The 72,089-nt window shown below is 39.0% G+C and overlaps 6 protein-coding genes and 1 long non-coding RNA gene across 7 annotated transcripts; 4 read left to right on the forward strand and 3 right to left on the reverse strand.

The window, feature by feature from the left end:
- Positions 1-12,172: 12,172 nt before the first annotated feature.
- On the reverse strand, positions 12,173-12,881 carry LOC147475176 (protein MAINTENANCE OF MERISTEMS-like). Its single transcript, XM_086582076.1, has 2 exons — positions 12,362-12,881; positions 12,173-12,281 (listed from the first exon to the last, which is right to left on the reverse strand). Exons 1-2 carry the CDS (start codon positions 12,857-12,859, stop codon positions 12,276-12,278), a joined length of 504 nt encoding a protein of 167 aa, XP_086438202.1. The 5' UTR covers positions 12,860-12,881; the 3' UTR covers positions 12,173-12,275.
- Positions 12,882-22,836: 9,955 nt separating this feature from the next.
- Positions 22,837-23,298, forward strand: LOC147475177 (uncharacterized). The gene has a single exon (XM_086585300.1). It carries the CDS (start codon positions 22,837-22,839, stop codon positions 23,296-23,298), a length of 462 nt encoding a protein of 153 aa, XP_086441426.1.
- A 229-nt stretch (positions 23,299-23,527) lies between these two features.
- Positions 23,528-24,094, forward strand: LOC147475178 (uncharacterized). Its single transcript, XM_086585301.1, has one exon. It carries the CDS (start codon positions 23,528-23,530, stop codon positions 24,092-24,094), a length of 567 nt encoding a protein of 188 aa, XP_086441427.1.
- Positions 24,095-33,754: 9,660 nt separating this feature from the next.
- On the reverse strand, positions 33,755-35,102 carry LOC147475179 (uncharacterized). The gene is made up of 3 exons (XR_015209538.1): positions 34,310-35,102; positions 34,112-34,215; positions 33,755-34,004 (listed from the first exon to the last, which is right to left on the reverse strand). It is a non-coding gene; the product is annotated as an uncharacterized LOC147475179 (long non-coding RNA).
- A 1,847-nt stretch (positions 35,103-36,949) lies between these two features.
- Positions 36,950-43,925, reverse strand: LOC147475180 (uncharacterized). The gene is made up of 6 exons (XM_086585302.1): positions 43,446-43,925; positions 43,224-43,316; positions 42,117-43,136; positions 41,450-41,531; positions 37,305-37,411; positions 36,950-37,255 (listed from the first exon to the last, which is right to left on the reverse strand). The coding sequence occupies exons 1-6, from the start codon at positions 43,923-43,925 to the stop codon at positions 36,950-36,952; spliced, it is 2,088 nt and encodes a 695-aa protein (XP_086441428.1).
- Positions 43,926-56,214: 12,289 nt separating this feature from the next.
- Positions 56,215-57,884, forward strand: LOC147475181 (uncharacterized). The gene is made up of 2 exons (XM_086585303.1): positions 56,215-57,031; positions 57,505-57,884. Exons 1-2 carry the CDS (start codon positions 56,215-56,217, stop codon positions 57,882-57,884), a joined length of 1,197 nt encoding a protein of 398 aa, XP_086441429.1.
- Positions 57,885-59,495: 1,611 nt separating this feature from the next.
- LOC147475182 (uncharacterized) lies at positions 59,496-60,443 on the forward strand. Its single transcript, XM_086585304.1, has one exon. It carries the CDS (start codon positions 59,496-59,498, stop codon positions 60,441-60,443), a length of 948 nt encoding a protein of 315 aa, XP_086441430.1.
- Positions 60,444-72,089: the final 11,646 nt, after the last annotated feature.

Genomic DNA, 72,089 nt, shown 5'->3' on the forward strand with positions numbered 1-72,089 from the left:
TACTCCATCTTTGCCTTCTCTAATTGCTCCTTAAATATATTGAATGCATTAATCGTATAGACCTTCGCAGCATGCATAAGGAGGAAAGCATCTTTAGCCACAATTTGTGAACTATGCTCGGTCATGTAATCAAGATCTCTTTCATTCCTAGCAATCAAAGCCAAAGATCTCTCATTACCATGTACAAACTCCATCAAAGATAGTGCTCGAATTTACTTAATTGGTCGTGAACGAGAATTCATCGATTCACTCCTCCCAATCCAGATGCATACCAAAGAAAAAAATGTGTCACCGAGATAACAAGGAACCCATTTCTCCCGCATATTATACATTTCTGTCAACCAAGGATTTGCAGACAACTCATTCTTCTCTATTATTGTACACCGTCTTCTTTCAAAACCAGCAATCTTATACGAGGAGAGACCCTAGCAAAAGGCCAGAAGCAATGGTGGGAGAATAGACCCAATTTTGTTTATAGGTTAGAGAATCAACACTCTACTTATTTCAGATTTATTTCTTAAAAATTTAGGAAATGTATGTTGGAGTGGTCTACCCAGGGCCCTCACAAAATGTATACTGTTTTTTCTTTGCTATCTAATACATACAATTACCCTTTAGCAAAAAAAAAATACGAGGAGAGAAATAGTGTTATTCAGGTCAGTTACCAGTGTCTCAATTTTAGTAAAGGATAGCTTCTCTTGAAATTTCTGCATAATATGCCAAAGACAGTAACGATGACGAGTATCAGGGAACACTTTTGCAATGGCTGCAGTCATCGCTCTATCCTGGTAAGTGATGATTGATTGCAGTTGGCGACGACCACCCATGGCTGCAAGCCGGCCTTAAAAACAACCATATGAATGTATCTTCTCGTCTCATCAAGTAACGGTACAAGAACCAAATAACTGAATCGACCGCATGATGCCGATTGACTCCGGTAAAAGGGCAAAAGGCATAGAGTATGCATTCGTGACGCGTTATGTGGTATCAAAAGAGACAACATCCCCGAAATACTCATACTGCACTCGAGACCTCCCATCAACCCAGAAAAAGTTTACTGCAGTTCCATTTTGATCTAGATCAATAGCGTAGTAAAACTGGGGATTCTCGGCACTCTTTTGCATAAAATATTTAAGCACGGCAGTTGCATCACCTTCTTTAGGCATCTTTCTAGTCAAACCATAATGATGGTTCCAAAGAATCCTTATTTGTAATGCTAACCCAACTTCTTCCCCACTAAAAACAAATTTAACTTTTTACCGACAGTAAAACCGTGGTTCACCAAAAATCCTAGCTCATAATGTAGTAAAGTATGTCATTAAAAACGCTTCACTAAAAATTAGTATAAACAAATAATTGTCTATATCATTATGTTGATGATAGTATGTCATCCTCCTAATAGTCCATAGCCAAGAAAGTATGTCATAAGTAACACCTTACGGAAGGTACTATGTAAAAATAATGATGTATGTTATTATAAATAACATACATAGTATAGTATGTCATGGAAAATATCATAGCATACCGTCATACATAACAAAGTACATACCCAACGCGGTACGAATGTATTATGTAAAAATAATTGTAAATATGCTTTTAATTAACATACATAGTATAGTATGTTATGCAAAATTTCATAGAGTACAGAGTACGTGGTCTACTACCCGGTACATAAGAATTAAGGATAGTTTTATAAACAGAAAGTATATCATACTTTATGCCAAATATATGCAACTAGAAATGGCATTGTGGAAGCATGCGACATATGCAGTGAGATGTCAATGATTGGAGTTTTTACCTTGCGAAAGTATGTCACTTAAAGTAAGTGACATACCGAATTGGCCGCGATTTTTGTAAGAAGTGACATAACATATAAGTATGACAGCTTATAGTGTCATATCTACTCATGAGCTTATATACCGACATTATATGGACGACACTGAATAAGCTATGCACAACACTATATAACAAAGAAAGTTTATATCTACGACAATGTATAAGCTGTCCAACAAGAGTATGAACATTCGTTGTTCATAGTCCGACAAGAGTATGAACATTCATTGTTCATAGTCCAACAAGAGTATGAACATTCACTGTTCATAATTCAATGGTATGAACATTGAATGTTCATGGGTCAATTTGAGATACCCCCTGTTTGAGCCACTAGGAGTATGAACACTTAAAGTCCACTATGTAGTATGGAGGGACAATAGAGTAGCATTGAAGATAAGATAAGAGAGTGAAGATAAGATAAGGGTATAAAATATATTTCACCCGGTTATAAAATTTTGGCAGAGAACAACAAATTCTAAGAACATTCAACTAGTATACCGCATGGCAGTGGGGGAGTGAGCGGAGCCTTGGGGGAGAGAGAGAGTTGGGTGAAGGAGAAAGGGTATTGGGGCTTAAGAAAAAAATGAGAGAAGTTGAGGACGTGAGACGAAAACCAACCAACTTGGTTTTGTCCGCATACCCCCCCTTCGCTAAGATCGTTAAGCTCCGCTCACTTTCGACAAGCATGAAAAATGTCATAACTAAATCAAAATGAAAGAGAGATGAACCTACTCTAAGCCTACGATGGTTGGCAATGAAATTTCTAGTGGAGGAGTTGTCAACAATGGGAATTTGTGGCACTTCGTTACATTTTCTTTTTTTCGGTTTGGGTGCTTGATCCTCCTCGTTTCGTGGAGGCATGTTTAAAATGACGGTTTAGAACATTGATAGTTAGGGTTTAATGATAATTGTAATCTCCATGAAGTCATTGCTACATATGATATCCCAAACTTTATAAAAAATGTTTGAAAAACAAAAGTTTGTGCAAAACGTGATTAAGAAACATTTGTCAGAGATTAAGATGTGTATTGGACTCTGGGTTGCTCGTTCCATTGCCAATTCACTAAATTAATGCAAGTTCAAACAAGTGCCAAAATTAGTTATAAAAACAGGATTCAGAGTACACTGCAGAGCATCATAAACATACTCTGACTTGTGTTTACAAGAGAAAAAAAAAATCTCTTTGCATTTCTTCAGATGACAGAATATCCTTGCTAGTTCGCCGATCCACTGAATTCTTATTACTTAATTAAGATAGCTTGTTCTAGAACCCATCAGGTCCCTCGCTCACTTTGTCTTTAAAAAGCAACCGGTGTTCTTTTGTCACAACACAAGTGATAAAGCTCACCGGCCTGAAGCTCGATACGCCTTTGGTTCCTACCTTAAACCGACAAAGCACTTACCATATTCTTGCATTTTAATGCTATTTACAGAGCACTTAACAAAAACTAGTTAATACCATTTCTGACATATTCTAATACATTCTGCAATTTATGACAGTATATACTATATACACATACACAAAATAGATATTAATGCCAAAAAACCCTGTCAGTACAAGGATAGTTACGAAAGGTCTAAATCCATAACATTTTTTGGAACCCTTTTATACCACTTCACGATCCTTGGTTCCATTATAGTTGCCCAATCCCAAGCTTCTGTCCATGCAAATGACTCCCACCCTGGAGCAAGTGGCGGAATAGGACTATCATCTTCAAGCACGAGTTTCACAAAATGTGTGCCTCCTCCAATGTGGCCTATTGCCGCTTATCCGACACGAAGTTGGATCAGAGTCCACAAAGGAAAGGAAAGTATGACATACATTCTTTCTCCAAATGACGACAAGGACACACCGAAAAGTATTAGCGCTAAAAATCCCATTGAAGGAAGTTCAAACCATTCTTTGGGGTTCATCGTGATATGGAACTCAGTACATCGTCGTAGATTTGTCTTGATCGCTTCTTTTCGTTCTTCTCCACCCATCATTGAAGTATAATCTGCCTCATGGGAAATCAACTCTGTCAACATAAGAGCCCTCACAAGAATCCATGCATCACCTCCATTAGACCCTAAGCATCGTGGTAATCGCTAGCTTAAATCCACAATGTCCATTCGGTTCAACATCTTGCCAATCCACAATGAAGTCTCAGATCAATGGATTTAAGTCAATGAGCCCATCATCCCATTTAGACCCAATTTTAGGTAAATCTACAAACACTTGAAGATGAGTTCTTCTTGGTTTTCTTTTGCATGGTACCAACTTCTTGGCTTTACTATTCTTGCTTTCTTGAGTTACAATTTGTTCCTCAACTGTTTGTGTATACTTTCGAAGTCAAGGCTCTCTCTTTGTGTCCCTTTTATCTTTACAAGTCTTCACACCAATTTTTATTCCAGGTGGCCTACCCCTCACATTGGTGTTGACCCGAGGCTCTCGCCTGAAAGTTGCCTTTGGATCACCTAGTTCTACACACTTTTTCAGCATCAAAACCTTTTGTTCATCTGAGAGCGACTGAAACTTCTTCTGAATCTGAGCAATCTCGGGCTGAATATCAAAGTTAGGAAGATCAATCGGAGTGCTACTAAGCTGTCTCCACCTAGGGTGTATCAAAGATAAGGGGATGCTTCCCCTACCAATTAGAACAATTTCACATAACTCATGCGCAAGGAAGCCCATACATACTCTTGTAAACACAACGACAACGAATTTCATCTGTCCCAACTCTAACAGACCTTATTAGCTCTTTTGCTATCAAATCCAATGCATCTCTAGAAATGTACCCTCTAAGTTGCACATATGTGTTTTGTTTGTAACGATGATCCCAGAGATTCAAGCTCCTATTAAAAGAACTTTCAATTTCTGTCACTTGGTTTGTCAGGAGATTATTAATCAAATTAAAGTTTCGGCAGAAGTTACCATTATTGCTAGAACGCAAATGCCTCTTCAAAGAGGAATGCATACTTTCAATTCGGTTACTGCTCGAAGTACCAAAATGCATATGGAGATCTATCCAAGCCGAGACAAACCTTTCTTTGTACTTCGAAAGCCACTGGTCTTCTATGTATTCCACAACACCATAATGATCTCCGTACTCAAGTTTAAAACAACGTAGGTGTTCCAAGTACTTAACTTCAGTACGAGCTATTATCACTGTTTCGAACATAAACATAAATTGTTCATACTCAACAAATTTCTCAAATGTTTTTTTGGCCTTTGTCTCGATGTTCCTCCTGATGTGAACTCGACACAAGAAGTGTGCAGCTTTAGGAAACACTATAGCTATCGCATCCATAAGTGCCAACTCACAATCAGTCGTAATTATCTTTACAGAAGTAGCTTTGTAGTCCAGAATATCACGCAACCTCTTCAAAACCCATAGGTAAGAACCTTCTTTCTCACTCTCCAAATACCCAAAAGCAATACAGAATGTCTTCATCGTGGATGTGAACCCAACAACTTCAAACAATGGCATCTTGAAGACATTCGCCTTGTAATGCGTGCAATCCATGACAATGACCTCGGAAAACACTTTGCCAAATGAATTGATTGGGGATGTGCAAACAACAAATCTCTACATTCACCATTCTTTGGATTATCCCTATGAAACTCGTGGTACCCAAATTCTTCTAAATTTCTTAGAAATTCTTGCATTTGGTTTCTTCCACTCAACCGAACCAACCGATTCTTGTGACGATAATTGTATAAAGTGCTTTTGTTTGACAAATTATTGTCATCTCTCTGTTTCAAGAGGGGTAAAATTTCACGCGGTTTAACACCACTCAAAGACAAATCCTGAACAATCAATTTTTCTTCAGCTTTTAACCTTCCGACGAATGCACGACCAATAAGATGCTCCCCAATAGTATGATTATGAGTTCCACACATAACACTCAAGATCCATCCACCTTCGTTTAAGTAATTCCCCTTTCAACACAAATGGATGACCACATTTCTTCGAACCGATTGCCTATATTCTTTGGTTTTTTTGTTCAATATTTTCGGCTTTATGGATGGTCTAAATTTTCCACTCCTTTCGCAACTCAAGAAAACTCTAGGTCTTCGCCCAAGTCCCGAATTATCAGACCTTGATATCACAACCACAACTCCAACAGTCATACCAACTGTCGAACACCATCGGATCAACGAGTGACGATCTTCGAAGACCTGCGTAAACCCTTGATCTTAGATACTATTGACGAAAATTGTTTTTTGCTAAGTTATTGATAAAATAAATAAAAAATACAAGCTTTCAAATTACATTATTACCTCAATTGTTGTAAATGATTCGGTCATATCGGGATAGCTAATTTCAACATTGTTGTAAAGTTCATCATCGAATAATAATTTGATTGCAGTAGTGTTAAAGCTGACTCCATGTCACTTTTAACACTAATCAAAGTTATCATTTTGATTTTGGCGGGAGAATTTATCTTGAACGTTGCTTCCAGCACATGAGTCCATTCTTAAAGTGAAAATTTGGTGGGAATAACAACAATTTTGTGGGTGACTCAAGACTAACCTAAGAGAACAACAGAGGGAGGGGGAGAAATTTTAGAGAGCATGAGTGGTAGGAGTGTTCGTGGAGTAGTAAGTACGGTGAAGAGCTCGTTTGAATTACAATGGGGTGTGGAGAGAGTTTTTTAAGGTTATAATGGTCATATTAATAAAAATGGGGTGTGGAGAGAGTTATTTAAGGTTATAATTGTCATATTAACAATGGGGTGTGGAGAGAGCACCAGTTTTTTTTGGAATAAACGTCGTGTGTGTGTAGAGAGAAATCGGGGTGTGACGAGTTTTTACAAATGTTAAGAGTAACATAGGGTACGTGACCTACTACCCCGTATTGCATTGTAAAAAGCATGGATATATGTTATAAAAATGTCATATAGGATGTAGTATAGCATACTTTATGGTATATCATACTCATGTTCTATAAACAGAAAGTATATCATACTTTATGGGTGGTCCAATTGTTTAATTCAATATAAGAGTTTTACGCTTGGTAGTATGTCATAAGCTACAATCACTCGATATGACTATACTCATAAATGTCATACTTTTATACGAATGTTATTTCACTTTTATTTGATATGTCAATAAGAGTTTTATATGTTGGGTCTAATCACAGATAGATATGACACTATATATATCATACTCGAATATTATGTTACTAATATATGATATTATAATATATGCTACTAAGAGTTTTATATGATAGATATGACACTATATATGTATACAGAAACATACCGGAAAGTAGAATTGTTCATAGTTCGGTAGCTATGAATAATGAGATGTTCATAGTCCCTTTCTCCCCACGCATTACAATCAAGAATTGGTTTCTTAATCTCATTACTGTAATTAGTACTAATCAGGCAAGTCCTCATCATACGAGGAGGAGTATATTCACAATAATAATTTTAGATCTTCCGACCTCCTAGGAGTTATGTCAGATAATTTTAGATACTCACTGATAGATATGACACTATATATGTCATACTCAATTTTTATGTCACTATTTATAATATATGCTAATAAGAGTTTTATACTTTTGGTAGTATTAATAGCGCTAGAATCGCTGATAGATATGACACTATATATGTCATACTCGAATGTTATGTGAGTTTTTATAATATATTCGTTCGGTAGTATATCATAAGAATCACAGATAGATATAGCACTATATTTGTTGTCATACTAGAATGTTATGTGTTATTAACATATGACATATTCCTCTGCAAGCGCTCCAACCTTCTGTTATGTTCATAGTCCAATTGTGGTATGAACAAAGAATGTTCATAGCTCATGACTATGAACAATCATTGTCATAGTCAATTGTGGTATGAACACTCATTGTTCTTAGCTCAACACTCATTGTTCATAGCATTGAGTGTTCATAGCTACCGAACTATGAACAATCATTGTTCATAGTCGAATTGTGGTATGAACAAAGAATATTCATAGCTCATGACTTCCACATTGATTGTTCGTAGTACGTACAGTATACAGAAACATACCGGAAAGTAGAATTGTTCATAGTTCGGTAGCTATGAATAATGAGATGTTCATAGTCCCTTTCTCCCCACGCATTACAATCAAGAATTGGTTTCTTAATCTCATTACTGTAATTAGTACTAATCAGGCAAGTCCTCATCATACGAGGAGGAACCAGCAGGTATATTCACAATAATAATTTTAGATCTTCCGACCTCCTAGGAGTTATGTCATATAATTTTAGATACTCACTGATAGATATGACACTATATATGTCATACTCAAATGTTATGTTACTTTTTATAATATATGTCAATTAGAGTTTTATACGTTCAGTACCAACAACCACAGATAGATATGACACTATATATGTCTTACTCGAATGTTATCTCACTTTTTATATGACTGATAATGTTATCTCATATATGATACTATATATGTCATATTAGCACTCGAATCACTGATAGATATGACTCTATATATATCATACTCGAATGTTATGTACTTTTTGTTACTTTTTGGTTGGATTAACTTGTTGACCCGGAATAGTAGTTTATGTGATTTTTTTGTTGCATTGACTTGTTCACCCGGTTTGTTCCGGTTCTACCCTCACAAATGTGTGGCTAGAAAACGCGCGCACCATTAGTTTCAGTACATCTCGCGCACGGTAGATTTAGCCTTTTAATATATCGTGCGAAAACTTAATTTAAAATTTTCAAAGGAAACGCTTTAGATTAACTCTACTTACGTAAATCTGATGGGATGTTGGATATTAAGGGTGGTCGACCTCATGTATGTTATATATCCACATAGTATAATAATATAAGGTATTCGTTACTGCTAGACCCCATATTGTGTTGGGAAGACCCTAAAAACAAAAACAAGTATTACAAATGTGCCATTGGCCCCAAAAGTTGTTTTGTGTTGGGCACCCCCAAACCAATGTGAATTTGACTTGTTGCAACTTTTTCAGCCCTTCTCTTATATTCTATTCTCTTGCACCATCAAAAACCTTAAACCCCTAAAGAAAAACTATATCCTAACACTAACACTAAACACTAATGGAATAGCCCAACCCCATTTTAGAACATGAAGATGAAGAAGAAAATGTGATGCATCATGACCCCATTCAAGAAGAAAATGCAGAACAAGTTCCAAGTGATCCCATTCAAGAAGAAAATGTAGAACAAGTTCCAAGTGACCCCATTCAAAAAGAAAATGTAGAACAAGTTCAAAGTGAAGAAAATAGAGAAATGGATGATGATGCATTTAATAAGAATAAGGTAAATCTAAATTAAACGTAATTATGCATGTAGTAATTATGCATGTGTACAGTGATATATAGGACTGAAAGAGAAAATTTGAACACCTGAGGCTTAAATGACCCGGCTAGGTCGTTCGTATTGCACACCAAACGGTCTAGTCACACCGTCTGAACTGAGTCCAAAACGATGTGGCCATGTCGTTTGGGATTTGGACTTAGAAAAAAAAACTTACCGGTGTGGTCACACCGTTTGGACTAAGTCCCAAACAAAAAAAACTTACCGGTGTGGTCACACCGTTTGGGACTTATTCCAAATGGTGTGGCCATGTCATTTTAGGATTTGAACATAGAAAAACACAAACAGTGGTAAACGGTGTGTTTGTGGCATTTGGTACTTAAGCCAAACAGTGTGGCTATGTCTTTACAGGGTCCATAATACATCAATTAACAACTGTTCTTCATTTAGGATCCTTCGGTGTGTTTCAAGAACTCTGGAAACTTGAATGACGTGGATGACGATCAACCATTTTCAATGGATACAACATAAATATTTACTACGGAAGAGGTACATAATAGGCATTGTTTTCACTTGTTTTTATTTTCTAAATGAAATTATATTAGTTTATTGATTGCTGTTTTCTTTCATATCTTTAGGTATTTCATACACGTAATGACGTAATTGGTTGGGCAACTGCTCGGCGAAAACAATGTAATGTGGTTGTGGTAATTGGGAAGTCGCAGAATGTTAACGGGAACCGAGTACCAAGGTTGGATTTAGCTTGTGAGAGTTCGGGCGTGCATCATTCACACAAAAAGGTAGAGAAGGTTAATAAAAGAAATACGGGAACCAAGAAACGTGGATGTCCATTTAAGTTAAGATGTATTTTCCAACGTGGCACTGTCGATAGTTGGAAAATTGCCATTCTTAATGTTGTTCACAACCATCCATTGGCGAAGACCTTTGAAGGACATGCATTTGCTACTCGACTGATCGTTCCATAATTCGAGTTCTTGTCAGAGGTGACTCAAAATGGAGTTAAGCCTAAAGAGGTTTTCAAGTCCATCAGACATAGGTTTCCTGATGACCTATCTAGCATATGTCAAGTCTACAATACCAGGCACAAGGTGAGGACATTGGATATGAACGATCGCTCGCAAATGCAGAGATTGCGTGAGTTGTTAGCAGAAAACCATTATTTCGAGGAGGTGAGAGAGGATACGAATACGGATGAGATAACGGGATTGTTATGGGCCCATCCGGACAGTGTTAAAATGGCTTGGACTTTTCCAAAAAAATTCATCATAGACGCCACCTACAAAACCAATAAGTATCGGTGGCCTTTTGTACAGTTTGTGGGGGTGACTTCAACCTAGAAGTCTTTCACGGTCTGTCAAGTGTTGCTTCAGTCCGAAACAGCGATAGACTATGAGTGGGCTTTGCGTTAGTTTAATGGCTTGCTGGGTGAAGAAAGGCCATCTGTGATCGTGTCTGACAGGGACTTGGCCTTAATGAGTGCCGATGATATTGTGTTTCCTGACGCGCACAAGCATCTTTGTAGATGGCATATCTCTATGTGCGTCCTTCAGAAATGTAATGATTTTTTTCCCACCACAGAACTTGTAGATAAATTCCACTTCTCGTGGAACACTGTAGTGAAATCGAGGACTGAAGATATCTTCAACCGTAGAATTGCTGCTTTGGAAAAACATTATAGGGTTGAGTACTCCAATTTTGTTAGTTATCTGCGAGAGACTTGGTTGCCTTACAAGGATCGATTCGTATGTTGTTGGACAGATCAACACATTCACTTTGGGAGTACAACGACCAATAGATTCGAAGGGTCTCATGCTTAGGTGAAACGTGTTCTACGAAACACAAATAAACATGATTTTCTAAGTATGTTTTACTTGATCCACCTGATTTTAGAGATCCAGATGTCTGAGATTAGAGGTACGTTTGAGAAGAGTCTGATTGTAACCAGCACCACCACTGGATTCCTTTATTTCGTGAACTCAGAAACCTGGTCTCAAGAAAATGTTTGGACTTGCTTTATGAAGAACTAGATACTCGTGTAAGCCGTGCTGCTAAGGACTCTGAGTTTATTTGTGGGTGTTATTTGTGCACCACCATGGATTGCCATGTGCTCACCGCGAAATCATTGAACTTCAAAAGCAAGAACGTTCCATATCTTTGAGTGCTATCGATCCCTTTTGGAAAACTCTGTCTGCTTTTCCAAGTGTGTCGGTGGGTGTTGGTCCCGATTGTAGACCTTCGATGGATATGTTTATGAAAAGGTATGAAATGGCTTCTAAAGAAGAGTAGAGGGTTATGGTTAGGAAACTTATGGAGATTGTTGTGCTAGAAAGTACATGGCTAGAACCACCTCATGAGGAGGCAAAAACCAAAGGTCGGCCTAAGGGTAGCTGCAAGAGAAAGCTTCCAACTAAGGATGAGAACTCTTCAAAGCGAGATTCATTTGGTTTTGAACATTTCCAACGTGAGCATGAAGAGTGGGTCTCGTCGCAACAATCAGAATGTACGCCAAATTCCAAGCCTTCTCATAAAACACCCACACCATTGAAATACGCTACTCCAAACCCACATGCAGAGAAGTCTTCTCCGAAACCACCTTTGCCACCAAAAAAACACCACACCATGAAAGAACTCTTCTCAAAAATCACCTTTACCACCTAAACTAACCACACCACGGAATAACTCTTCTAAAAAATCACCTTTACCACCTAAAACAACCACACCATGGAATAACTCTTCTCAACAATCACCTCAAAAGTTAGACATTGGCATCCTGAGGGGGCTCGAAATATTATATTGCTCGACATCATCAAGAAAGCATATAAATCCCTCGAAAAATGCTATTTCATCCACCGGGCGTGTAGCTCGTACTTCAGCATAGGGATACCATTCAACTTTTCAAATAGCATATGATCGAGGAAATTAATCATTAACCACATACTAATAATATCAATTAATAAATAAAACTATTTACAAACAAAAATGCTTACATTGGTACAAGTCATATTATCAATCACCGCTCGGGTATGCTTCACTGCAGCTGTTGTGCTAGCATAAAAAGACTGAGTAACTGAGTACCTATGAGCATGCGACATACTCAACTGATAGTCCAAGTTTGGGAATGGCCTGAACACCGGGAAGTACTCATAAATTCATGCCTAGATTAATATAGACACCTAGTCAACATTGTAATAGATAGATAAAATTGACATTGAAAAAAAAACAAAAAAACTAATACCTGTAGGAGAGTGAAATAGCCTGAAACACCCTTCACCTTGGCACTTGTGGCAGTCCCAAGACCCCTGTACAAGTAAGCTAGTAAGGCTGCACCCCACGCGTAGTCTTTGATCTTAGTAAATTTCGAAAGCAGTCTCAGATAACAAATGGGAACTGCAGTTCCAGACGTGTCGGTGAAGGCGGTACATCCAAAGAAAAATAACAGATAAGCTCTCACAGCAAACTGCAATTCTTTTTGGGTTGACGCCTTCTTCATAACAACCCCATTTTCATCACATAAATCTTCATCCGTTACCTTCCCAGCAAACTGCTTCATCAAGAAATCCATCCTAACTTTGGAAGTGAACTTATTGGCTTTCATCTCCGCATCTATCTTGTCCATGGGTATGCCAAGACCTTTGTGGAGGAGTCTTTTTGTCTGTTCCAGGGTCATTCTGATCGGAACTCTTAAGAGTTGGGAAACATCGTCCAACGTGATTGTCATCTTGCCCCACGACATATGAAATGTGTTGGTCTCTGGATGCCACCTCTCCACAAACGCAGATACCAACACAGGATCCTGATGCCTGTATACACCTAAGACCAGAGCACATTAGCCGGTCCTTTGAAGCTCCATGTAAAAATTAGAATAGTCTGAACACTCTCCGACGATATCCCATTGTACCAACTTGTTTAGGTGCCCATGGCACTTCAACACCCCTCGCTCCGCCTAAAACAACAAAAACTCAGTATTAATGTATGCACAAGGTTTCGTAATGAAAAATTTAAATACTAATAGACACTATATGATAATATTACCTGCCCCTCCCAAATATTGCGAGCCACGTGCACCGCATAGTCATACAATAGATGTGGTACACAAGGGCCACCTCCATAAACACCTCTCTGGAACTCCAAGTCATTGTTGGACATTCTCACAATATTCACTAGGAGGTACAGGTACAGGGACTTCCTCGTCACCCTCTTCCTCCTCCTCCTCATCCTCTGCGTCCTCCTCCTCCTCGTCATTCTCCTCTTTGGCATCATCAACATCCTCTTCGTCATCTTCTTCACCATCACCATGACTTACAACTACACTCTTCCCACGATCCATATTTATGTCATCTACATCTACATCTACATCTACATCTAAATCTACATCTACATCTACATCTGCATCCCTCGGAATTGTCCCCTTTCTTCTCTTTTGTTTTCCTAAGTCTACACCACTTACAACTACATTACTAGGATCATCCGCTTCCCGATCCCCTTTACGGACTGATGCCGAGGTGGTTGTTCCCCTTCCTCTCTTTTTCTCAGGCGGGTCACCACGACCCGAACTACTACTCCCCCCCACCTAACAACTTCTTAGCACCCGTGAAAACACTTTTTGCTACATTCTTTGTTCGAGGCATTGCTACAAAATACCCAAATAAATGAATAATAAGTAAATTGGCAATGTTGTAAACGTAAAATCCACATTGGCACATGTACAATAGCTTCACAACAAACCTAAACAGGAAAGTAGTCAGAACTAAGGAAACTCAGTAAAAAACAAACAACAAAGAGAAGGCAATAAGAGCATAGAACTATAAGTATCAATTTTTCAAGTAGATAAAGCACTTTACTAGTTCACTGTAATATAGTTAAAAGGGCAGTAAAAAGGCATATGCATATTCACACTATGAGTTGTTCCTTGGAACGTAACTAGGTTCTAAGGTGTGACAAGAGGAGCGTCTGCATGAGCACCAAGTTGTACATGCAACATTGTTTTACTTGTGCAACAACGAAAGCAATGAGGTCGAGCAAAAAATTAAAATTCTGTTTCAAAATTATCCAAACTCTAAGCTTACAGAAAATATAACTTTCCAAAGACGATATGAACGTAAGGTAAAAATACTACTTCAAAAATTTCCAAACGTGTCCATGTTAGTTGGTTCTTTACTAACATACTGGATATCTCAGGGGGTGCACGTATAATCCATGTGACCATAATAAATATTGCATCTTTTTATCAACTTTTTTATGGACTTTCATTATTCATTGTCCATCTAGCAAGCACAAAGGTATTTTTTAGAAGGTAAATGCTACTTCCCTGAATTACTAAAATATCTAACAGTTGCTTAACTCAATCATTGACTTTTGGCAAGAAAAACTAAAACATAAGGCAAACATAACATCCAAATTTATGAATAGTCTCCAAGTTGTACCTCCTAAGCTACCAAATGTTGAAGAGGCAATGAAAGTTTCACATTAACTTGGAGACCTTACAATAAACATTACTTCTCAGGTTTGTTAAAAAAAAGGGGAATGAATAAGAGTTCTGCCTCAATCTCTCATGCTTCCACTTAGTTACCCGAGTGAGTTAACTAGTTCTAAAATGAATTTCAATACAGGTTCAAACACAGATATACACTGGAGCAATTACTAAGACTACAACACTCACTTTAGCTTTTGATCTGGCCAGCCTCTCAAATATTGATTTGTATCTCTGAACCAATATTTGTGGTAGGCAATTGTTAGAACAAATTGTGAAGAAGACGAGCGGTGATTAAAATAGGTTGCATTAAAGAAGATGAAATACAAGAGGCTTTGAAAGTATTTTTTAGGTTGCATTAAATTAATTAGCAAGTGAAGAAGAGGAGCGATTGATAATATGCTAGCAAAAATATAAAAAAACACTAATTTTTTAGAGAAAATACCTTTGAAAGTGCGAGAAGAAGCTTGTGGAGTTCACCTGGAAGATGGGGTCTGTCGAGAAGGAGAACACAAGCGCAATTTTTGGTTTTTGGTAGGTTTTTTTGTGAATTCGATGAGCACAATTTTTTGTTTTTGGTTTTGGTAGGTGTTTTTGTGAATTTGACGAAGGGTGGTAACTGGCTATTGCCGGTTTCTCGGTTTCTTGCGTGTTTTGGTTGGGGGTGTATGGTTCGAAGTTGCGCCCAACATAATGGGCAGACCCCGGCCCAACTCGTGGTCTGCCCAACACAAATCAAGGTCTGGTAGTAACAGGACTCTAATATAATTGGACGGTTCAAATTCAACTATATTTCATGAGACGTGTCAAATAGCTACATATTCATCCAAGGGGCAAAAATAAAGAACTTTTCTTTTCTTTTAAATGTATTATAAAAGGTTAACCAAAACTTTTCTCAGCAGTTATTTCTTTATATATTTTTTTTGTGTGGCAGACGGTTTCTCTTAGGTTGATAAGTTCAACAGAAATGGGTGGAGCTCCTATTCGAATATTTGTAGCACCGAAAGTATTTTAGACAACTTCATTTAAAACTTCATTTTTACAACTCTTTTGTTATTAAATTAGGTACAAATCTTAATTGAGCTAACAACTAGATAGAGTAAATCATTAAAGACGACATCATGATATGTATTAAAATCTTATCTTTGTTTTTTTTGGTTATTTTTTATCTAGATTTGCCAACTGTGTGAGCAAGAAGGCCACACAGCTCAAATTTGTCCTTACCTTAATTGAAGATGCAGGGAGGAAAACTGCAGAGGTGTTATGTATTTGGTTAAATGTTGGGATCGGTCACGTAAAGTTGTTGAAATGTGGGTTAAATGTGACTGGGTTGGATGTTTTAGTAAGGAGATGTAATTTAATGCTTTTAACCAACCAATGCTGTCAAATGAAAAGAAGATCACTTATGTTGTCAGTTGTGATGTTTGTGGTACTGAGTACTGTTGTCATATTGATTATCCTATGTGAGGTTTTTTTCGTGTAAGGTGTGATATCAGTGCTATATGTATTTTTTTAAAGACCATGTAAGTGTTAAATAAAAGTTTTTATTTGGTTCTGACATATTTATATATATTACACACAATATTCAAAGACATAAATGCACACTACGAAAATGAGGCATAACTTCAATATTACACAAGCAATAAGAATCTTAGAGAAAACAACTGGGGACTTTTACTCTGAGGTATAATTAGATTATGAAGGGCCAGGTGGACGATTATAACGGGGAGGATGTGGAAGAAAAGTTGTAACAATAGCGTGAAGTTGTTCTATATGTTGGAGAATTTGTTCCTGAAGGGCTCCTTGGTGCTCGAAAATTTGTCTTCGGCTCTCCAAAATTTGTGAGTGGTTCTCTAAGAATTGCGAGTAGTTCTCCAAAAAGTGTTCTTGTTCTTCATCAAACACTATGATACGTTGTTGTGAATTGGTTAATTGTTCATGCATAAATCCTTGCCAGGCATACATTGCTTTGATACACCCATGAAGAATATGGATCCCTTCCATGGGATCAACTATGTTTTACAGGACATCTTCAGCGAAGTAATCTATTTGGACCGGTGGTGAGATAGGAATTGTCTGCCTATTTGGAGCCATTGTGAAGTAAGGTTTGTTATGAGGAAGACGAATGAGACTGGATGAGGAATATAATTATTGTATGTAGAAAAATAAAAGGGTGCGTTTTTTATAGTGGCAAAGAAATGTTAAAAATATGAAAACATAATTAAAATGGTGGGGGCTCTGTAATTATTTTTAATGGATAGTTAGCATAGGTGGGTCTAAAGGAAAATTTGGCTTGTGAAGTAGATAGAAAAGGTTACTTCCATAATCTAGTTTTAAGCCACGTGAGATGCGTGTAAGTGTGTAACACACTCTAATTTTTTCAGTAGCTGTAAGTTATCTCAATCAAGCAATTTGCAAATTCTTTATTATTTCATTCTAATGTACGTATTTGCATGTACTAGATTAAGGAAATAACATGTACATTTCTGTATAAATAAAAAATAAATTTATAGAAAACTTTAAAAACCTAAGACAATGAGCTCAACTATTTTTCTTAAATTACAAAACAAATCCACAAATGGACAGAACAGTTTGAGCACTATCGATTTGAGTAATTGGCTGTTAATGCCATATATTCGAATAATAGACAGAACTTACTCTGCAAACTATACATTAAGGTAATGATAATCTATGCTTTCGAAGACATCAACGTCCATCATAGTAGTAACAACAGAAAGGAAATCTTACTAAGCATTTGTCATCAACAACGTAGGAATTATATATTGTGGAGTAGTCCCTAGCAGCAAGTTAATAACAACAAGTAAAACAAAAGGCAGCTCAAAAAATTCATAACTAGTTGTAAGTGTATTCTTCGTGCTATGAAAATATCATGCATCTAATATGTATCAATCAATTTGAGAGCACAATGAGTTACATGTTCGAAGTCGCAAAAAAACACAGGAAAGGGTATATCGACTAACCTTTTCGGTAAAGGAAGGTATTGTTATAGAAGAAACACTTGCAATAGTCTCATTGAGGTTGATTTCTTTGTTATCATTTCTACATTAAAATAAACATAACACATTATAAGTTATTGATACGTTATACAAAGATTAGATTAGTTTTAAGTAGTATACAATACATCATGAGAGTAAACTAACTTTAACTATAGTATATGACACGATATAAAATTTTAAAAATTATTAAAAATTAAAAATAAAAGTGAAACAAAAGTGAAGTTGTTAACTGTGATTGAATAAGCAAGAAAATGGATTTAAAAAAATATAACAATAAAACATAGAAAAAAGTAATTAAATCATGATAAGTTTGACAATACTAAGAAAGCAATTAAGTATTAAGTGCTTACATCAAGGTAATTAAAATTAATACGGCTGTTAAAATCCAATCATATATGATTATCCAATCACTTAATCATAAATGTTTTCTTAATCGGTAAACTTAAGAAAATAGAAACTTGTGGAGTCAACGGTTATGGTTGGGATTTTTTTCTGGTGTTAAATTAGATATCTAATAACTTTCAGTTGGAGCTGCAATATTTAATATGAAAAATTTTACAAAAAAAATATAAAACCAATTGGAAACAACAAACAGTTTTAGTTATTTTTTTGAGTAGAAGAGATCAACATAGTAGGTTTAATATTCATGTTGCAACTGCAATAAGAGGTGTAGGGTTAGCTGTTGGTTATGCTTCGCCTTTTGCTTTTGTTATTATATATCCACACTTTAAAAACATTTATCTCAACTACATTCTTCAAACAAAACTGGCTAATGGCAACAACATCATTTTTTTTTGTTTTCCAACCTAATATGTTAGCAAACTCTGTCATCTGCTTCTACTGAGCTTCTGTAAATTTTGTTTTAAATCTCTTACTCTTGACACTCTTAGAACCACCACTGATACAAATTTCTTTTCCCATATGATTATCAGGTGCATCTGACAATCGATCTTGATTAACTTTACCCAGACCAAAAAACTTCTGCTGATGAAAATTCCGATGACACCCTCAGGTGGCACATTTAAGTGATAAATCTTTATTCACAACAGTTACACTAAGTGAATTCATATGCATATATTGGCAATAACCATCATTAGCATATCCACCAATTGAAGAAGCATGATTTTTCATACACTCTCTATAACTCACACCAGTTTGCTTTGGATTTATGGAAGATTTATTTTTATTTGATTCATTTTTTGTTTGGATAAATGAAAGCACTCTTACATTTTCAAATCCTTCCTGCATCTTTTCTAAAGAAAAAAAGACTTTTTTTAGTACAACGAAAAGCTCTTATGATGATGAAATGATATCTACAAATTTTATAGTAGAGCTTGTATAGTATTTTAAAAGTAATGACATGTACATACTTGTATGTCTCAATATATGTTTTATGTTTTAAAAATAACAGTACAGTAGTATGTACGCTCAAAGTAATTGTTACTGAGTGGACCCATGCATAATGTTTTCATTTCTGATTAATGTAGTCATTTTTTCAACTATTTTGCGAATGGGATTAACTTTAACAATGATGTAGCCCTTGAGCCCATCGCAATGACTTTTGTATGTTTTTTATTTTTTTTAATGTGGCAGACAACATTGGAAATCGGGTTTGGAAATGTGTCAGAAGATATTATGGGTAACAGAACTGGGCCTTATCTCATCAATGTTTTGGAAGTTGGGCCTTACTAAGTAGTCATAGTAACTATAGCTCCTTTATTGCACACATTTAATTGGGTCAATTGGTTTGTAAAGGAGAACTGCTCAACTTAATCATATAAAATGGAGTATATATAGTTGTTTTCTAGATTTTCATTTTATTTATTTAAAAAATTGTGTTATTTTTTGCTTTTCTTTTACTTTAAAAACACACAAAGATTCTTTAAGAACCTTGCGGGTTTCCTTAAACATATAAATATTCCCTTCTTTGTCTTTAACAGTTGGTGATTGTTTTCATTGGTTTTTTTTAAATATATATATATATATATATATATATATATATATATATATATATATATATATATATATATATATTTCTTTGTTTTAACAATGCTCATAACTATATATGATGATATATTATTTCACAATGATGACTAAGAAGGAGTCAAATAAGAAGGGAAAAAGAAAAACATATAATGGGTCCAATGGTTGCGTTAAGGTACTGGAAGGGTATACACGAAAGATTAACTGTTAAGGAGTTCTTTAGGCGATCATAATATGAAAAAGAAAGAAAAGGTCTTAGTTGAAGGATGTGTAAGAGATTAAGAGAAGGAGATATGGAAAAAATTATAGCTCAAAGCGTTTTTTTCCCCCTTCCTTTAACCTTGTGCTTCATTTGCTCCTCAATAGGCTCCCCCTTGCCTTTCCCCATAAAAAAAAAATAAAAAAAACAAAGACATCAAAGAATTATAGAGCTGTTTTAGGTTTCTCTATCCATTTGTCTTTTGCAACTTTTTAAATTTTTTTTTTTCTACCGGGGGTAATTTCAATCATATTTTAATAAACATTATATAAAAAATTTCTACCATAACTCTTAAACTTTACAATTAACAGGCCTAACATAAAATAGCCTAATATAGCCTATATAAAAAAGTCGGGGGGCAAAAAAAACTACTCTTTGAACTATTGTCTTTTACGTAGCTGCTGCTACTAATCTGTCACAAACCCTTCAACTCAGACCCTTTCGCTCTTTTACATATTATGTTCACTAAGAACACTACTAAACAATTTATTTTTCATATACACTTTTCCATTACCTTAAAGCAAGCATCGGAGCCGCTATGAGTTTTTTCTTTTAGAATGTTTATTACACTACTTAATAGTTATAGTTATTACAACTGGGGATAATAATAATAATAAAAAAAAACAGTTGTTATAATTTAAGATTGATTTAGTTTGATTCATTTAATGGGATGTTTAAATACTTATAATATGTAACAATTTTTTCCATTTGCAAATTTTGATCGTCAATTGAAGAAGACCCATTCGACATTTGTGTTATATAGGTGAAACTAAACAATTTAATTTTAGCATATCCTTGTAACTGCAATAAGAGGTGTAGGGTTAGTTGTTGGTTCTACTCCACCTTTTGCTTTGGTTATTATATATCCATATTTTAAAAACATTTATCTCAACGCCCTTCTTCAAACAAAACTGGGTAATGGCAACAACATGACTTTTTCTTGTTTTCCAACCTAATCTGCTAGCAAACTCGGTCATCTGCTTTTGCTGAGATTCTGTAAATTTTGTTCTAAAGCTTGTACTTTTGACACTCTTAGAACCACCAGTGATACAAATTTCTTTGCCCATTTGATTATCAGGTGAATCTAACAATCGATCTTGATTAACTTTACCCAGACCAAAAAACTTCTGCTGATGAAAATTTCGATGCCACCTACAGGTGGCACATTTAAGTGATAAATGTTCATTTACAACAGTTGTACTAAGTGAAGTCATATGTATATATTGGCAACAAACATCATTAACATATCTACCAATTGAAGCAGCATGAATTTTCATACACTCTTTATAACTCACAGCTAGCTGTTTGCTTTGGATTTATGGACGATTTATTTTTGTTTGACTTGGTTTTTGTTTGCATAAATGGAAGAAGTCTAAAGTTATCAAATGCTTCCTGCATCTTTTATGAAGAAAAAAAAATACTTTTTGAGTACAATGAAAAGCTCTTATGATGATGAAATGATGTTTGTAAATTTTATAGTGGAGCTTGTATAGTCTTTTAAAAGTAATCACATGTCCATACTTGTATGTCTCAATACAGGTTTTATATTTTTTAAAATTATAGTATAGTAGTATGTATGTTAAAAGGAATTGTAATTGATGGGACCCATGTGTAATGTTTTCATTTATAATTAATGTAGGATCATTTTTGACTATTTTGCGAATAGTGTTCACTTTGACAATGATGTAATCCTCGAGCCCATCATAATGACTTCTGTATGTTTTTTATTTTTTTTAATATGGCAGACAACATTGGAACTCAGGTTTGAAAATGTGTCAGCAGATATTATGTGTAACAGAGGTGGGCCTTATCTCATTAAATGTTTTGGGAGTTGGGTGTTATTCAGTATTCTAAGTAACTGTAGTTCCTTTGTTGAACCCATTCGATTGGGTTAATTGGTTTGTAAAGGAGAACTGCTCAACTTAATCATATGCGATGGAGTATATATAGTTGTTTTGTAGATTTTCATTTAATTTATTTAAAAAATTATGTTTTTCTCTGCCTTGTGCTTTTATTTTAAAAACACACAGATTCTTTAAGAAACTTGTGAGTTTCCTTAGACATACAGTAGTGGTAGGATTAGGGACCATGGACATCAGCGGGTGGATGCGCCCGGGTAGGTTTAGGAAACTTAGCCGTCGTGTACAGGATCAGAGCCAAGGCACATGGTTACGGTACGGAAACCCTACACGTGGAGATAAGAAGACCGCGAGATGGAGGGACATGATGGATGAAGAGAAAGATATAAAGAGAAAGAGTGGGAGAGAGAGAGGAGGAGGCGGATTCATTAATCCAAAAAGAAAGACCTAAGAGAAAAGGGGAGCGACCAAGAGAGAGAAAGGGGAGTGAGCAGGGCTGAGAGGGAGAATAGTGCCTTAGAGCTAGTGAATAGTGTTTGTAATAGAAACAGGGTTGTAACATTTGGCACCGTCTGTGGGGAAGATACGAGCAACATAGAAATGGCACCAAAGAGAGCAGTGGGTAGACCAAAAAAAGTGAGAGTCCAAGACGCGATGCCGGAGGCAGTGATTGAGGAAGGGGAAGAACGAGAGGAGGGTCGAGCAGTGGAAGAGACATGGCTGATGCGGGAAGAGATCGAGAGGCTGAGAGAGGAGAATGAGGAGTTGAGAAGAGACAGAGAAAGGGTGGAGGAAGAGGTCAGGGAAGAGCCAAGTGAGGGGTCGGAGAGTGAGAGAGCTGAGGAAGGGGAGGAGCACGGGCCGAATCTGGTGGAGAACCCAGTCGCGGGGCTAACAATGGAGCACGTCCAAGAGATGATAAACAATGACCGAGAGGCGAATCTTCAATAGACGAAGAACCAAACAGGCGCGACCAGTTAGGTAGTAGCTGGATTGAACCGCAACCCACTAGCGGATGCGATATGGACGTCGGAGGTGCCAAAGAGGTTCAATCAACCAAGGTTTGAAAGGTACGATGGAACGGGATACCCAGTAGATCACATTCATCATTTTAGGCAACAGATGCCACTCTGGCAAGAGGCGCGATACGATTGGTTGCGGTGCATGATGTTCCCGTCCAGCTTGAAAGGGGGAGCCTCAGACTGGTATTATCGGTTGCCTTCCAAGAGTATAACTAATTTCCAAGGATTGGAGCAGGCGTTCATAGATCATTTTATACATCATAAAAAGCGGGTTGTGGACATCACAACCTTATTTAACGTGAGACAGAGATCGACGGAATCGGTCAGAGAGTATCTGTGCTGCTTCAAGGCCGAGACCTTGAAAGTGGAGAATTTGGATGAGAGGACAGCAGTGATAGCATTTGAAAGAGGTCTGCGGCCTGGAACAGGGGTCCATCAGTCTGTTGCCAAGAATGAGATCGCGACTTTGCACGAGTTATATCCGCAGGTAGAGAAGTATATTCGATATGAGGACGCAATGCAGAAGGAATCTAAGAGGGGGCGAAGGCAGTGTCATCAGTAGAGAAAGAAGGGGATCACAGAAGGACAGAGTCAGCGGACAGAGGTAGTGAACGATATCGCGGCCACACATCACGGCTGGAAAGGAATAAGATATAGTGCGAAGGGAACAGAGGGAGAGGAAGCCATACCGCAAGTTAGAATATACGCCTTTAAACAGGCCGTTGAGTGAGATATTACCATTGATCAAGAACGTGCAAGGATACGAGGGACCGCGAACCGTACCTGCCGAAATGCCAAGCAAGCTGTACTGTGCATGCCACCAGGTTCGCAATTATGAGACTAATGATTGTAATGTGCTAAAATGGTTGATCCAGAGGTTGATAGAGAAGGGAATGATGAGGGAATTTATAGCGGAGGCCCCAAATGTGGAGCCGGTGCCAGCTCCAGGGAGAATATTGGGAACCATCAATGTTATTTTCAGTGGAGAAGTTTTGAGCCACAACGCCCACAGAGACAAGGTAAGAAGGGAGACAAGTATTCAACAGGTCAATGAGTCGAACATAGGACCGTGGCATAGCTTAGGGGCATTGAATGGGGAAGATAAGATTATATTTTCCAGTGCGGATCTCCGAGCTGTTGACACTCCACATGAAGATGCGTTGGTCATTACGGTGGCAATGGGCAATTACATGGTCAAAAGGGTACTGATTGATTGTGGTAGTGCGGAGGACTTGCTGTTTAGGGGAGCGTTAGATGAAATGAGGATCAATCCAGGGCAACTGAGGCGCGGCGGTCCAGTTTGTATGGGTTTAATGGGAGTGTCACAGAGCCTATGGGAGAGCTTTTGTTGCCAGTGACGACAGGGCCTGTGACAGTGTTCTCAAGATTTATGGTAGTCAACTCCAACTCCCAGTACAACGCGATCCTAGGAAGGAGGTGGATCCACGAGATGAAAGCGGTGCCTTCAACCTATTACCAAGTTATTCGATTCCCCACCTCAATGGGAATGTATGAAGTCCGCAGCGATCAGGTGACATCGAAGAATAGTCATCAGGATACCGTTAAGAGGATGGTCAGCGGACCGGGGGGAGAATCATTGAACCCCCCAAGAAAAGACAAGCATAGCAATTACAGTGCGGGGCCGTGGAGGGGGAGGAGGAGGTTGTAATGGGTCCGAAGACGTTGGCTGAAGTGGAGGTAGTGAATTTGGGGGCAGGGGAAGAGGAGAGATTTACATCAATAGGGGCAAATCTATCAGAAGAATGGAAAAGTAAACTGGTACAATGTTTGTCAGAGAACAAGGATGTGTTTGCGTGGGGGATAGAGGACATCACAGGTTTGGACCGAGATTTTGCATGTCATCGGCTGCATATGAGGGAGGATGCGAAACCAGTAAGACTTAAGATGAGGAATGTGAGACCTAAGTACGCAAAATGAATTCGGGAGGAGGTTGCCAGGTTGAAGGGAGCGGGAATCATAAGGGAGGTGGAGTTCACGGACTGGTTATCTAATATAGTCGCGGTCCCAAAGAAAAATGGCAAGGTGCTGATGTGTGTTGACTTTACGGACGTAAACTTGGAGTGCCTCAAAGACAGCTACCCTATGCCGTGAGTAGATGAGTTGGTGGACAGAACTGTGGGGTTCAAAATGTTCTCATTTATGGATGCATCCATGGGATACAACCAGGTTGTGATGTATAGACCGAACCAGGAAAAGACGTCTTTCGTGGTTGAAGGGGGAACGTACTGCTATACTAGAATGCCATTTGGGTTGAAAACCGTAGGAGCTAATTTTCAGCGGTTGGGGGAGAAAATGTTCGAGAGCAAAATTCGAAAAAGTTTCGAGATATACATAGATGATATGGTGGAAAAAAGCATGTTAGAGGAAGAACACTTGGAGGGTTTGAAGGAGACCTTCGGTATACTGCGAAGGTACAATTTGAAACTCAACCCAGAGAAATGCACGTTCGGAGTCACCACGGGAAATTTTTTGGGGTATATCGTGACGCAGCGGGGAATAGAGGCTAACCCCGAACAGATAAGGTCATTGGTGGAAATGCCATCACCGCAAACGGTGAAAGAGGTGCAGCGATTGGCGGTGCGAGTCACGCCCCTAAACAGATTCATTTCAAAATCATCCGACAAATGCAGGCCGCTGTATAGATTGATGAGAAACTCTACAGACTTTACATGGACAGTAGAGTACGAGCAAGCGTTCCAAGAGCTAAAGAGATATCTAGGGGAGGCACCCCTGTTGTCGCGGCCTGAAATGGGAGAGAAGTTGTATTTGTACCTGGGGGTCACGGAGTATGCAATCAGCTCGGTCCTCATTCGTGTGGTGAATAAGATGGAAAAACTAGTGTATTTCCAGAGTAAGACTTTGTTAGATGCGGAGACTAGGTACAGCCGAGTGGAGAAGTACGCTTTTGCCTTGATATTCTTAGCCCTGAAGTTGAAACCATATTTCGAAGCTCATGCAGTGGTAGTGATTACGAACTTGCCCCTCAAGCAAGCTCTGAGGGCTGAGAAATTAGGAAGAATGCAGAAATGGGTCGTGATGCTGAGTTCTTATGAGATTCAATATCAGATCAGGATGGCGGAGAAAGCTTAGGCAGTGGCAGAGTTTCCTGCAGAAGATCCCACGTGGGGGGAAGAAATGGTCTTAGAGCCTGAACGAGAAGAGGGACAGGATCACTTGAACCCATGGGATGAGAGGAATGGTTGGAGGGTATTTGCGGATGGGTGGCCACAGATGCAGGCTGCGAAATAGGTGTGGTACTGGTTACGCTGGAAAACAATAGGCTAGAGCAAACAATGAAGTTGGGATTCGCTGCTTCAAATAATGAATCATAATATGAGGCTGTGATTGCGGGCTTGAGGATGGCGGAAGGTTTGGGGGTGAAGGAACTTACCATGTACTCAGACTCGAATCTGGTGGTATGTCAAGTGAATGGCGGGTTCGCGTCGAGGTGCCCCCGAATGGCGAGATATTTGCAAGTCGTGCAGAGGTGGGTGGCGAAGTTCACACAAATCCGGTTTGTACACTTAAACTGTGGGGAGAACCACCATGCAGATGCCTTGGCCTATGTAGCCGCAGCCATGCCAGGGTCAGAGGAGAGGATTATCAAAGTAAGAAAATTGGACAGACCGAGTACCGAGGAGCCTCCAGAGATATTGAGTGCCGCAGAAGAAGAGGAAGGATGGATGGAGCCTATCAAACAATTCTTATCGGGGCATGAGGTACTTGACAAGGGAGAGAAGAGGAGACTGGAATAGGCGTCCCAGAGGTATACATTAATGGGAGAGGAGTTATACCACAAGAACTTCAATGGACCATTACTAAAATGTTTGGGACCAAGGCTGGTGCAAGAAGTGCTCGCAGAGTTACACGGGGGAGATTGTAGGAGCCATTCAGCGGGCAGGACAACGACTCACCGGTTGCTAACAAAAGGATACTTTTGGCCTCACATGAAAAGGGATGCTGTAGACTTTGCCAAAAGATGTGAGAAATGTCAGAGGTTTTCGCAGTCTATATTTGCCCCAGCTGAGCCGCTACACAATGTGGCTAGTCCCTGGCCATTTATGATGTGGGCCCTCTATATAGTGGGGCCTCTGCCCATGGCTAGTGGCAAGAGGAGATTTCTGTTGGCCGCTACCGACTACTTTACCAAATTGATTGAGGCTGTGCCGCTGCAACATGTAAAAGAGGTGCAAGTTGTCAAATTCCTGTGGGAGAACATAATATGTCTGTTCGGGCTGCGCTACGCTATTATCACGGACAATGGAACCTAGTTCACGGGTTCTAAGGTGAAGAGATTTTTGCAAGCTTATCAGGTGAAACAGGGATTCTCTGCCCCTTACAATCCTGAGGGCAATAGACAAGCGGAGTCTTCCAACAAAACCATACTTAACAATTTCAAGAGAAAATTGGAGGATAAAAAAGGGGCTTGGGCCGACGAGTTAAACCATGTGTTGTGGCCTATCGAACTACACCGCGGACAACCACTCGGGAGACTCCTTTCTCACTGGCATATGGCATAGAGGCCGTGATACCGTAAAAAATGGTGGCGGCTACCACTTGAACACGGGCTGTTGAGAATGGGTCAAACTGGGGCATCCTGTCCAGGGACATGAACTTGGCCGAAGAAAGAAGGGACACCACGCGCATAAGGCTGGAAGAGTATCACCGCCGCCTCCAGAGGCAGTACAACAAGAGGGTGAGATTGAGGAGATTCAAAGTAGGAGACTTGGTGCTTCGCAGAGGCCAAATTGGGAAGGGCCCTATACCGTGGTGGACATTGGAGGGATGGGTACTTACAAATTGCAAACCATGGAGGGAAGAATGATGGAGAAACCTTGGAATGTGAGGTTATTAAAAAAGTTTCATGAGTAAATGTAATAGGAGAGGTCCTCATCTGCATGAGCTATTTGTAAATATATAAAACCATAACACTTTTGGGATGGACAATGTTGCATTAACTTTCACTTGCCCTTCAGAGTGAAGGCGGTGGAGGGGATGAGCCCTTCACGGACGAGAGGTTCAAACTAAAAGGGGGCAAAAATGAGCTACCCCACCAGGGATATGAGGTCCCAACCGCATTGGGGCAAAGTGAGCTGACCCGGTTGGCGGACATGAGATCCAAGGCAAGAGAGTTGTCACATGCCGCGGACCTGAGCGGGGAGAGAGGAGGTGCCTCGGCACCTCAGATGCAATCTAGCGGCTGAGCCAAAAAAGAGAAGGCAAATCGAGTTGCCTTCAATAATAATGTAAGAACACAAGCTGCATTACACAAGGTGCCTTACATTGTATTGGGCCCGCAAAGAGATAAAGAGTAGGCAAAACAGATTGTACAAGGCAAGTAATGCAACCACCAAAATTAAAAGGAGGCAATCAATCCTCAGTAACGACCATTAGAGAGAAGGAAAGAGAATAAAAGTATAAAGTAACAAGTGTAGCAAAAGACAACAGTAGTTACAACAAGACAAGGAACTAAGAACCTAGGATCATAACATAAAAAGCATCTACACATCTTCGCCGACCATAGCATCACTAGCCTCCTCAATAGCAGCATCCGCAGCCACATCAATGGCCCCAGCCACCATCTTTGCTACCTCAGGAGCGGTGACCGCCGTAGAGAAAGCAGGATCCGCGGGTACCACTGCAACCTCGGCTCCTGGGACCAATGTGGGGGCTTCTCGAAAGAGTCGGCCTTCCTTGATAAGCCGGTCATATTCCTCCTTGATCTTCTTGGCCACCCTCTTATCGGCCAGCGCACGAAAATGGTCCTGAAGTTCATCCATGTCAGATTCATGCTGTTTGAGAAGGGTCGTCGTGTCCTCTTGGTGCTTCTTGGAGAGAGTTGCGGTGGCTGCGTTATGCTGCGAGAGTAAGCTTTCATGCTGGTGACTCAGGCGGTCATTAATCTTATCCATGTAAGCCAAGTAGGAGGCCTCAACTGACTTGAGCTCGTCCTGGGCTCTAAGCTTGTCCAGTTCTGCGGCCCCATTCAACTGTTCCAGTCGGGCGACTTCCTTCTCTAGCAATTCAACTTTGGACCTAGCACTAAAGAGGCCACGGATCATGTAGGAGATATCCAAGCTCATCTGAAAGAGATAGTAAAGGTCAGGTTATCCAGAAAAGAGGAAGAAAGCTACTTAGAGAGAGAAAGAGGATACCTTCTCCCAGCTGGTGTAGAACGAGGTTCTGTGTTGGTCAAATGAGCCCCCTTATGCATAAGCAAGATCTTTGGGAAGGTGAGACCCATAAAAAAGGGAGGAGGCCACTGTAGGGTTCTCCAAGGCCGAATCATTGGCATTTGCAATGCGATTACGGACCTTGAAGGTGGGGCAGAAAGCCGGGACAGGATCAATGACCCCTTTGCCAGATCGGGAAGCCATCTCCTTACCAGACCGCGGGTCTGGACGGATGGTGGTAGTGGAAATTGAAGTATGCCGATTGGCGGGGGGCTCTTCAGATGCAGAGTGCCGCAGACGCTTTGAAGCCGGTCCAGGAGATGAGCGGGCGACAGTGGCGGGAGCAACCTCAGTAACGACATCCTCATCCGTATCGCTGTCAAATAGCTTCCTCTTGTTGGCGCCCATATCAGAATGGGGAGAAGTAGCCGATGGAGAATGGGGGGATAGATATTGATCTTCCCAATTGGTCAGGGATTGGTAAGAGGGACGAGCTGTGGACTGGGAAGGGCAGTTGGAGAAAGGAGGTGGGGGTTGGCGGGTAGTTACTGTATGATGCTGGGATTTCTTGGGGTGCTGTCTTTTCTTAGGAGGCGCTGAGCTCCGAGGTTTTTGTTCCTTGGGTGGAGGGGGGCGGAAAAAGGGGGCACTATACCCTCCAATGACCTTCAGTTGGGGGTCTGATAGTAGCGGAGTGGCGGTGGTGGGATCAATTCCAAGAACTGCGGATTGAGAGGGCCCAAGGTCGCGGAGCTTCTAGAAAATGGTGGAGGAGATATGGTTGTAGGGTCGCGACTTCGAGTCTGGTCGCCAGCCTATAGAAAAGAGTTGCAAGATTAGATGAAGAACCAAGGTACATACACATTGAATGGTAAATAAAAAGGGGACTCACCACTGGGAAGGAAAGCCATGATTAAGGTTCAGTTCAGGAGGAAGATCTGCAGACAGGAAGTTTCCTGAGATATACAGCGGATAATGGTGCCACATCTTGTCAAAAGAGGTGACACAGAGGACAAAATGTTATTTTCTAGGGAAGATGTAAAAGGAATGATATCCCACACTGACATCCTTTGTGCTCTTTTTTATGTAAAAGTGAGCGGTCATGTCACGAACCGTTATCTTGGGTATTCCAGACTCATTGTAGTGGTTCGCGACATACATGACCCTCAAAAAGTTGCCAATACCTTGGCAAGGGGATGTTAAAATGGTTGCATACCTCGATATCAAGGCGGGTGAGGGGTAAGCGGAGGCCGACAACGATTTGCCCTACCGTGGCCACAAGACACCCCGGTTTGTAAGGGACCAAATGGGGAAAGTAAGTTAGGTCAGGCACATGTTCTAGGGTGACGTTAACAGGAATGCTATAGGCAGCCTTGACCGCCTCTTGATTAGGTCTACAGCTGCGTGGTGAAGGTGGCGAAAGGGCAAAGGGTTGCTCGGAAGTGGATGGAGCCTCAGTGGGATCAAAAGGAGGGGGAGAGGCACAGCGAGAAGGGGAGGAGGAAGAGGCACAGGATCTGGAGTCCGACATTTGCGGAAGATTTTAGAGAGGAAGACGCTCGCGCACAACAGAACAGAGTGGGAAGAAAGAGAGAATCGTACTTTAAAAGAGTAATGCACAGTACAAAAGAAAAAGGAAGTAGAGAGGGAAGAAGACCAACCTATGGAAAGGAGAGAGTGGCGGTTACAGAAACTTTAGCGAAAGGAAAACGCAGGTGATGAACGCAAGCTGGATCAGAGTAATAAGAAAGGGAAGATGAGGGAGTGGTGGAGAAAATAAATCTAGAAGAAAGTAGAAGGCAAAATGAGAGAGAAAGAATAATCGAGCGGGCTTTTATAAGAGTAAAGGGCAAAACCATAATTTGAGGGGAACTGAAATCGAGGAGACACCAAAAGGGACCAGCCAGGGGATGACGCGTGGAGACACATAAATCGAAGGGATGCAGGAAGTAAACGCGTGGGGTGCACATGAATCCAGCAATGCAAGGGAGGTGGAAGGTCACGACAGAGAGATTGAATGAGTTGAACTCTCGAACCCCCAATCGCGGGAAGATCGCGGACTCGAGAGGGGGCATCTGTAGTGGTAGGATTAGGGACCATGGACATCAGCGGGTGGATGCGCCCTGGTCGGTTTAGGAAACTTAGCTGTGGTGTACAGGATCAGAGCAAAGGCACATGGTCACAGTACGGAAACCCTACACGTGGAGATAAGAAGACCGCGAGATGGAGGGACAGATGGAGGGCCATGATGGATGAAGAGAAAGATATAAAGAGAAAGAGTGGGAGAGAGAGAGAGGAGGAGGCGGATTCATTAATCCAAAAAGAAAGACCTAAGAAAAAAGGGGAGCGACCAAGAGAGAGAAAAGGGAGTGAGCAGGGATGAGAGGGAGAATAGGCCTAAGAGCTAGTGAATAGTGTTTGTAATAGAAACAGGGTTATAACACATACATATATTATCTTCTTGGTCTTTAACAGCTGGTGATTGTTTTCATTTTTTTTTCTAATATATATAAATTTTTTTTGTTTAAACATTTCTTATAACTATATATGATGAAATACTATTTCGCAATGATTACTAAGAAGGAGCCAAATAAGAAGGGCAAAAGAAAAACATATAATGGGCCCGATGGTTATGTTAAGGAAATGGAAGGGTATATACGAAAAATAAACTGTTAAAGAGTTTTTTAAGCGATCATAATATGAGAAAGAGAGAAAGGGCCTGAGTTGAAGGATGTGTAAGAGGTTAGGAGCAGGAGATATGGAAAAACTATAGTTCAAAGCATATTTTTTTTATTGCTTCTTCTTTAAATAGGCTATGTTGGGCTATTTTATGTTAGGCATGTTAATTGTCAAGTTTAAGAGTTATGCCAGGACTTTTATACATAAGATTTTTAAAATATGTTTAAAATAACCCTCAGTAGGAAAAAACGTTTAAAAAAAAGTCGGAAGAGACAAAGGGAGAAAGAGATGTAAAACTGCTATATAATTGTTTGATGCCTTTGCTTTTTGTTATGGGAAAAGGCAAGGGTGAAGCTGCCGAGGAGCATATGAAGCGCAAGGCTATGGAAGAGTCTTTAACACGCGTTAAACATGTCCATGCTACCGACCGGGATTGTCTAAGAAGTACAAGTGTCTCGGAACCAAACAGAAGTCATGAACGGGCGTCACTTAGTTCTTGAGATGGGGCTGTTCAGGAAGGGAACAATGATGATGTCATTTTGCGAATTACAAATGTTCAAAATGGATTAACTTCTATAAGGTTTTCTTTGCTTTTTTATTTAGTTATGTTTTTGTTACATTTATAAAGTCAAATGTTTTGTATAGGTTCAATTGCTTCTTGATAATGTGGCACGTCAGTATCAAGAATATTTAGACGTACAAAGTGGTCGGATTGTTAGTTTAGTAGCTGACGATGAAAGGCTGGATATTGGGACCCATGTTGTCAGCAGTGTTAAGAAAGAAACTGAGGGAGCAGCAACACAGAAGGGTGCAGTCACTGGTTTGGAAGAGACAAAGCGTCATATAGTTCAGATAGAGAGAGCTCTAACTCAGTATCATTTGCGTGTTGAGGAGCTAGAGGAAGATCAGATGACTCTGAAAGATCAGATAGAGGTCCAAGAGTTTGATCTCCGATGGTCCGATGGAAATCGCCAGCAAAGTGAAGAATAGATTGACATGTTGGAGACAACGATATGTAGTTTAGAAGAAAAAATAGTACGGCTACAGTTGAATAGGAAGGATATAGCGAAGGCTCCTTAAGGCTTTGCCCCACTAATCGCAGATGGAAAATATTGTTTAAAATTATGTTCATAGTTGGTATACATATATTGATATATTTTATAATATTGAAGTATGGTAGACATAATGTCAGTTGTTTCTGACTTTTTTTTTTATATGCCTTAATCGATAAGTTACCAATTCTGTTTTTTTCAAGTTGTTGATAAATGGACATTTTTTTTTCAATTGATATTTTCTATATTATGAATTCCACTTGTTAAATAAGCAAAATTAATATTTTTAATGCATGATTTTTTCTCACCACCAAATGGACCTCATCGATCCTAAACTATAATTTATTTATTTATTTATTTTTATTGGTTAAAATTTTGCATCCTTTTAAATTAAAAAAAATTAAAGTTTGCAATAATAAGATAGGAATTACCATCCAAGTAGTTTTCTTTAACTTAATCAAGCGGGAAAGTCAACTTTTAAAGTCGAAGGGATGATTGTTAGGAAGTTGAAGGGATGCTTGCGAGGAATTTATAAACGTCTCTATTAAAAAATATTGAAAAACAAAAAAAATACTTGTGCATTCTCAAAACATGATTTGTCATAATCCAGCTTTTAAACAGGTTTATCAGTATAGTATAACTATATATATGTTTATGTTGAGAAAATAAAATAGTGTATAGTGTTATAATCAGGAGAAGCAAGCAGACATGAAGATGATATCGCATAATATGTACACCCACAAAGTGTAATACTATTATAGGATAGTTACTATGCATTTTGGTAGGCGTAAGCGTAGTTGGTTATTTTGAGAAACTATTTGAAATGCCACCTAATATTTCTAGCTTTGCGAAATTCTTAATTACAGATGGTGTGTCGAATAAATCTAAATTTCAGAATGTTCTTGTAATATAATGGAATAAGTTTCGTAATTCTGTTTTTTGAAATTCGTAGAATCATGAAGATTTTGAAATATTGGAATATGGTTGTAAGTAAGAATTTGAATTGGAACAAAAAAAGGAGCAGATGGAGGCATAATATAGATAATCTATATTTTTTATAATATTTAGATAAGTATATTTTATTGATAGGAAGCTCAAGTAGAAAGGTTGCTAGATTTGCTTACAGTAGCAAATTATTTGAAAATAAACATATGTACATAAATATTATTATAACACTCCGAGCCACATGATTTGACCAAAGTCAAATCAGCAGCATTTATTAGATGGACCTAGCGTGGGATGGAGGTAGGCGTAGTAGCATCTCGTTCTCCATATTGCAGTCGACTTTTGAGGAATTAAAGATAGAGATGTAACACAGTTAACTCTTCATACATGGATGTCTCCTACATTGTAGACGAAAAATAGTTAACATTGTTATATTTCCTAGGTAGCAAATAAAGGAAATGAATATTTAAATAATGCCACACAAATGTGTGTGTTGTTCATTTACCTAGTATTATGTTCTTTTAATTTTTTTTTATGGATGGTTGTATTTCAGTGTTGTTCTTGTTGGCTGAAGCTTTCGAACCATTTCACCAGTTGCGAGTGATTACCCTATGTTAGTTAAAAATGTATAATTGTTAAAGCATTTACATAAATTTGTTTGGAAGGGAAAAAATAAATAAAATAAATAAAAGCATAACTTCACCTTATCAACCACTTGACTATCTAAGTCAGTTTCTTCAGGGTAAACTTTGTGGATGGTAAATGATTCAAAAGTTTCCTTGGCACTGAAGCCGTTGATTTGAACTTGGAAGATGAAAGATTTTCCTTCAATTTTCTGGAGTTCTTTGGAAACTGCATCCGGACCATTTTTCTGTATTTTGTATAAGAAATGTTTCAACTTATATTCAAAATATGTATTAATGAATTGTGAATTAACTTGCCTTTTGGATTATGGCCAACTCTTCGACCGACTCATAAGCAATGCTTCGGCATGCTTGTTGAAAGCGACAAAAGTGGTGATATAGGAGAAATCATTCACACACATTCGAAGTTTATACCTACTTTGAAATTAGAATGTGGTAAAGGATGTAGTTGAATACTTAAAGAAAAAACAGGTAAAATACGTTAGTTTAATTTTACCAACCTTTTTTCTGTGTCCACCTTACACTTGGTACAGGGTTTATCAGAGTCAATTTGTGGGATAGTTATCTTACAACGTCTGCAGCAATTGTAAAACCAATTAACACTGCATACATTGTCTACTATGACAGAGCAAGTATAGCTTGATCTGTTTTGTGCTTCATCTTAATTTTCCAAGCTCCTTTAATTTAGCTATGGTAATTCTTCTATTTCTAAGTAGTTCTTCTTCAGATAGATTTTTAGGGGGACCCTCAACTTCTACGGAAATGTATGTACCTCGGAAGCTAGTATGTACCCAAGAAATAAACACGTGGATCTTAATGGGAATAGGAAAAAATGTAAATGAATTGTAGTTGCATAAATATGCATAACAATTTAGTAAAAGAAAATTGAACCCCAATGTAGCAAATATATTTATAGTGCTAATGAATATAGTATATATATATATATATATATATATATATAGGGGTGCCAACGGGTCGGTTTTGGGTCAGGTCTTAGTGGTTTCGGTTTGTGTTTTACTATTTGCGGTTTTATCGGTTTCGGTTCTCAACGGTTTTAGTACGAGAATTATATAACCCAACCCAAAACCATAAAAACCCACGGATTTTTATCAGTTTCGGTTCTAATTCGGGTCTTTATTATTAATTATGATTATTAAGCAATTTCAATCATTTAAACACTAAAACTTATTTTTATTTTTATTTTTTTATTTTCCTACATGATAATATTTTATATATAACTAGTGATGTATGAACAATCATATTTACATCAATTTATGAATATGTATAAATCATATACGTTAAAACATTTACAATTCATGTGATAGTTTAAACCTTTGATATATAAATTAAAAGAATCAAATATCTAACCTTATAATTTTGATATTTTTTTACGTGCATACACATATATTTGTTTTCTTGTATTAACTTGATCGTGTACACATGCAATCACATATATTTGTTACATTGATATATTTTACGTGCATACACATATATTTGTACACGTGTATTAACTCGCATTTTAAATCGAACATGCGAATACATGCGTCTTACAATTATATCTCATCACTAACTTTTAACATGAACACTATATATTGATTTATAATAAGTGCATGTACCACAATATATCAAGCATGCATATCCTATTTAAATATACACGTGCATAAGTTAATAAATATAAAATATATTAGTTAATTCATAATATACACGTTGACATTATTATTAACATCTATGATACACTTGTTTAACGTATAGTTATAAAATATACATTTAACAATACATATTCACTATTATGCTATATATATTTAATAGACTTTTACACGTAAAAAATATATTTTATATTATAATGTATAAGTTTGATTATCTTAAATGTAATATAATACTAAATTTTAAATATCAAAATCATAATAATCGGTTCCGATTTCGATTCGGGTACCCACGGGTTTTTTACTATTCGGTTCAACGGTTTCGATTCTTTATCAGTTCGGTTTTTAATGACCCATTTTAAATGGGTATAACTTTTTAAGACCCAGAACTGGAACATTCGGTTTCGATTCGGTTCCGGGTAATCTGGTACCCATTGGCACCCCTATATATATATATAATTCACCTGTGCTTGTATTCAGTAACAACATCAATTTCTAGGTTGATATAGATTTTTGTCCCGCTAAGAGATGAAAGTGTAATTTTGCCTACAATAAAAACTGTATTAAAACCCTTTTTTAATGGATGGAATTCCAGGTGTAATATAAATTTGATATTAATTGATATTTGATACCAACATAAATTGTTAACGATATAAATGTATATGTACCTTAATAATCTTTTGCATTCAGTGAAGTGGCTATAATGATCACATTATGCTTTGTCATAATGTCTTCTGGAATTGATTTGCCGATATCACCCCACAAAGCAATTGTTATTTCGGCACTGCTAAAAGTTGGGTACACTTCATTAAGTTACAACAATATGTTTGATTTGTTAACTAAAGATATCAATGTTTAACTCACTTCTTATCCATGATTACGATCTCTTGTACATTTAATCCTGATTTTTCTTTTGGGTTGCCAACTCTTTTCAAGACACCAATAACATCTACGTGTTGACGTAAACGAAACATTAGAACTTCTATCATTTAGCTTTTCAAGTGAAAAAAATGATTAATCTAATGTGAAATTATAAATTAGAAGAAATATTTAAGTTTAAAGTTGTAATATATAACCTGATAAAAGAGCTTTCCGTTTAGACCTTTCTTGAAGGTTTTTGAAGTCAGTGAAATTGAACTTGTGCCTTGCTATTTTAGTCTCGTCTTCATCCACTGATTCTATTAATGTTTCTGGCTTCAAATGAATCACAAATGGATGAACTACCGGACGATAGGTTGTTGCTAACATCACATCAAATCTTTCAATGAGGTAGATTTTGCATTCTTTTATCACATTTCCTTTTGCAAATTTATCAAATTCTCTAAAGTTTTCCGATGCCAATTTTGCATGTACGTGAGTTCCCTGTGTATAAAGAAAAAAAAATTATCTAAAAACTAACGTGACTGATTACCTGGGAATCTAATAGTAAAAAGTCTCGGCTTATAACATCGTTGTTATTCCAATGACGTGACTCCCACATTCTTGTTACATGAACTTTAACTTTCCACTTGTATATACCTGTACGAAGATTAGAAAGGAATTGACATGTTTGTGATGCCATTTGATAATGGTAGGTTGTTGAATAAGTTTTCTGAAGTGGAATGGAATTTTTTTTTTCCCTCTAAGAGAAGGTATTACTTTAATGAACTCATAAGAACTTTAAAGAGAAAGTTGAGAGATTATTTAAGTTTTCTGCCACAACAAAGTAAGGTAATATAGTCTGGATGTCAACGTAATACAACTTAGCTGATTATTAATTCTAAAAAGACAAAGTAGATGTTTTTTTTTTTTTTTTAATGAATTTGTTGGTTAGTTACGTTAAGATTTAAATATGTGTTGCAGATATGTAAATTTAAGTCCCGCCCGTGATAATAATGTGTGGTCCAGAGCTGATCGATACCAACCTTAATATGCAACCAACCAATTTGTTTTTTTTCAGCTTTTGTTTTGTTCCTCTACAGTATTATTATTGGCTCTTACCTTGAATGAGTGGGGTTCTGTTGTGTCAATTGTACATCGTATATTTGATAAATAATAATTTTGTGTGGTACATGGAAACATTATTTAATGTGGGATGGACACTGATGGCTCTTTACATGGTGGCAACTTTTCAACACCCTTTTTGTTACCGACCGCAAAATATAGACACGTACTGCAGATATGTAAAGTTGAGTCCTGCCCGTGCTAAGAATGTGTGGCTCATACCTGCTCGGTCCTGTCCTTACGATGTAATCAACTAATTTTATATTTTTTAACTTTTTTTTGTTTCCCTAATTATTGACTCTAATCATGGTTGAGTGGGGTTGTGAGCTACTAAGTGTTGATATTTTTTTTATAATAAATTTATTCTCAAGTTACATCAACATCTAGATATGTGTTGTAGATATGTAAATTTAGGTCTTGCCCGTGATAACAATGTGTGGCTTAGAGTTATTCGACCCTACCATCACGATGCGACCGCCCAATTTGGTTTATTCAACTTTTTTCCCCTCCCATACCATCTTATCATTGTCTTTTGGCATGATTTAGTGGGGTTGGGTTGTATCAATTGTGGATGGTATATTTGGTCAACAATAATTTCGTTTGATATTGAAGAACATTATTTAATGTGTCACGAAAACTGGTGTTTGTTGATGTTGTGGCCACTTTTTTTTAAAATTTTTTTTGTGGTCGACCCCAAAAATACAAATATGTATTGTAGATATGTAGATTTAAGTCCCCCCCGTGATAACAATGTGTAGGTCAGAGCTGTACGACCCTGCCCTTACTATGTAACTGACTAATTTTATATTTTTAACTTTGTTTTGTGCCCCTTATCATTGCCTATAACCATAATTGAGGCGGGGTTGATCTATCAAGTTTTTATAATAAATATGGATGACGATAAATTCGTTTGACAAAGAGAACAATAGTTTCATGTGACACGGACACTGATGTGTCTTTACGATATGTTAACTTTTTAACAACGTTTTTTTGTCAGCGTCAAGGTTTAGATATATATTGCATATATGTAAACTTAAGTCCCGCCTGTGATAACAATGGGCGGGTCAGAGTTGTTCAATCTCAACCTAACTATGCAACTTATTAATTTAATATTTTAAACTTTTCTTCGCTCCCCTACAATGTTTTTACTGCCGCGTAGCATGATTGAGTGGGTTAGTGACGAAAATGATATTTCATTGTGAAAAAGAAGGTAAAATGAATATTTTTAATATAAAAGGTTGTTTCAGGAATAAGATTTTGGGTTATCAATTGAACATGTTCTTTTTTTAGCTTATTAATTTTTAAATTTTATGAAGAATTTAAAAGAATGAGTAAACAGGTTATATAAGTTTGTGCATTACCAGTGGTAGGTAAGCTACTCTATATATCTATTATGGATTACCTCGTTAATTATACCCTTAAAAAAGACATAGTCGATACTATCTTGAGATTAGGTTATCTAGTCTATATGTCTATTTTAGAAAATGTTGGTAATTATTATATTGACTATGACAAAATTCTTACTATTTAGGTAGTAATTATGTTCGTTTCCGCATTAGCCGAGCCGAACATCACTATGCAACCTATTGTTTTTTTTTTTTTTTCCATACTAAAATAATTTATCTACGATACTTAATGCCTTTTAGAATAGTTGAGTAAAATTCCCCCGTAATGAGTTTTAAATGTGAGGTAGAAGGTAAAACGAATGTTTTAAATATCAATGGTACTTTGAGGAATAAGCGTTGTTAAGTTAATTGAACATGTTTTGTTTACGCTAATAAATTTTTTGAATAGGTAAATATTTCTTAAGAAAGAACGAAAATATTATATAAAGTTGTGAATTAACAACATTAGGTCAGCTAGTCTTTATGTCTATTTTAGAGCACCTAGTTAATTATAACCTTAAGAAAGAGAGAAAACATATTTTTTTTAGATTAGTCTATGTAGTCTTTGTATCTAGTTTGGAAAATCTAACTACTTATTACCTTTAATAAGACAAAGTACATACCATATATTTTGAGATAATATAACTTAGTCCATATGTCTATGCTATACAACCTAGTAAATTATTAACTTGGATAAAATAGATCATATATACTATTTTAAAGTTACGTAAACTAATACATACGTTAATAGACAACCTAGTCAACTATTATCTTAAATAAGACAAAGTCCATACTATTTTTTGAATAAATATGTAGACAATATGCATGATTGTATCTCTGTAATTTAAGTCTAATCTAGTCTACCTATGAAGCGTAGACGAATTATCTTACTAATAGTAAACTATTAACTTGAATTAAAACAGACCATATATACTATTTTAAAGTTACCATACTAATACATACGTCAATTGACGACCTAGTCAATTATTATCTTAAATAAGACAAAGCCCATACTATTTTTTTGCATAAATATGTACGTAATATACATTATTGTATTTATTTAATTTAAGTCTAATTTAGTCAACCAATAAAGCACAAACACAAATTTAAGTCTAATTTAAGTCTGATTGTCTAACTAATAATTTTAACCGACACAAAAAACATATTAATAACTAACGGAGCTTCGTAGCTCTTCATGGCGTTTTCACTATTAGTAAATTCGAATTTGGTGATGATAAGATGTGCACAAGTACGAAAGAAACCTACATTTGAATCACGTTCACAATAATAAGATCCACCTAAGAGATATAATATACTCAACTGGTATTTTAAATAAGACAAAGCCCATAATATTTTTAAAATAAATATATGGTCAATATACATTATTGATTTTTTTTTAATTTAAGTCTAATCTAGTATACCTCTCAAGCGTAGATGAAATACCTCATTAAAAATTTAACCTTACACAAAAAAGACATTTAAATGTATAACGGATCTCTGTATTTCTGTACCTCGTTTTAACTATTACTCAATGCTCATTTGGTGATAACAAAATTTGAATATGTACGAAAGAAACCCAGATTTGCGTCCCGTTAGCAATAATAAGGTACGCTTAAGAATTATAATTCAACAGCCACTACGTGACCAACCGATTTTATATTTAAAAAAAAATAACCATCCCACAATTACTGTGTGGCATAATAGAAGTGTGGAGTAGGTTTGGGCTAAGATGATCGTATGTCACAATAATTGACATTTTACATGCTGACATTTACTTGCCCACATAGGCTTTAGTTAAGTTAAATACATCTACTTGCCGATATTTACATGCTCTAGTATGCTTGTAAATTATATTGAATAAGACAAATATTTTTTTTAAAAAAAATTAAACGCATTGCCAATGTATATTATTTTATAACTTTATTTTAAGTATAAGCGAGTCTACTCATCAAGTATGGGTAATCATTTTAACAGTCTCATCCCTCAATCAACTTAATTTAATTGATTAAGGCTTGTGCTGTTTATGAATGATGGGTCTCCGATAGCTAAACTTGAAATTTTAAAAATTGTGAAAGTTAAAAAATAGCTACATACCTTAGGAGATAAAGTTTTTACAATGTTCTTTTAGATTGTAGCTGGTTAATTACGCTAAGCTGTTCAGACATCAAGCACATCATATGTATTATACAAAGTATCCTTCTAGGCCATTTCCAATTGCTGAAAAGTGCTGAAAAGTCTCTTAGCTTTTTTTGAATCACTTTCATAATAAACTGCAAGGATAAAAGCATTGAGTTAAATAAAAACAATTTAAATCATATGAAGACCAGAAAAAAATATGTTTAAATTGTACACAACAATGAGTACACATCGTTAACCTTGTTTGTTGGGTTAAAGACTGCTCAACGTACACATGAAAAATTGAAGGGATGTTTGGAAATGGATTTTGGGTTTATTGTATAATAATGAGACTTGGTCGTCATATAAATGAAGCATTACACACAAAATAATATATATGTATTAAAATTAATATTTAAGTGAACAATAGTAAAACCCACCACTAAACACTGCAAGAAGCTAGAATGTCGCTGTAGACGACATTTCTAGTCTAAGTTCCAGGAAAACCCTTGATTGTTCCTTTTTTCACTTAAACTTTCGTTGTCGTCTGTGATACTCCTCTTGATAAAGCAACATAGAGTTGGCTATGCGAAAAAACATGATCGGACAAATAGACCCCAACATGTGGAATGGTTTAACCCTATGATTTGTTTATTGTAAAAGCAAAACTTAAATTGATAGGAAATTGTTTCCTGAGAGGGGCATAGTGGAATGCGTGGCAGGAAAACTCGATCACTTACGGAATTTCCAGTCACAATTTCTGCATCAATTACATGCATGTCAAATCCTCTACATATTAGTCTTGTTCCATTACATAGGCCATTTTTAGGATTCAAATTTCTCGTTAGTATAATGGGAGCCCCCAACTTTAGCTTCAATTTGTGAGGAGGTATACCACTGGGACAGATTGAATTCAAGTATTCTTGCTGGTATAGACCACGAGAGTCATTTTGAACTGAATCAAAAGAGTAATATGTGACTTCTTCACCGGGAAATCGGGGAATTATTTCATCATTCAACAGTTGTACAATATCATTCTTAGGAGTTATTATCGCCCTACTGATCATGTAGCCTTTGTTACCAACATTTCTATCTAATCCTAGAAAGATTTCATTTATAAGCTTAAGACGTGAATGCTCATTCTCCCACGAAATGACAATATCTTTGGGCAGTTCAATGATGTCATCCTCACAAATAATTGGCTGAATCCCATCGCCGATGGCCATGAGTAACTCTACAAAGGTGCGGTCATTTTTAGCTCGTATATTTTCCTGTAGACGTAACACATGAACTTTCTCCCAAAGTGGAGAACTTGTTATGCATGCATCAATAGTTTGCTCCCTTGTACCACGAGGAACAACTGGCAACACCTGACAAAAATCTCCACCCATTACAAAAACTTTCCCTCCAAATGGTAAATCACTATTTGTAATGTCTCTTAAAGTTTTCTCCAATGCTTCAAACGCATAACGATGTGTCATTGTAGCCTCATCCCATATCAGTATGCTCGCCTGCCGTAACAAACTGCCTAAACTGCCAACTTTGCTTATTTTGCAAGTGGAAGTGGATGTAATTAGAATTGGAATCTTGAATCTAGAGTGGGCTGTACGACCTCCAGGCATCATGATAGCAGCGATTCCCGATGTAGTTGTTGCAATAGCAATCTGGCCGTTGCTACGGAGTTCTGCTAAAATGGACTTATATAAGTATGTTTTACTTGTCCCGCGAGGCCCATCAACGAAGTATACACCACCATTCCTCTGTTGAACAGAACTAAGAATCTGGTTAAAAGCAATCTTCTATTCATGGTTAAGCTGACTGATAGAAGAAAGATCTTCTGAAGTAACGGGAATAGAAAGTTCCTCTGTGACCAAACTTGATATATCATCTTGGTCAACTTGGTCAACACTCATCTGAGGCAAATCATAATCTAAAATTGTCTGTCCATATTGTTCCAACAACAAATTAAGTTCGCTTAGTAAATGATTTGTCACATAGGTTGTGTTAAAACTCCCTAAGGCGTAATCTTCGGCCATACAACTATTAATTTCATTCCACAAATCACTTACTCTGATAGGATTACAATAAACCAGAATTGTAACAAATAATTTCCGTAGAGAACATGGCATCTGCATTCTTGATGCTTCAAGCAAACATGGGCGAACATCAATGTCTCTTTCGAGCAACCCCAACTTCTCAGCAGCTTCTTTGAATGTAGGGTATATATTAGATCCAATAGTTCGCATATGTTCATATGATATTGGGCCTTTAACATGGTTCAGCAGCAGCCTCAAGTAAAATCTCTCACCTTCCATAGGGGAAACTGCAAATAGTCTTCCAATGACCCGATTTTGTCCATTTCTTGGTTGCCAATGCTTAGTCGACTTATCCCACACATAATGCTCAGGAATTTCATGATAAAGATACTGTCTAGCAGCAACGTCAACGCTATTAAGATGGAAAAATTCTGTTAACATCATGCGAGAGTTCCTATCATCAGCCAAAACATCCTCAAGCAGTTGGTTACCTTGATAGGCTATTTCATGCATATTTTTCATGTGGACTTGCAAAGAATAAACTGACAAGTATATTTGACTTAGTGGAAATTCGAAGATTCTCCAAAGGGCTTCTTGCGGGCAAATCCAACGGCTGATACATACTGCTTTATTTCATCTTGTTCATCTTTATTTGTCGACGTTACTTCCATCGCTACTCGGTCTGACCTTGTAAATGTACTTGTACAAATACTTGACACTTTTAATACTCGAGCATATTTCAACATTGATATGGCAGTTGTACTTTTTCAATAACCATAGATTATAAGGAACAACCCAACGATTATCAACATGATAATGTCGACCATGATTCTTAACAGTAGCAAAAGCGTTGTTGTCCCGCCTCATATATGTAGTGTAAGAATCGCTTCCTTGATTAGTTGCTGGAATGAATTGTTTTGGGAAATTTTTTGTACACTTTTGATCTCGCATGCAGACACAATTAGGATTAACATTACCGCACAGACCATGAATCATGTGTTTAACTACAATCTCATATAGTTCTGGCTCAATGGTCAGATCTAAAATTTATGCTCTAACAATCTTGTTGTAAGCATCTGCAGTTGTTAACTTGTTGGCCTTATCAAGGATTAGAAAGATGTGTACATGAGGCAACCCTCTTTTTTGGAATTCGACTACATGAACATGTGCAGCCACTTTTCTAAGGATTCCTTTATCGAATATATCATTTTTCAACTCTTCGAGCTTGGCACGGAAAATCCTGACTATCAAATCGGGTCGATCATTTGGAACCTGGCCTTCTAACAACTCATCTTCGATCTCTTACCACGATGGATTGCACGTCATTGTGATAAACAAATCTGGTCTCCCATACTTTTGAACCAACGCCATAGCATTATGATATCGACGATGCATGTCACGGGGAAAGCCCACAAAAGTTGCAGGTAAAATTGTTTTGTGTCTCACATTGCCTTCAATTTAAAATAAAAATTGAATGTAAGGTTTTCCATTTGACTAAATTTTAATAAGTTTTTAAACTCAATGCTTACCTGAATGAACTTCCCCCGAACTTAAAGAGTCTTGCAATCCTTGATAAAGTTCAGCCCTTATTTCTTGTTGGTGATCATGTATCCACCTCAATCTTAAAGTTGATATTTTAACATAGTTGTCAACTATGTATTGTTGTAAAAGACGACCACTACGGAGCAAAAGGGATGGATCATCTGGGCAAATCTAATAAGGGAATTAGATATTAGTGGTTTTCAATTGGATTAAAAAATATGTATATATAACAAAATATTATAAAATGTTAGTCAGAAGCTTACTTGTAGCAAGTAACAATAAAATTGTTGATATGTAAGTCATGCCCTATTGGAACGAAACATATATAAATTCCATCTTGGACTACCATGTGAGAGTAGAAGAGGGTACTGAAGTGGATCATAATAGCCTGTAGTGTCTCGAACATTTTCAAATTCGCCAGAAATCCTTTGGGCTATGATGTCGCGTTCATTAAGGTTACTTAGATCTTCACTACCAAATAAAATCGCAGCTACTTGAGAAGACGTAGGAATGCTATATTGATGACTTCCTGTTGGGTTATCTTTAATAACCAGCCGAACATTTGGTGATGTTAATCGTTGCGACACTTGTCTAAAAATTTGGACGTATGGATTCTCCTTTAAAACATTATGGATGATAGCCAATACCCGTCGGTCTAGTACTCCATTTTCAGCCATCCAATATTCAAGTTCATGATCTGTGTCATATATATACATTTGTAGAAATCTGGGCCTGTGTCTTGGACTTGGTAGTAGGCCACCAATATGATGATAAATAGCACCCCGAGCTTTATATGTGTAAATTCCTTTCCTACCATCAGCGAGAGCATCATCAATGTCCACCCCTATAGAAGTGAAGGAAAAAACATGGTTGTTCGCACGTATGTTTTTCCTAAATTCAACACCAATTGTTGATTGACATGCATATAAATTAATCAAATCAGTAGACGCTACCATAGGGGGTAAACTAATTGTCCCATTTGAGCAATATAAACTGGGTGGTTTACGATTGAATAATTTTGCTTGACATTTAGGACAATTCCGAGGTGGTGGCAAACGATGTGGTTCTACATGCGAAGAGTCATCATAGCCTCGAGCGCAATTATGATTACGTCTTCTTCTAGTCACAAAGCATGTTTGTCGACTATTCTTAATGCCACCTAAGGCAACATACTTTGGATAGTTAATATACGCATTACATAAACCTAGTTACTTAATGCAATTAAATGGCTTATATAGATATTCTTAATTTAAGAAGTCAATCTAACCTTGCACAGAGACAAAATGTTCTCTTAAACATTCAGTGTCTCTTCCAATTCCATCAGCATCTATTACAGAATCAGTACTTCTTAATGAATCAGTTGTACGCATATTGACGTCTTCTTGGTCAGCATCTGTTTCTATAAATTAAATAAAAGTTATACGTGATAAGCAAAGAAAAAAATATTTGCTAATAATCAACGCAAGCATAAGTTTAGATGTATACCTACAAAAGGCTCGCCTTCATTGTCACTACTATTATTAATGATATTCCCATCTGGACTGATGGTATTGATATCATATTCGTCAGGAATTTCATCAGCATGGATTCCGAGAACTTAACAAAGTTCAATTTTATTTTGTCAGTATCATGGTATACATCGAATAAATGTTTTATCAAGACATGATTGAATTGAAATATCAGCGGAGTAGTTGGTAGAAGGGGGTTTAGCATTACCATCATTGCTTGCACTTGCTGATGCAGTAGACGTTGCATCGATCAAGCTGGAATATTCGTTTCCCAAGTTTCGAGCATATTGTCTTATATGAGTCAACCGTCTTCGTTGCGTAGTACGATCCATACAAAATAATTGGTTTGAAATATTTGTAGGTTGATGTGGCATTTGAGTTACCCTCTGAGTAAAGCAATTGTTAGAGGGTAATGATGCATTATAATTATTGCTTGCACTAACTGATGTAGTTGTTGTTGCTTCAATAAATTCTGAATCTTCATTTACCAAGTTGCGAGCATAACGCCTTATATGAGTTAAACGCCTTTGTTGTGTAGGACAACCATCCCAAACCAACTGGTTTGAAATATTTCTTTGTTGGTGTGGTACCTGAGTAACCCTCTGAGGTATTAAATTGTTGGAGTGTAATGATTCATCAGTGGGAATCAATCGAGGAGCTTCACACGTTGTACGCATGCGGGCTCTTTGAGCAGTTATTGCTTCATTTCTTTGCCGTCGGATTCATTGGTAATAATTTCTTTGTAAACGCTCTCTTCTCTGGGCTACCTGTGTTGAATCCATATTGGCTCGCCTCTCTCGTTCCCTAATTCGCCGATTTTGTTGTTGTTGTCGTTGAGCATTATCATAACTTCCGAGATCTAAATTCGAAGCACTTCCATGCAACTCCATATGTTAATGCTAAACAAACGGAAACACAAAGTAGAATGATTCAAATTTCGGCTTGTATTTAATTTTCTAATGTTTAAAAGTGGATTAAAATGAGAGATACTTATATATTTGAAGTTGCGTTGGAAAGAAACATCATAGATTTGTCATCCAAGTGTACGAGTTTAGTTGTTTCTCGCTTAAAACAACCTTGCTTTGATTATCCAGAAGACAGGGTAGGATACTAACTCTGTTAACAATAATTCCATAGTTAAAGGGCATCAAAAATACCATTAAGTACGATCTTAAATCAAATTTCCCACTTGTTAACGTAAAATAGTGATATCAAACTAATAAAGCATATCCAACTAATAAATAAGAGTCTAAATTATTAATGTGTCATGATGCATTTGATTAAAAAAAAAACATACTATAACCAGTATGTAGAGTCATTATGCTAAACATGTAATCTTTAGCTATTCATATTTTTTTTGCGTGCATTTTGTATCTGATGTAGTTACACAATTTAATAACATGACAATTTTAAGGTGCAACATAGTCAACAAAGCAAAAAAATTAAACAATATTGTCAACAAAACTATTATTGAAAAATCCTTGTAAACTATTGACTCAAATATTGTTACTGGCAAGTTAAAAAAAAATCTTAAAACATAAGCCAAGCTTCAAAGCAGCTAAGGTCGATATGCTAGTTCATCACTTAAAAGGCGCAAAATACAATTTATCAATGAGGCCATTCTAATTTTGACTCAGACCAAAAAAACACTATGGTCCTATAACATGTTACATAGTCCATTGTAACATACTAAACATTTTATTTTAACTGATTAATGAACTATGATCATATCCAACTATTTTTTTTTTTTTGTTTTGACAATATACTATAACGTTTTTTATGGCACCTTTGTATTGTTCGGTACAAAAATTTCGTTGACTCAATTCCATCAAAGGAACCTAAAATAACCTTCATACAACAATAGTTAGTAGTCAGTTAAAAAAAACAGTCTAAAAGATTTTAAAACAAGAAATGCAATGGATTGTGCTAAGTAATTCTCCATTTTAGTTTACCTATTTAAATGGGTTTCAAAGTTGCTGACTTAAATTTGGATAGTTCAAATAGAGGTCCGACTGTATCGAAATGGAGGGAAAAAGGGAACAAACCTGCAGAAATGAATTCATTAGAATTTAAGTAACAAAAGAGGAAAAAAAATAATTGCAAATTAGTGGATACCTGGAGTGTCTGACGATGACAAATAAACATTGTATAGCATCATTCCTTTCTTTTTCTCTGCATAAAGAAGTTTAATGCCTTTCCTATTAAACTATGGCTACGCATGTTGCGCTGAAGTGAGCCCGAGTCATGTATTTGAAGATGAAAGAAAATAATGTTGGGGATATTTAAAAAAAAAACTTAAAATGTAAAGCAGGTTTGTTTTTTAGTTATGGTGGGGTTGAACACATTATAATGACTCACGGGCGTCAAATTTGGGGAGGTAATGGGCAATATGATGGCTCTATATGTGTAGAAAGGGCCAAACAATGCGATGAGAAAATATGGCTGGTAGTAAAACTCTCTCTTTCCTCTACAGAAGCGTTGGTAACACCGATGCGTTCTAACGGGTCCCACACAACTTTTTTGAAAAGTTAGCAACTACTTATGGGAACAAAAAAATAGACTAAAAAGGTAAAGTAGGTAGGATTCATAATCATGCTTAATTTGAACTGTGTAGATGCGTTAAACATTGTGCGCCGACTAAAAAGGTAAAGTAGGTAGGATGCATTATCATGTTTAATTTGGACTGTGCAGATGCGTTAAACACTGTATAGCGGCGCCAGAAAGAAAAGGGGTGTACATTTAATAACATCTTCAAAAATACATAAAACACCTCTGTATATGCACTTTACTATTATTAAACTTCAGGCTATAAATGGAAAGGAAAAAAACAAATTACTATGTTGTCCATTTGTTCGCCCACTCATCTATTTTTTTCTCAACACTTGGTAAGGGCATCATGTGGTACTGAAAAGGCTGATTACTTTTAAGGTGCCAGGTTATTTATAGTAGTAGTGATTAAACTTGTCCTGTCTTATCCATTGCCCCATTGTTTATATAAGCTCGAAATTTGTTTTGGAAGCATCTTAAACGTCAATGCGCCACAGCGCCAGCTTGCAAGGTGACTGGTGTCTTCTAGGAGACTTCAACAATGTCTTAGCTGCGTGGGAAAATTTTGGCAAGGTTTTCAAACACTCAACCTCTTCCTAAGGCCTTACAAGAATTCACTAATACCGCCGCTCCGCCAGTCTCTCGATATAGGATTCCATGGAGTACGATACACTTGGACAAACTTCCAAAACATTTCCACCCTCACCAAAGAACGCCTTGACAAAGTTTTTCTCAATACTAATGCCTTATCTTCTTACCTGAGATGTTGCCCTATTTACTTTACCTATTATATACTCTGATCACAGTCTTGTATACCTTGACACAAACCCCACGTTTCACAAAACACGAACCCCATTTTTCTTCCAATCCGCTTGGACAACAAACTCATCTTACAGAGAGCTAATTGAATATAACTGGACACATAACAAAAATAATAACTCGCAAGATATCCACAACAACTTAAAACTCATGCAATCGCACCTATTAAAATGGAACAGAGACCACTTCAAAAAACTTGACTTCGAAATTTAATATATTTTACAAACTCTTGCCACAACTCAGCTTACTAACTTATGCTACCTTACAACTTGAAATTGAAATAAAAATGAAAATCAATGCTCTAGATGAAAGACAAGAATCGTTTTGGCGGGACACCAAGATTTCTCAAACTAACTCTAGGTGATAATAACACCAAGTTCTTTCATAAAACTGTACAAGCTAGAAGATGCACTGATAGAATTTTAACCCTCAAAGATAAAAACAACAAATGGTACAATGACAGAAAAGAAATTGGTAATCACATTATTTCTTTCTTTGAAACACTTTCCACTTCCTCCGAACCTGATATCCCTGATGCTTTGCCCTTATTTTTTCAAATACTGCCCAGATTAGATTATCCGACGTTGCATTCTAGAATGGGAACGGTCTGCGGTCCTCTCCTTTGGTCACGAGTAATCTTGTGGAGGACATTTTAGTGCAAATAAAATTTCTTCGAAAGTGTTACAATGTGGATTCTATTGGTCAATGTTCTTTCATGATACCTTTGTTCATTGCAAAGCATGCGTTCATTGCCAACATCTTAGTCGTATTTCTACACGTAACATGATGCCCTTAAATCCCATTCTCATAGTGGAGATTTTTAATATGTGGGGCATCGATTTCATGAGACCTTTCCCAACTTCTCATGGTTTCATCTACATCCTAGTCGCCGTAGACTATGTATCCAAATGGATCGAGGCCATACCATGTCGTAACAATGATAACAAAACTGTTGTGTGTTTCATAAAGAAAACATTTTTTTCTTGATTTGGTGTCCCAAAAGCCATCATCAGTGATGGTGGGTCACATTTTTGCAATCGAGTTTTTGAACATATCATGAAACAATATGGAGTAATCCACAGGGTTGTAACTCCATATCATTCTCAAATAAGTGGTCAAGTAGAAGTCTCCAATCGAGAGATTAAGTGTATCTTGGAGATTAAAAATAGTAAATCTAAATAGGAAAGACTGGTCGATCCATCTAAACGATGTTTTATGGGCATACAAAATCGCTTTTAAAACACCTATAAGGATGTCACCCTACAAACTTGTCTTTGGAAAACCTTGTCATCTGCTAGTTGAACTAGAGCATCGTTCCCTGTGGGTAATAAAAAGGTAATAAAGAACGCCTTGACAAAGTTTTTCTCAATACTAATGCCTTATCTTCTTACCTGAGATGTTGCCCTATTTACTTTACATATTATATACTTTGATCACAGTCTTGTATACCTTGACACAAACCCCACGTTTCACAAAACACGAACCCCGTTTTTCTTCCAATCCGCTTGGACAACAAACTCATCTTACAGAGAGCTAATTGAATATAACTGGACACATAACAAAAATAATAACTCGCAAGATATCCACAACAACTTAAAACTCATGCAATCGCACCTATTAAAATGGAACAGAGACCACTTCAAAAAACTTGACTTCGAAATTTAATATATTTTACAAACTCTTGCCACAACTCAAATTTACTAACTTATGCTACCTTACAACTTGAAATTGAAATAAAAATGAAAATCAATGCTCTAGATGAAAGACAAGAATCGTTTTGGCGGGACACCAAGATTTCTCAAACTAACTCTAGGTGATAATAACACCAAGTTCTTTCATAAAACTGTACAAGCTAGAAGATGCACTGATAGAATTTTAACCCTCAAAGATAAAAACAACAAATGGTACAATGACAGAAAAGAAATTGGTAATCACATTATTTCTTTCTTTGAAACACTTTCCACTTCCTCCGAACCTGATATCCCTGATGCTTTGCCCTTATTTTTTCAAATACTGCCCAGATTAGATTATCCGATGTTGCATTCCAGAATAGGAACGGTCTGCGGTCCTCTCCTTTGGTCACGAGTAATCTTGTGGAGGACATTTTAGTGCAAATAAAATTTCTTCGAAAGTGTTACAATGTGGATTCTACTGGTCAATGTTCTTTCATGATACCTTTGTTCATTGCAAAGCATGCGTTCATTGCCAACATCTTAGTCGTATTTCTACACGTAACATGATGCCCTTAAATCCCATTCTCATAGTGGAGATTTTTAATGTGTGGGGCATCGATTTCATGAGACCTTTCCCAACTTCTCATGGTTTCATCTACATCCTAGTCGCCGTAGACTATGTATCCAAATGGATCGAGGCCATACCATGTCGTAACAATGATAACAAAACTGTTGTGTGTTTCATAAAGAAAACATTTTTTTCTTGATTTGGTGTCCCAAAAGCCATCGTCAGTGATGGTGGGTCACATTTTTGCAATCGAGTTTTTGAACATATCATGAAACAATATGGAGTAATCCACAGGGTTGTAACTCCATATCATTCTCAAATAAGTGGTCAAGTAGAAGTCTCCAACCGAGAGATTAAGTGTATCTTGGAGATTAAAAATAGTAAATCTAAATAGGAAAGACTGGTCGATCCATCTAAACGATGTTTTATGGGCATACAAAATCGCTTTTAAAACACCTATAAGGATGTCACCCTACAGGCTTGTCTTTGGAAAACCTTGTCATCTGCTAGTTGAACTAGAGCATCGTTCCCTGTGGGTAATAAAAAGGGTTAACTAGTATTACCCCCCCACTAGATGAGCCAATTAGGATTCCCCCCCCCCCCCTCCACTAGATGGGAAATTAGGGTCTCCCCTTAAACACACGGTCAACTTAGTTTGACCGTTAACTTTCAAGTCAAACAATTGAAAATTACACAAATGCCCTCATTGTTTTCAAAAAGAAAATATTCAATTTTAATTAGGTGGGGCATTTATGTCATTTTTCAGTTGTTTGACTTGGAAGTTAACGGTCAAGTTGACCGTGTGTTTAGGGGGAAGACCCTAATTTCCCATCTAGTGGGGGGGAAATCCTAATTGGCTCATCTAGTGGGGGGGGGGGGGGGTAACACTAGTTCACCCTAATAAAAAACCTTAATTACAATCTCGATGTGACAGGTGAGAAGCGTAAACTACAAATAAATGAACTTGAGGAGATTTGTAATGATGCTTATGACCTTTCAAAAGATTGCAAAACCAACATGAAAAGAATTCATGACAAGCATATTTTACGAAAACATTTTAAAATTGGTCAAAAAGTTTTGCTTTATAACACAAGATGACACCTTTTTCCAGGAAAACTTAATATTCGATGGACTGATCATTTAAGGATAACTGTAGTCACCCCTTATAGGGCAATTACCTAAAGAAACCACAAGGATAACAACACATTCCAAGTAAATGGTCATCGCATAAAGCACTTTCATGAGTTATGGTCTACGAATGTAGAAAAAACCCCTCTCCAAGATCTTGTCTACGAGGATTAAATCCTCTTTTCCATGATGTATTATATTTCTTTCCCTTCCTTCTTTTTCCGCTATTTCTTAAAAGTAATACATCATTAAGGTAACCGGACCCTCCATTTAGAGTGTGTGGTTGTAAGTGTCGGAGCCTTAGTCATCGTATATCTCACATATTATTTGTAAAACACTTTTTACTTGTCGTTTAAGTAAGTGTGACCCTATGGAGCGAGTATATAATTTTTCTTTTGTTTATTTTATATTTCTTTTTCAAAATAGTTGTTTTCTCCATTCTCTTAATACAACATTCTCGATACATCAATAGTTATGTGATTTAAAAAAAAAACAAAACGGGCAATGGATTCTATACAGACCAACCCCTAGAAAAATGCAATCTAGGGCAGTTTGAGATTAGTTTTGCTTATTAAGGGTCGCCTATATCATCGAGCAATTCACATGAGTCACGACATTCCATGTCTTGTGCAGTAAATCCCCCAACTCGCATAGCTGAAGCTCTGTCTATCTAGATTTGGTTCGCCCTAAAGCCGACACGAAAGTTGCCTACGATCACCTGTTACAGTTTGTTTTCAAAATTTAGAGTTAAGAATCAAGGTTTTTGAGTACGAGTATCTTAAAACATCTCTACATAGTTTTCAAAACTAGAGGATATAAAAATAAAAATTATATGCCCTAGAGTAACCAAAATGATACCGGATTAACATATAATTTTATCTTATTGTCAAAACCTCTATATGGTTAGAGATATCTTTTGCTTGAGAAAACCAACTATTAAAAAAAAAAAAATAGCAATGAGGTCTCTTCAAATGCAAATTAAACAAATAGTCTAACCCAAAGTGATACTATTATCTGTTTAATTCTATCATTTGCCTCCACCTCTCTATATTTGTCTCGGGAATCTAACATTAAAAGACTCAAACTTTTACAAATTTTCTAAAATTCCTCAATCTTTTTAAAGTATTTCCCCTTCTTAACCTCTTTTTCAAAAATCTCATAATTTTCAAAAATAAAATAAAATGTCTTATGTTAAGAACAAAAACCCTTTACCTAGCTTCCTAGCAAGACTAGATGGATGAGTTTCAATGATCGTATCCAAGCACTTCCTAGAGAATTGCAAGTGAAGATATAGACCCATATACCAAAAACCATTCTTGGTTTGGGTAAGAGTTTATATGCACGTAAGAGACGCACTATGAGAGATAGCTGGTGCTCGAACTATTAAAAACCAACTTACCTCGGTCTTCAACCTCATAGTGAAAATTCAGTTTTTAAGGTTTTCATGTGTCATACACCTGCCTACCAAGCACAACTTAATAGAGTAATCCAACCATCTGGTTGGGATTGTCTCAAGTTTTCAAAAACTTCAACAAGTCTTGGGAATCTGACTAAAAATGGCCCACTCATTTTTTACAGTTTAAAAAAAACCAAAAAAAAAAAATTCATTCCCAAAAAAAATTAACTAATCTTTATCTTTCAGTTTGTAAATACACAATAAAGATCTTCCTTCCTTTGCCCTCGTAACATTCTTTTTGTCTGATCACGCCATTTGTACACGCTTGCTTTCGAGTTTGTCACACTCTATTTCTTTAGAGCTCCATCGTGTTTGAACTTATGTCATCTACGCACCTCAAGGCGTTCTCCATCATCCTTCATGTCCTATGACCTCGGATAGAAGCATGTGATATACCGTTGGATAGGATTTTTTATGCTGGTCGTTTAGATAGCTCGTTTGTCCAATTCCGACCGATAACGAAGCAGCGATTCGTGTTTTACGAGTTATAAGACAGGAAATGTCATCTTGGCTATTTCGGATATTCATTTGGGCTTGGGCCAAAAAAATTCAAAAACCTAAAATCCAACATCCGACGGTCCTACACGAGTATAAAAGCTAACCACACGACCGCCTGACTTACATCTTCTCTCTCCCCGAAAACCAACCGCCAAAAACCCGAACCAGGTGCGACCGCGCACACCAAACTCGCGCCTACCCCTTGATTTTCACCATACTTTAATTGCTTCCATCACCTTGCAGCAAATCTTCATCCCTTCTCAACCCAACCTTCAATTTAACAGAACCTCCACTCATGGATGCCGATCGAACTATTGTACTCGAGATGAACTTTTCCTCTATCTTCGATGCGGGAGTTTATAATGTGTTATACAATGTGTAGTGGCCCATTATATAACACTGGACTTAGTTAAAGACAAAGGGGGGAGGCAGTATAACAAGGAAGGCTGGGGAGTATGGGATCATGTCTGCGAAACCTTAGAGAGTGGACGTGGCACTGGTACGACTATAAGATGGGCAGAGGGATGGAGGGATGAGGGATGGTATGGATTGGGGCGTCTCAATAGAGGAGCGAAGACCAAGTCAGCGGGGCAAGGAAGGGAAGTAGCTTAATATGCTACCCTGGGGAGCAGGAGAATCGAGCTGCGGAACCCTAGGGGGCGAACGTGGCCGAGGTACGACAAACAGGAGAGCCGTCAGATGAGGGGACAGATGGGCGGTCCAGAAAGGAAGGGGAGGGGTATAAAAAGAAGAGGATGAAGACAAAAAGAGAGGTCGGACAGGGGATTGAAAGAAGGAGAAAAAGAACGAGAAAAAAGATGAGAAAGAGAGAAGAGTGAGGGGCTTTGTTCTAGGCATTCATAGGTCCCATTGCTTTAATCTTGTGGAGATTTTAGGTTCTTACATTTGGCGCCATTTATGGGGACACATAGAAGCAAGAAAGAGGTGGCACCTAAGAAACAAGTAGGGAGACTAAAGAGGGTGGCTGTGCAAGAAAGAGACGCGGCTTATGAGAGAAGAGATCGGGAGGCTAAGAGAGGAGAATGACGAATTGAGACGGGAGATGGAAAGGGAAGAGGAAGAGACAGGTGGAGAGGCAAGTGAGAATGCGGAAGATGAAGATAATGAGCCGAATCTCGTGGAAAATCCGGTAACCAGTTTGACAGTTGAACAGGTGCAAGAAATGATAAATAATGATAGGGAAGCTAATCGGCAGCAGACGAAGAGTCGTGAAGGAGCAGCTAGTCATGTGATGGCCGGGCTGAATCGCAACCCATTGGCGGATGGCATATGGGCTTCGGAAGTCCCAAAGCATTTCAACCAGCCTAGATTCGAAAGGTACGACGGAAAAGGAGATCCAATAGATCACGTTCTTCATTTCTGGCAGCAAATGCCACTCTGGCAAGAATCTCGATATGACAGATTGCGATATATGATGTTCCCGGCTAGCCTGAAAGGAGGGGTGTTGGACTGGTATTATCGATTACCAGCAGGAAGTATAAGAAACTTTCAAGAATTGGAACAGGCATTTATAGATCACTTCATTCATAAGAAAAAGCGGGTGGTGGATATCGCAACATTATTTAACATTCGACAAAGATCAGCGGAGTCAGTAAGGGAATACCTATGCCGATTCAAGGCCGAGACATTGAAGGTCAAAAATCTGGATGAAAGAACTGCCGTGATTGCATTTGAAAGAGGTCTGCGGCCAGGGACAGGAGTACACCAGTCGGTGGCGAAGAATGAGATTGCAACCTTGCATGAACTGTATCCACGGGTAGAAAAATATATCAGATATGAGGATAGTATGCAGAAGGAATCTAAGAGATCTAGGAAGGCAATGCTATCCTTGGAGAAAGACAGAGAACCAAGGAAGGCAGGTGCGGGCGAGAAAGAAAGGTGGATACCGCGGATACACACCACGGGCAGAAAGAAGCCGGGAAGGGATTAGAAGGGAGAACAGAGAGAGTAAACCATACTGTGAGGTAGAAGTTACACCACTGAATAGATCCTTGAGCGAAATATTACCGCTGATAAAGAACATGCAGGGATATGAAGGGCCGCGGAACACACCCGAAGAATTACCTGATAAACCTTTCGGCGCCTATCATTAGATATGCAATCATGAGACCGACGACTGCTATGCACTAAAGTGGATGGCTCAATGTTTGGTGGAAAAAGGACGGATGAGAGAGTTTATAAAGGGGAGGACAGAACGAGGAGGGTATGCCGTGACAAGATCGTATCTTAGGAACCATTAACGTGATCTTCAGTAGAAAAGTACTAAGCCATAATGCTCATAGAGACAGAGTGCGAAGAACTACGAGCATCCAGTAGATTAATGATGGGACAGATAGACCACGAGCAAGAGTGGGGAAAGTGGAGGACAGGGATAAGATCGTCTTTAGTAGCGCGGATTTGTGGGCGGTGGATTCTCCCCATGAAGACGCATTGGTCATCATAGTGGCAATGGGCAATTACATGGTGAAAAGGGTATTGATAGATTGCGACAGTGCAGTGGACTTGTTGTTTAAAGGAGCGCTGGAAGACATGGGGATTGATCATAGGCAATTGAGGCCGCCGTGGACTAACTTATATGGATTCAATGGGAGCATGAATAAGCCTATGGGAGAGCTCTTGCTACCAGTAACCACAGGTCTAGTGAGTGTATTTGCACGGTTCATGGTGGTTGATTCATCGTCCCAGTACAATGCAATTTTAGGAAGGCGGTAGACTCATGAGATGAAGGCTGTCCCGTCAACCTACTACCAAGTGATATGGTTTTCCACTCCCACTGGTATGTATGAAGTTTGTGGAGACCAAGTGACGGCTAAGAACAGTCATAGGGGTACAGTTAAATGGTTGATCTGTGGACCGGATGAGGAAAACTTGAACCCGAGGAAGAGGCAGGCACAACAATTACAGTGCGCCTCAGTGGAGGAGAAGGGGGAGGCAACAGCAGGTCCAAAGACGCTAGACGAGATTGAAGTAGTGAATATTGGAAGGGAGGATGAGAGGTTTACCGTGGTAGGGTCTAGCTTGCCTGAGAAATGGAAAAGGAAGTTAATTCAGTTTTTGTCAGAAAACCAAGACATGTTTGCGTGGACAATTGAGGAGGTTATAGGGTTGGACCCGGAGTTTGCATGTTATCGGTTATACATGAGAGAGGAGGCTAAGCCGGTGAGGCAAAAGATACGGAGTATTAGACCGAAGTATGCAGCGGGCATTCGCGAGGAGGTCACGCGGTTGAAAGGAGCCGGAATAATACGAGAAGTGGAGTTCACGGATTGGTTGTCCAATGTGGTTGCGGTACCAAAAAAGAATGGCAAGGTACGCATGTGCATTGATTTCACAGATGTGAATGCAGAGTGCCCGAAAGATAGCTACCCCATGCCGCGGGTGGATGATTTAGTGGATAGGACAACAGGATTCAAAATATTTTCATTCATGGATGCGTCTATGGGGTACAATTAGGTCGCAATGTACGGGCCAGATCAGGAGAAAACAATATTTTTTGTAGAAGGCGGCACATATTGCTACACAAGGATGCCTTCCGGGTTGAAAAATGTCGGAGCCACGTTTCAGCGGTTGGGGGAGAAAATGTTCGAGAGCAAGATCAGGAAGGGGATGGAAATATACATAGACGACATGGTGGAAAAAAGCATGTCGGAGATGGAACACTTAGATGGATTGAGGGAAACGTTCGAAATCCTGCAGAAATACAATCTGAAGCTGAATCTAGAGAAATGCACATTCGGGGTGACCACAGGGAAGTTCTTGGGCTACATTGTTACTCACAGGGGAATAAAAGCTAATCTAGAACAGATAAGAGCGTTGGTGGAGATGCCGTCACCATAGAATGTCACGGAGGTGCAGCGGCTCGCTGGGAGAGTCGCGGCATTGAATAGGTTCATTTCCAAGTCATCTGACAAGTGTAGACCGTTGTATCGGTTGTTGAGAAGTACCCCGAACTTCGTGTGGACATCAGAATGTGAGGAGGTGTTTCAAAAGTTGAAGAGGTATTTGGGCAAGGCTCCATTGCTGTCGCGGCCAGAGCAGGAGGAGAAGTTGCACCTGTATTTAGGGGCCACCGAGTATGCGGTCAGTTCAGTTCTTGTCAGGCTAGTGGATCGAGTGGAGAGGCCGGTGTATTTTCAAAGAAAAACACTGTTGGACGCCGAGACGCGGTATAGTAGAATGGAGAAGTATGCCCTTGCCTTGATCTTTTCCACCATGAAACTGAAACCTTACTTTGAGTCACATTCGATAGTGGTGGTGACGAACCTGCCGCTTAAACAAGCGTTAAGGACTGAGAAGTCGGGCCAAATGTTGAAATAGGCAGTGATGCTTAGTTCGTACGAGATACAATATCAAATAAGAACAACAGAGAAAGCACAGGCAGTCGCGGAATTTTTGGTAGAGTTCCTAGCGGAGGATCCGACGTGGGGAGAGGAGATGATCATGGAGCCAGAAAAGGACGTGGTGCCCGATCAATTAGACCCGTGGGATAAAAGGAATGGGTGGAGAGTGTTCGCGGATGGGTCGGCCACAGACGCATGCAGTGGCATAGGGGTGGTGTTGGTTACACCTGACAATAATAGAATAGAGTTGACCATGAAACTAGTATTTGCGGCATCTAGTAACGAAGTAGAGTACGAGGCCGTTATAGTAGGACTAAGAATGGCGGAGGACTTGGGAGTGAAAGACTTGATCGTGTACTCATATTCTAATCTGGTGGTATGTCAGGCAAATGGGGGGTTCGTAGCCATATGTCCAAGAATGGCCAAATTCTTGAAGGTGGTGCACCAAAGGGTCAGCAAGTTTACAAAGCTCCAGTTTGTTCACCTAGGGCGCGGGGAGAACAGGCACGCAGATGCTCTGGCGTACGTGGCTACAGCCATGCCGGGGTCAGAGGAAAGAATGATAAAGGTGGAAAGACTGGAGAGGCCAAGCACAGAGGAAGTAATGGAGGTATGCCAGGTTGCAGAGGAAGAAGGGGGATGGATGGATCCCATTAAGCACTTTCTAGAGGGAAGGGAGGTGAAGGATAGGAACGGAAAAAGGAGGTTGGAGCAGGTGTCTCAGAGATATGTACTGATGGAAGGAAAACTATATCGGAAGAACTTTAATGGACCATTGTTGAAATGCCTAAGGCCGCGATTATCTTTAGAAGTGCTTGCAGAATTGCACGAAGGGGGCTGTGGGAGCTACTCCGCAGGGAGTAGCGCATCGATTATTGACACAAGGCTATTTTTGGCCTCACATGAAACGGGATGTAGTAAAGTTTGCTAGGAGGTGTGACAAGTGTCAGAGATTTGCACAGCGAATATTTGCACCCACAGAGCCCCTGCATAACGTCTCAAGCCCTTGGCCTTTTGCCATGTGGGCACTGGATATCGTAGGGCCATTGCCCATGGCTAGCGGCAAAAGGAGATATATGTTGGCAGCCATAGACTACTTCACTAAATGGATAGAAGATGTCCCATTGTAGCAGATAAAGGAGGCTCAAGTGATTAAGTTTCTATATGAGAACATCATATGTCGGTTTGGGCTGCCATATGCCATCATTGCAGACAATGGGACACAGTTCACAAGAGCTAAGGTGGCGGCGTTCCTGTAAGTATACAAGGTGAAACAAGGGTTTTCGGCCCCTACAATCCTGAAGGTAACGGGCAGGCTGAATCTTCCAACAAGACGATATTAAACAATCTGAAAAGAAAATTGGAAGATAGGAAGGGCGCGTGGGCCGATGAGTTGAACCATGTTCTTTGGGCTTATATAACCACTCCACGGACCACCACCAAAGAGACCCCGTTTGCCTTAGCATACAGCGTTGAGTCCATGATTCCCTAAAAAATGGTGGTGACTACAATGAGAACCAAGGCTGTGTAGAAAGGATCGAATTGGCGCATTTTGGCAGGAGATTTGAATTTGGTAGAAGAGAGAAGAGATTTAACTCGCATTCGATTGGAAGAGTATCACTGGAGATTACAGAGACAATACAACAAGCAGGTCAGGCTGCGGAAGTTTAAGATAGGGGAATTGGTGCTCCGCCGGGTGACTCTAAGCACAAAGGAAGAAAGGGACGGGAAACTAGGTCCAAAGTGGGAAGGGCTGTACACCGTGATGGAGGAAGGGGCCTAGAACCTATAAGCTTTGAACAATGGAGGGAAAGCTAATAGAGAGGCCTTGGAATGTAAGAATGTTGAAAAAAAATTACAACTGAATGTACTGAAGTTTCAGAGCAATGTAAAGAGGGTCCCGAGCAGAGGACTAAAGTTGTTTGTAAATATATAAAACAACAACACTTTTATGAAAAGAAATATGTTTATTATGTGGAATTTTTGAATGGGAATGCGAACTGTAGACTAGAGATACAAGAGGCATGGGGGACAAAGAGAGTGGCCCAGCATACGGCTACGCGTGGCCGAGGGAGGGTAGCAGAGGGGATGAGCCCTTCACTGATACTAGAGAAGTGAGGAGCCGGGAACAAGGGTTTGTTCCAGCGAGATGAAGAGCCAAATTGAACTCGTGGAGTGGGATGAGCCCTCCACGGATCGTAGAAGCAAGAGACACATGGGGAAACGAGAAAGCCCCCATTGGGCTTGTACGCCCATCGGAAGGAGAAACAGCGGAGGGGATGAGCCCTTTGCTGACACCAGCATCAGAGGGAAATCCAGTGGAGGGGGTGAGCCCTTCACTAACACTAGCGTTGGAGGGGGCCTGGAACAAGATGAGTTATTCCAGCAGGTCAGGGCACGGTTGAGTCTGCAGAGCGGGATTAGCCCTCCGCAGATCAGTGATGCAAGAGACATATGGGGCAATGAGAGAGTCCTCATTGGGCTTCTATGCTCTTCAGAGGGAGAAACGGTAGAGGGGATGAGCCCTTCGCTGACACCAGTGTGGAGAACGTATGGAAGGAGATGAATTGATCCAACAGGGCATGGCATGTTCGGGTCCACGGAGTGGGAGGAGCGCTTCGCGGATCAGAGAGGCAAAAAGCACAAGGGGCAGTGAGAATGACCCTATGGAGCTTTAGCGTGTAGTGGAGGAGATAAACCCTTCACTGACACTAGCGTTGGAGGGGGCCTGGAACAAGATGAGTTGTTCCAGTAGGTCATGGCACGGTTGAATCTAAGGAGCGGGATTAGCCCTCCGCAGATCAGGGACGCAAGAGACACATGGGGCAATGAGAGAGTCCCCATTGGGCTTCTGTGCTCTTCAAGAGGGAGAAACAGCGGAGGGGAGGAGCCCTTCACTGACACTAGTGTGGAAATCGTATGGAAGGAGATTAATTGTTCTAGTAGGGCATGACATGCTTGGGTCCACGGAGCGGGAGGAGCACTCCGCAGATCAGAGAGGCAAAAAGCCCAAGGGGCAGTGAGAATGACCTTGTGGAGCTTTAGCATGCAGCAGAGAAAAAGCGGAGGGGATGAGCCCTTAGCTGACACCAGTGTTAGAGGGGGCCTGGAACAAGATGTGTTGTTCCCACAGGATATGGCACGGTTGAATCTGCGGAGCGGGATGAGCCCTCCGCGGATCAATGACACAAGAGACACCTGAGGCAACGAGAGAGGCCCCAGTGGGATGGTACGCCCCTCAGAGGGAGAAGTAGCAGGGGGGATGAGCCCTTCGCTGACCCCAGTGGGGGAGAAAGCCTGGAACAAGATGGTTTGTCCCAACAGGACAGGGCATGATTGGGTCCGCAAATCAGATATGCAAGAGACACGTGGGGCAAGGTTAGAAGCCTAGCAGGCTCCAATGCTTATTAGAGAGAGGGGCAGGGAAGAGGATGAGCCCGTCACTGACGCAAGACGGGACACGCTGCACATTGCAATAGAGCAGGCAGAGGGCTTTAATTAGATGAGGAAAGCGTAGGGGAGGAAAATTGCGGGAAGGCGTTCATGAGAAGGCAAGGGATTGACTAGGGACATGAGGTATGCTTTGCAAATCTAACAAACAGAAAAAGATCGAAGGGGAAAAGACAGCAGGCATATAAAACGTAATCATACAGCAAAATACATACACAGGGGGCGAATCAAGTCACAAGTTAATAACAAGGTTTTGATACAAAGAAAGGACTAGGGCATTCCCTAGGTGGATGAATCAACAATCATTTCTTCAGCAGCGTCTTCAACTGCGGCAGCGGGGGACTCTTCAATGACTGCAGTGGGAAAGGGGTCTTCGCACATCACAAGGTTCCCTGGAATGCCAGAAGGGTCCGCGACTTCAGTGGGTTCAGTCACTGGGATGGCCGGTCTATTGGGGAGAAGGTGGCCTCCCTGGGTGAGCCGGTCAAGTTCATCCTGGACCTTCCGGGCCACCCTCTTTTCAGCCAGGGCCTTGAAACGGTCACGAAAAGCCATCATGTCCGATTGGTGCTGCTCCTTCATCTTGGCGGTGTCATCCTTATGGCCCTGACTAAGGGCGTCCATGGCCTTCTGATGTTGTTGGGTGAGGGCGTTCAAGTTGAGCTGATAGTGTTGGAGAAACTCTTATCTTTGACAGCGCAGGCACTCATTGACGGAGTCTATCTACAGTTGATGGGAGGATTATTCCGACTTTGGCCAAATTGGCAACTGCCAGATCTGACTGAAGTCCGGCATAGGCCGCTCGCAAGCCAATGGGGCCTTTAAGCTCCTGTTCCTGGGCGGTCACCTTATTCTTGGCACGGTGTAGGCCGCGAATCATAAAGGAGATGTCCAGGCTCACCTGGGTCAAAAAGGGAGAGGGATAAAAAAAGAGAGAGAGAGAGAGAGAGAGAGTTGTACCCTTTCCCAGTTGGTGTACAGCGAAGTGAGATGTTGGTCAAATGAACCCCCATCCGCATAGGCAATGTCCTTAGGCAGATGAGCATTGAAGAACAAGGAGGAGGCTACGACGGCATTGTCCAGAGCAGAGTCTGCCGTATTCACTTTTCGGTTGCGCACATTGAATATGGGACAGATGTCCTCAACAGTTGCAAGAGTGGATGCCGGGGCGGTAGGCTGAGCGAATTCCTTGCCAAGTCGGTGAGTGCAAGGAGAGGATGCAGCTGGATGAGAGGGTGAAGAAGTAGGGGCTGGACCTTCAGGCACGGAGGCTTGGTAAGTTGTAGAGATAGGCTCATCAGAGGTGGACGTCTGCGACCTTTTGGCTAGTGGCTAGTCAACAAAGCGCGATGCATGTCCCCTGGACTTCCATCACATCATCATCCGAGTCGCTATCGAACAATTTCTGCTTGTGGACATCCATGTCTTCTGGAGGTGAGGGGGGAGAGGTGAACTGATCATCCCAGTGGGAGATAGAGCGGTAGGAAGGGACGTTGTTGGGAGTGGAGGAAGGGTGGAGATCTTGAGGGTCACGGGAGGTGGAAGAGTGTGAGGAAGTTCGAGGAGGGGGGCGATGAGAACTATGGGTGCGAGACCTCTTCTTTGAAGGAGGAGATGCGCGGGGCTTTCACTCTTTGGGAGGGGGAGGGCGAAAAAAAGGACCTGTTAAGCCGTGGAAGTTGTTGAGAGCGGGGATAAGGGAGTAGCGGTGGTGGGATGAATGCCTAAGAAGTTAGCCTGGGTAGAACCAAGGTCGCGGAGCTGGGCAAAGATAGGACTGGAGATGTTATCATAAATCCTAGATTTGGAATCTGGCCGCCAACCTATAAATAAGAGCAATTGTGAGTTAATAGATTAAATGGAAAACACTTCAAGGAACGAGAAAAGAACTACGATACTCACTGTGAAGTTGGAAGGCAAGATTATTAAGAGTTAGGGTGGAGGGAATGTCCGCGGACAGAAAGTTTCCTGATACATAGAGCGGATAGTGGTGCCAAACTTTATCTGAAGTGGTAAGCCGAAGGAGAAAAGATTGTTTCTTAGGATGAACACAGAAGGACTGGTATCCTATGCTGACATCCTTGGTACTGGTTTTGAGATAGTAGTGAGAGTAGATGTCGCGGCTGGTGATCTTGGGTTCTCGGGTCCTATTTTAAGAATTCGCGGCATACATTATCCGCCAGAAATTTCCTATGCCTTGGCAAGGGGAAATGTTAAAGTGGTTGCAAACTTCGACATCCAGAAGAGTACGGGGAAGCCGTGGACCGGCAACCATTTGGCCTACAATGATGACAAGAGAGCCCGGGTGGCGAGGAACCAAATGGGGATAGTGGGTGACAGAGGACATGTGTTCCAATATAACATCGGCTGGAACATCGTAGGTAGCTCTAATGGCATCTAAATTAGGTCTACAAGATCTAGGGGGGACGACAATAAAGTAGTGAGGCGGCTAGAGGTGGAGGGTACTGCAGTGGAAGCAGGAGGAGGGGGAGAGGATACCCCCATTGAACGGGAAGAGGACGAGTCGCCAGATTTGCGGTCCGACATCGGAAGGGAGATGAACAGATTCTAGAAATCAAACTATTTCAAAACAAAAAAGAGAAAGACAGTTCAACTAAAAGAGAGATGGCCAACAAAACGTACCGATCAATGGGAAGAGGGAGTTGGTGAGGTCGTGGAAGATAGCCGGAAGTAAAGAAAGGTACCGGAGAGACCACCACAGTGAAGTGCACGCGCACCGGCGAAGGATTGAAGGAGAAGAAAAGTGGGGAGTTGGAGCAAAGGGAGAGAAGAAGAAGAGACAAGGAAAAAGAAAGTTAGGGAAGAAGAAGAAGGAGGGGGTTTTAAATAGGCTGGGGTTAAAAAGGTAACTTTGGGGCAGCGAGGAAATCAAAGCATCGGTTGGGGCTCCAGCTAAAGGACGACACGTGGGAGCACAGGAAAGAAGGGGCCGCCAGAAAAAATGCGCGTGATGAGTATATTTCACATCACACGCTTCCCAAAATGGATAGATATTAGTTGGAGAGGAGAAACAGAGGTGGAAGTTCTCGACCTTGGGCCAATTATATGGCCGCGAAGTCGAGAAGGGGCATTTGTAGTAGCCCATTATATAACACTGGACTTAGTCAAAGACAAAGGGTGGAGGCAGTGTAACAAGGAAGGCTGGGGAGTATGGGATCATGTCTGCGAAACCCTACAGAGTGGACGTGGCACTTGTACGACTACAAGATGGGCAGAGGGATAGAGGGAAGAGGGACGGTCTGGATTGGGGCATCTCAATAGAGGAGTGAAGACCAAGTCAGGGGGGCAAGGAAGGGAAGCAGCTTAATATGCTACGTTGGGGAGCAGGAGAACCGAGCCGCGGAACCCTAGGGGGCGGATATGACCGAGGTACGGCAAACAGGAGAGCCGTCAGATAAGGGGACAGATGGGCAGTCCAAAAAGGAAAAGGAGGGGTATAAAAAGAAGAGGATGAAGATAGAAAGAGAGGCCGGACAAGGGATTGAAAGAAAGAGAAAAAGAAAGAGAAAAAAGAGGAGAAAGAGAGAAGAGTGAGGGGCTTTGTTCTAGCCATTCATAGGTCCCATTGCTTTAATCTTGTGGAGATTTTAGGTTCTTACACAAGGTGCAGATCATAAGGAGAGGTTGGAAACCTCTAATGCTAGACTCTACAACCCGTTACTCCTCCTCTCTTGTTCAAACTTTTTACTGTGGTTTAGCTTGCGATAACGAGGCTAGCGCGATAGTGATGGTTGGAAAAGGATTGTTTGAGCTCAACAGAGTAGTGGTTGGAAAAGCCTTGGGTATTCCTGCAAGGCATGAGATTTATGAAAGTCAAGAGTTCCATGGTTTGGTGCTTGAGTTGATGACTACTACGGTTATCGAGGGGCAATACTCCACTGGTTCTATATGTGCGAAGCAAATCTTTTTGAGGAAGAACCAACTAGTTGTAGCAACATGGATAGCCCATAACTTGGTGGGAACAATGAAGCCTTCTGATATAGGTAAGTCGATTCTCTACATTATTTGGTTATTACAGACTCGAAACAATGGGTTATGTATTGTTACGTTTCTTTGGGACCATCTCACACAATATAGACGAAGTACTGCTCCCCTGCCCACCCTTGTTACCAAAATTATGCTTACTTGGGGAGCAGCAGAACCTACATACTACATGGCAGTCCGGACTTCCACAGTCACATGATAACTGTGTGTTTGAGTGTCTACCTATGAAATGAACGATGAATTCAATCCGTAAGTAAACTAAAACTAATCTTTTACTATCTCAATTATCAAAGCTTCTACTCTCGATGCAAATTGCACTAAGTGGAGTAGGAAATTCGTTCCACTCCTAGTTCCCTAGCATGGATTGTCTTCTAAGTCTAAGAAATCAGTCTTAAGTCAATGAGAGCTTTACGAAATGTTATGCTAACAAGACGCGTTAATTTAAATAACAAGATATAATATAAACTAAAGTTAATCTATGAAAGCTACGGAATACGATTGTTTGACTCTAGATAAAGAAATAGAGGGGAATTAAATCCACCTCGAATCCAACTTAATAACCTAGTATAGATTGTCGTATCTCGATTCTTACGTTTTCACGGCAAGAATTTCGAGTCTAATCCCTAGTGTTCATGGCATTACTACCGGATACTAACTAGCATGTGAGGTCGTCCACCCATTCTCATGGCGAAACACGACCTTCTAGAGTGGAATAGATTCTACAACCAATTCTATACTAACCACTAAGTTTTCATCAAGGCTTCATCAACCCCTCTAATGGAGGTTTTAGCCTTGAGTCATCAAACTAACATTTTCCATTGAATCTAAACTAAACATAATGTAAGAAGTTAAGATTTACTTAATTAAACAATAATGAATCTAATTTAATGGCTGGAATGGAATAAGAACAAGAATTTAAATTAGATCTAGAATGCAAATGACAAGAACGAAATTGAATAATAGCTATTTTATTTATCTAATCAATCAAGAACAATCATTCAAAGATTTAATCTAAAACAAGAATTGTAATGGAACTAAAACTTAATTAATTAATAAAAACAGATCTAGAATTCTATATATTAATTTAGGTCTAACTAGCTACCATTAACAAAGAGCTAAGCTTTTGTTTTTATACATTCAGATCCAAAAATCGTGCATGGGCTTGGAGCCATGTTTTGGGCCAGAGAATCAGGCCCAAAACCCAATTCTTTCGGTCCAAAAAGGCCTCTTCAGCTGCAGTTCGCTTCAACAGACTTTTCGTCCACTTTTGCTCCTCTGATTGGGTCAAGGCTTGGACCATTGGAAAGCTCTTTCCGAGCCGGTCGTTTTGACATAAGGTAGGCCTCAATCTGAGGTTTGAGTCCAAAGATATGGCATTCGGAAGTTCTGCTGACTGTTGCTCCCTTATCTCGCTAAAGTGGCACATTTCTGCACATAATGGACTTTGAAGCCTGAAATGCATAAAAACACGTAATCAGTATTAACTCTTACTTATTATTCACATAATTGGTCTAACAGTATGATTATTAAGGGGTTAAAACTACAGTTTTGGGCTCTTATCAAACCACCCCCAAAACAAAGATTTTGCTTGTCCTCAAGCAAAGATGAGAAATTAGAATAAGTGACCAAAAACGGAGTTCTAACTACTCTCGTTTAGCTGAGTGCGATTGCATTGACCATATGCAACAAGGCCTTAAACCACTAGGAATTCCCTAGTGGACGAGTTATAGCCTCGTGAGAGTTTTCCAGTGAAGGTACTCACAAACTTCATCTATACTACAACGACTAAGAAATAAAACTATTGTTTTCTCATTCATGTCTCAACTATCTATACATCTCACTAGCAAATACATAAGAATAACCCAAAATGTAACCCTAAGCTAATATATGCATAATAATCAATCATCTAAAATAAACATATAACAATGAGTAATACTATGAAATGTAATAGCAGGTCCGTTTGAAAACTTCGAATAAGCGTCCTTAAGTAGGTCCTCACATAAATGTCAAGACAAAACCACTCTGATTTTTCCACTCAAGTTTATTTGCTCCAGGTAATGCAAGTGGGCACACTTTACCTTACAATCTCAATGACAACAAGGAAGCCGGAGTCGATCAAACACATCTGCCACTTACGATCACACTAACCTATTCCTAATTGAGCTAGAGGTCTTTATTAGGTGTTGCGGGGATTAGGAGATGGTTTAAGAAGGAAAGAAATGGATATTAAAAAAGGACAAGTCTGAGATAATAGAGTCTTCATATTATGTAACTAGAGAAACCTTGTTATTTACTTTTGCTTCTACACTTTGTTTCCATCCTTAGCCATATTTTTCTTTTTCTTTTCTTTGGCTTTTGACTCCCTTTATTCTATTTTTGGAGTTTTGATTTATTTCTATTTTTTTTCTTTTTCTTTGGATGGAAACTTCTTTTCTTTATTTCCTGAAGCAACTAACTAATTTTTGTTTACACAGGTTTTTCTCTTTTTCTTTCTTCCTCATTCTATTCTCAGACTTATTCTAAAATGGGTAGGTTGATTTATTCTCTTTTTTTTTTTTTTTGTTTTTGTTTTAACAAACAGGTAAAGGAATTGTGGTTTATGGAAGGCTAAAGGAAGGCTCGTGAGGGGCTTACTAGCGGAAAATAATTCATAGGTTTGAATTTCTGCTATATCGATCCAAAGAGGGCCTAAATTCTCGCTTAGGATATGGCATAGTGATCAAGCAAGTGGACGTGTGATTTCTCTATCCGGATTTTACTTCTCCCTTGTGTCATTTCTAATGTTTTAGCTTTCATATAAGGCTTTAGGCTATATTCTCACAGGATTTGTAGAATAAGTACTCTAGCCTAGATTTCGAAAACTTCATCGCTAACAATCATAGATACTCATGTAATAAATTTATAGATAGATGCAAGGATTATTACCTACATATTAACCTAAGTTTCTAACATTTATTCTGATGCAAAAGCTATGTGAGACTTCTAAATTGTTAAGAGCATAAAGAAAGAAAACAATACCAATATTCCTAAGTGTATAGCATACTTTTTTTATTTATATTTTTGAATTTTTGAAATTTTAACTAGAAAACAAGTGCATATTATACATATCTATATCCTAACAGATGCCTTAATTACACGTGTTTCTATGCCCCCCCCAAACAAGAAGCATGCTTTGTCCTCAAAGCATTTAAATAAAGAGGGTAGGAAAAATACCATTGAAGCGCGTGAAATTTAGGAACATCTGCAAAACAAGGTTAAAACATACAAATATAGTAATATAAAAAACTGACGCAACTCTATAAGAGTTCCACCCATTATGGGGTTAACAGAATGAAATTGCTTGGGACTTAAGCAGACACTAACTTAACTAAAAAAAAACTTACCTGCACCCCAGCATCTACTCGTCATCCTCCTCTTCTATATGAGGTTCTTTCGTGATCCCCGCCATGCCATAACAACTTGCCACGCCTTCCGTCATGTATCATCAACTAGTGCTAACCTCTCTAGTGTTATTTGGTCTGATGGGGTGTAAGGGGCAACCAAATGTGGTTGCACCTGCCATCCCGGCCAAGTCATGGCTCGAATGATCTTACCACGCGATTGGTGGGTCTCATGGTTTCGACCCTTTCCCAATCTGTGTACTGTGTACAGAATATGGGTAGGCAAGCGCGCATAATGCGGCAAACCAAGACAGGCATAAGAAGGTACTTATGCCTCAAGGTATGGCCTCGCTTCAGAGTAGCAACTAAAACTCGGGGAATGTCATACCGACGACGTCCCTCAGCTAAAGCAAGGAAAACGTCACCAGCGATATTATTGGCAGAAGTAAACTGCCGTTCCCCTAGAATGTTCATCATGATGAACAACATGGTTGTGCCTACATTCAGCGATAGGCTACTCAGGGCGATGTTATATTGGTCTTGGTCCATGATACGAAACACCCCTCCCCCATAATACTCATGGAAATAGGCATATTCATATAGGTATGAGTTATCTGTCATATATCCCCACGTGTGCATAGGGTCAGGTAATGGCAACCCCGAAACCAAAGCTATCAATTGCTTACTGAATTTCATAGTCGTGCCATCAATAGCAAGGGAAAATTTTTGTTCTCCTTCTTGGGTACAATAAAAAGTAATATTATTATAGAAGAATTCAGTTAGCTTAGGTGAAAAAGAATCGTCATCACTCACCAGAAGATGCCGCCATCCTAACTGCACGATCCACTCGCGGAATGATGCTCCATAGGTATCGGTTCCCATCAAGTCTTCAAATGACTGTTCAGGAATCACTATAGGAGGTGTCATCTCAAAACTACTCTGTAGAACAGCTGCGAAAACCTGGAAGAAACCTCGTAAAATCGAATTTCCCCGCGGTAAACGGGGAGGAGGCGGGCGCTTCAGATATAGAGCCTGAAGTCGCTCGTGGGTTTTGAATTACAGTGTTTGAGCGCGGGTCGCGCTCTGCTTGGCGCTTGCCGCGAGTTTGAGTTTTTGATTTACTGATGTTGTAGGAGGCGAGTCGTCGTTCTGCTTTGCGCTGGCCTCGACAAAAAATTTATGGCAAATGTATATGAGGCTGGCGCTCGTAAGTTCAGAAACAGAGTTTACAAGAAAAACAAGCTGAAAAAGCTTGGAGTGAAAGGTGAGAGATGATTGTGGGGTGTAGTGTGGGTTGTGAGTGTAGAATGATGGAAGTTTAAATAGGTTCTGGGTTTCCAAAACGAATCGGCAAGTTGCCAAATTGTTTTAAGGCAATTTCCGAAAATAGAAATCTGCCAAACCCGAAAACGGAAACTAACCATAGTTTTGATTTCCTAACAACCCTGGTATCTTTTAAACTTGGTTTAGAATAGTAACTTCTAAACTCTCCTACATATCATGCTACCACTACAAAAAATCATAGATATGCCGATATCGGCCTAATTTTCAACTTTGACTCCAAGACAACCTTACGAAAGATGATCAAAATAAATTATATTAAATTAATATGAAATCCAAGCAATCTAAAACAAACAACTTAATATTTAAATCTAACTTACTGAAATAAAATTCCACTAACAAAACAATAAAACAATGAAATAACAGACACAACCGTGATGGTGAACACCTAGGCGTGTGAA

The sequence above is a fragment of the Coptis chinensis genome, chromosome 9 (genome assembly GCF_015680905.1).
Source record: "Coptis chinensis isolate HL-2020 chromosome 9, ASM1568090v1, whole genome shotgun sequence".
Lineage (NCBI taxonomy): Eukaryota > Viridiplantae > Streptophyta > Magnoliopsida > Ranunculales > Ranunculaceae > Coptis > Coptis chinensis.

Coding starts and splice junctions, on each gene's coding strand:
- LOC147475176 (XM_086582076.1), bottom strand. CDS start 12,859: ATGTCGTGGGGCAAGATGACAATCACGTTGGACGATGTTTCCCAACTC.
- LOC147475177 (XM_086585300.1), top strand. CDS start 22,837: ATGCCACTCTGGCAAGAGGCGCGATACGATTGGTTGCGGTGCATGATG.
- LOC147475178 (XM_086585301.1), top strand. CDS start 23,528: ATGCCAAGCAAGCTGTACTGTGCATGCCACCAGGTTCGCAATTATGAG.
- LOC147475180 (XM_086585302.1), bottom strand. CDS start 43,925: ATGCATGAAATAGCCTATCAAGGTAACCAACTGCTTGAGGATGTTTTG. Junction 43,317..43,445: donor TTTATTGTAATCCTATCAGA/GTAAGTGATTTG, acceptor CAATATGGACAG/ACAATTTTAGATTATGATTT. Junction 41,532..42,116: donor AAATTGTGACTGGAAATTCC/GTAAGTGATCGA, acceptor TTATCCTTGCAG/TTTATTATGAAAGTGATTCA.
- LOC147475181 (XM_086585303.1), top strand. CDS start 56,215: ATGGAAAGGGAAGAGGAAGAGACAGGTGGAGAGGCAAGTGAGAATGCG. Junction 57,032..57,504: donor CAGAGAACCAAGGAAGGCAG/GTGCGGGCGAGA, acceptor ATGATGGGACAG/ATAGACCACGAGCAAGAGTG.
- LOC147475182 (XM_086585304.1), top strand. CDS start 59,496: ATGCTTAGTTCGTACGAGATACAATATCAAATAAGAACAACAGAGAAA.